At 44.0% G+C, this 66330-nt stretch overlaps 1 protein-coding gene across 1 annotated transcript; it reads right to left on the bottom strand.

Moving 5' to 3' along the window:
• Window positions 1-6771: 6771 nt before the first annotated feature.
• On the bottom strand, window positions 6772-34735 carry Xpnpep2 (X-prolyl aminopeptidase 2). The gene is made up of 21 exons (XM_077106499.1): window positions 34682-34735; window positions 31350-31423; window positions 29723-29833; window positions 28177-28240; window positions 26497-26601; window positions 26163-26249; window positions 25010-25156; window positions 22226-22327; window positions 21471-21552; window positions 20970-21165; window positions 20118-20207; window positions 19059-19168; window positions 18410-18487; window positions 16981-17052; window positions 14023-14083; window positions 12610-12679; window positions 11716-11820; window positions 11219-11278; window positions 10630-10706; window positions 7556-7645; window positions 6772-6966 (listed from the first exon to the last, which is right to left on the bottom strand). Exons 1-21 carry the CDS (start codon window positions 34728-34730, stop codon window positions 6772-6774), a joined length of 2025 nt encoding a protein of 674 aa, XP_076962614.1. The 5' UTR covers window positions 34731-34735.
• Between the last annotated feature and the right edge of the window lie 31595 nt (window positions 34736-66330).

Genomic DNA, 66330 nt, shown 5'->3' with positions numbered 1-66330 from the left:
TGTGCTAGGCACCTTGAGGGACAAAATAAATAGCTGCCAAGGTTGCATGCATCAGGAGCTGACATCCTAGGTAGGAGGCAAGCTTACTTTTGCCTAACACTTGTTCTTTGCCATTAGATTTCAGAAACATTCTTTAATCCTGCTACAACCCTCTGTGGTAGGTAGTTAAAGCTGGGATAAAGATGGTAAAGATGTGCCCAGAAGTATAAGTGTTGGGCAGGAGAACCTTGATTTAGCAGCAGCATTGAAGCATGTGTGTGTGTGTGTGTTTGGAGTGGGGTTTCCCACTGATAGCCAGATCACTGTGAACCCTCAGAGAGCAGAGATGGGCTGCCATAGTCATGAGTGAGATATCTGGGGCAGGTGGAATCCAGACTTGTACAAGCATCCCTCACATGTGGAATGAGTACATCCCTGCTTTGAAATAGTGAGTTTGAATACTGAGATCTACCTATATTTGGAAAGACTTCCTAAAAAATTCTTACTCTCACTTCCTCTCCACAAACTCTCCATATATTCCAGCTGAAAATTCTAATAGTGCATGGCAGGCCATGGGCTTTACAACAACTTGCTAAGGCAGGTACTATTGTTATCCCCATTTCCCAGGGAAGAAACAAGAGACACAAAAGGGTTAATTGAATAGCCCAAGACTGCACAGCTAGTAAGTTCTGGGAGCTGAGTTTTAAATACAGGTCAGGTCTTGGTCCAGGGCCCATGCTATTAACCACTAGGCTAAAGTGGGTCTGATGCAGAGTTCCTGAATAAGGAGATAAGAGAATTGTAACAAGACCCCCTGTCACAGCCCTAAGAATCGTGCCCTGTTTTGGATTGGGTGTTGCACTAGGTGCCACAGGACCACTTTAAAGCAGGCCTAGAGGGGAGAGAACAGGATGGCAGGCTTCTGGAAGTCGCATCATGTGCACAACAGTTGCAGTAGGTAGGGCTGATTAAGTGGAGATGAGGTATAGGGAGGTCCTTGTCAACATGCGAAGTACTAAACAACTGTCATATTTAGCCTAGAGAGTTGGGTGGGGAATTTGAAGCAAGCTGATTTCCAACAGCTGACACGTAGAGAAGGGAGACTTATCTATGGAGCTAGGAATGAAGAGGAACAGATAAGTGGAAGGACTGGGTTCATTCCAAGGAAGAAATTTTGGCTATTCAGATGGTCTTATTCAGCCCTGGTAAGTGATAGTCTTCCTGTCTCTAGAAATATCCAAGCAGAGACCACATAGTTCCTTGAAACTATTTCCAAGGCAAAGCCCACCTTGACAGCCCAGCTCATTAGCAAATTTCATGGTGGTCATCTCAGGCAAAGAGGGTGGAAAGAGAAAATTACAGGGGGAGGAGGGCAGAGGACGGCAATAAGACAAGGGATAGGAGACTCATCCATTCTTCAGGCACCGGCACAATGCACACAGAGCTTTCAGCTTGGAAACGCTGGAGAGCCCCTGGGAAGGAAAGAGTCATCTCTGGAGCTCTGAACTCTGGTTTTGTTTAAAAACAAAAAACACCTGCAGGCAGCTGTGGTAATTACCCTCAGAAGAGGGGACTGGACTTTGGTGCTCAGAGCAAAACACACTCATGACTCACTGGAGGGCCTTTCTATGGGGAAGCAGGCAGGACTGGGTTGGGTGGCTTGCCTAGGACTCTGTCTTAAGGTTATGAGGAGAAAAGTCTCTGAGCAGTGGGCCCATGACCCCATGTGGACAGTTGGGGACAGTGGAGCTTTAGAGAAGAGCAGAAGCAGAAGAATACCTCCCAGAAATGGAGGCTGGTAGACATAGATTCAACTGTCCTATGATCTCCTATTGGCTACATGACCTGGAGTAAGTGACATCACCTATGATGAGCCTTAAGGAAAACAGTAACAGTGATAATGTGTTCCTCACTTATGGGTGTGTGTGTGTGTGTGTGTGTGTGTGTGAGAGAGAGAGAGAGAGAGAGAGAGAGAGAGAGAGAGAGAGAGAGAGACACCAGGGTTACTACTCAGATGATATATGCATAGTCCAGAGCCCAGCTCATGTAAACTGCTGGATGCCTAATGGGTGACTCTACATCAATTTGCTCCAGGCTCCCATCATGAGTTTCCTGTCTTTCCAGAGCCAGGAAGCCCTTGGTGACCATTTGTAGCTGCCTTCTCTCTGCAGCATCCCCTTGATGACTTCCATGTCTTCTGGGTCCCATCTGAATCTCTGCCACATGACCCTGTGGCCCATATCCTGTGTGTCTCTACCTTGTCAAGGGCAAGGTCCCTTAGCCCAAACTAGAACACAGGAGGCGTGGCAAGCAGGAGGAGGGTCTAAAGCTGCCTGAGACCTGCTAGGAGGGAAAGTAGATTTTTAGCTTCAAGGCCTTGCCATGGCCTACTGGGGCTTTCTCAACCCCCCCCCCCCATCCTACCTCACTTGAGCTACTTGCCAAGTTCCTGTTTCACAAAGAAACAAGGAAGTAAAGAGATGAGCCGGCCTCAGTCAAGGGCTTGCAGGGGTGGGGGTTTGGGGAGCACCTCCCACTCCCAGCTGTGATGAGCCTTGAGGCGGGACAGGAATGAACAGGGAGGAAACAGTTGCTACTGAATCTTTCACATTTCTATTTTTCTGGCACCAAGAGTGCCCAACTATTGATTTGAGGAAGTCGGTGAGTTGGTAAAATTCACTGCTGACGTGGGTTCTGGGTTCTCTGGGTGAAGAGGAGCCAGCCCAGCCCCTTCTGAGGCTCCATCTTATGAACAGTTGGAGCCAGCTGGGTGGCAAAGAAGCGGAATCCAATTTAGTTATCATTTAAAAATGAACTATTTGTGGGCTGGGGTTGTGGCTCAGTGGTAGAGCACTTGCCTAGCATGTGTGAGGCACTGGGTTTGATTCTCAGCACCACATATAAACAAATAAAGGCCCATCAGTAACTAATAAAAATATTTTAAAAAATGAACTATTTAAACTATTTTTTTTGTGTGTATGCATGAATCCTCTTACTCATGCCCTTTTCTTTCCAAAAAGGACTCTAAGCATCAAGAAATGTTGCTCTATACCACCATCACCATTGTCACAGATACATAACTTCAAACGGATCTTCTTGAGCCTGTTTGTTCATTAGAGGCTATATGGGGCTGACAGAGTTGCACACTGAAATCGAGAGAGGAGCCATCACAGATCTGAATCAGTATGTTTGGGATTTAACCCTTGCCTTAGCCCAACAGGCTGTGTGACCCTAGGCAAGTCCCTTCCTCTTTCTGGGTTGCTGTACACTGTAGGGGTTGAAGCAGATGTTTGTTTGGTCATGTAGCTCCTATTCAGGACTGGATATGGACTTTGAGGGCCCTGGTGCAAAATGAAATCATCGGGTTCTTTAAGAAAAATGAGAGAGCATTAAATCCAGTTTAGAGGCTCTCTAACTACAGTCTCTGAGTGACTGCATAGGTTACATGCCCATGAAATTGGCCCTGCAACCACCTCCAGCACAATTTTGTTGGAAGCCTAATTCTTTTTTAAAATATTTTTATTTGTCAATGGACCTTTATTTTATTCATTTATTTATATGTGGTGCTGAGGATTGAACCCAGTGCCTCACACATGCTAGGCAAGTGCTCTACCACTGAGCCACAACCCCAGCCCCACCTAATTCTTTTTTTCTGGAGCTCTGCTTTCTTTGACAACCCTTGTGAAGTTTCTCAGGAACCGTAGACTCCAGGGAACATAGTTGAAAAAACAGAAATTAGATGCTTGCTTCCAGGCTTTTTCAGTTCAGTTTTGGCTATGTATTTTTGAATTGGAGTTCTAAACCTTTTTCTTATCTACTTTCAAAGGTGAAGCAAAAGTTGACCTCATGCTTGGAAAATAACAGCATTATCATCTCTTGTCTGTGTAGTTTCCTGGTTTACAGAATGCTGCCACATCCGGGTTTTATGGGTCCCTATAACCTCATCAGGAAGGCAGTACGGGTAGTTTATGGAAGGAATAATTGAAGACCAGAGAGGTGAAGGGTCTTGCCCAAGGTCACACAGTTGATAGAACTGGTACTAGAATCTCAAGAGTTCTATCTCCTAAGAAAGGGGGCTTTATACATGGCCTGCTTCATAGCTGCAGGCAGCAGGTGAGGAGAGGTTTTGGTAAGCTCCATCCCCCAACATAAATGCAAAAGACCAGAGCCCAAGAGGCAGTTACTTATCTTCAATTCCTTATGATGTCACAAGAGGCCCCATGTATGTCAGACCTGCTGTGTGTGCCCTGAATCTCTCCCTGCCTAACCCAGAAGGAAGCTTTTAAAGCATGAACGCTCAGTGCTGGTCATCTGGGTCCCAGGGAAGGGAGGAGGTAAACTGGCTGTGGGCCCTTCCACTGCTATGCTTCTGGGGCCAGGGTTCTCAGTTTCAAGACAGTGGGTTGGAGGGGCCATAAGAGTGAGAAGGAGATGAGCTAAAATCCTGGCTGAAGAGAATCTCAGGCTGAAGAGAGGGAACCAGAGCACAGGGCTGCCTTGAGTTTGAAAGGCCCACAAGTGGATCTTGGCCAGTAACCATGACCTGAAAGAACCCTAGGAGCAAATGGCAGGGCACAGGTGCAGGTCTGGGCAGGCAGGCCCTGAGGCTGTATGGTATGGACTCTGCTTCTCAGCTGTGTGATCCTGGTCGAGCCCATTTTCTCTTCTGGAAAATGGTAAGCAGGAGCCATACCTCTTGACAATTTCTAAGATAGTAGGTACTGGAGACCGTTGACTAGTTTGAATCCTGCCTTACCAAACCGCCCACCATTTACTTAGCAAAAAAAAAAAAAAAAAAAAAGTGAACTTGAGAAAGTGGGTTAATCTCTAAGGGCCTCACTCAGTTCCCTTACTTATAAAATGCAAATAATCCAAGCACCTCTTCATAGGTTGTGAGGATAAAGTGAGAAATTGCCCATAAAACTTTCTGTATGTATCACAACACTTTCTGTACATTGCACTCAGTAGTGGTAACAGTGATGCTGCTGCTGCTGCTGCTGATGGAGATGACTTTCATTTTATTAATAGTAGTTGTCTGTGTGATGAGCAGGCAAGAGAGCAAAGGACCCAGCAAACAGAGGCCCACCACTGGGTGCTACAGGTTCTCAGTGAGGGTGGGTCTGAGCTCTGACATTAGGATGCAAGATTTGGTGATGACTGTCATAGTCATCCTCATGTTCAGCAAACTAGGCCTTCTGCTGCCAGGCTGGACAACTTCTTAGCCTGGTGCCTTTGCCCAGCACCCTGTCCCCAGAGCCTTGGTTCTCACCTCCCCACAACCCAGAACACAGTGTCTGTTCTGGCCCCAAATTTCTGGCCCACATTTGGCAAGTTCCCAGCATGAGGCTTCTCTCTGTCCCCTCCACACCTCTAGCACAGGCTGGAGGCAGCTGGCTAGGCAGAGAGAGCATGCACATACATGTTCAGGAGCACACTCACACACAGGCTCACATGCACATTCTCAAGCCCATGTGCTCCCCCACTGAACTTCTGGAGCCTCAAGTCCCCACCCCCACCTCAACCTCTCCTCTTCCTCCCCCACCACAAAAGCCACAGGTAACAGCAGCCTCCAGCAACAGAGCAGACACAATACAAAACCAGAGGCAGGCATCTTTGCAAGGCTGTTTTAAGCATCTAGCAGGATGTGAGCCCAGGTGGCTAACGGCTGACTGAGGCTCGAGAAAGCTGGGCTCAACCAATGAGGAGGGGGCTGGGAGGTGGGTTAAGAGTTGCTGCACGGTGCTGAACGGCAACAGAGCTGGACCGCAGGCCATCTCCCCATGCGTGTTGCGTGTCCTCGGGCAGGTACCACCTTCTAACTGAAGCTCAGTTTTACTGTCTGTGAAATGTGGAACCTAGACTCTACCCACCTGAGGATAAGGGTCATCCAAGGATGTGGGAGGATTTAATAGTATTGCCAATGTGGCTGCATTTTAGAAAGTTAAAAGGGCTCCTTGAATGCCAGGGAAACCTGGGATAGTGACATCATTCTCTAACCTCTGGTAGCACCATATTCTAGAGTACCTTGCCACAGTCCCTCCTACTCCATAGCCAAAGTCCTACACTTTCACTTTCCCTGCTGTCACTGGAACAGAGTGCACTTGGGGTTTGGGAGCAGTGGGCTCCCATGTGTGTGGATGGCGCTGGCGTGTGCTCCTGGCTGGCCTCTGGCTCCCCACTAGATTTGTTGTTCTCCTCAATCCTAAGTAGCTCTCTGCAAACAGATGACACAGTCACCCTTCCTTTGTCTTCCTCTAAGGTACAGCAATTAGCCTGGGGGAGACCTGCTCCTTCAGCTCTATGGGCTGCAGCCAGGAGGCCAAAGTGGAGCTGGGGACAGGTGGGTGGCCAAAGGCAGCCTTAAGGGTTGGAAAGGCCACAAATTCAGGAGCCAGTGTGGGTGGGAGCAGCTCTGACAATCTCCACTAGGTGGTAATAGGGTGGAGTTCTCCCCAGGACATGGAGCCCCTAGGAGTAGGGGCACTGCCTGATTGGTTTTTTATTTGGGGGGAGAGGAAGTAGCTCTAGCAGTCTGGGCTCACAGGAGGGAAGGCATAGTTGGCTCTGCTTTCCCAAACTAGGGGCTCAGGGTGAGGTGCACATGCCTGGGGAGGGGTGTGTGTGCTGTCTGTGCTGCCTGGGATCTGCCTGGAATCTCCTTCCAGAGGGGGCCAAGGGCAACAGTTTCTAGGTAATGGGCCAGCAAGTGCTCTTGGGGCTTGTATGGTACAGGGGAGGGGAACTCAGCAAGTCCCACATCTAGGTGGAGGTCAGGAGGGGAGTCAGGAGCTTCTAGCTATTCTGGATGAGGAAGGCAAGAGTGGTGGCTAGCAAAGCAGAGGCCAAGGAGGTGGAGTGGGGGGCATTGGCAGACAGGGGCTCTGTGTGCTTCTGCAGCCAGGCCAACTCTTCCAATAGCTGGCGATTCTGTAGCTCTGGGGCCACCTTCTCCCGGATGGTCTGGTAGTAGCGATTCAGGTACTGGAGCTACAAAAGATAGGTTTGATCTGAGCTACCAAGAAGTGAGGTCTTGGTGCCACCCAAACCCTGCTGTGGTATTCCAGATATCCACCTTGGTCCAGGAACCCAGCCACTATCAGGCCTTAGGTATTCTCTGGGGTGTTCCACAGGCAGTTCCCCATGGTGGCTGCTTAATGCCATAGTAATGTTCATGAGGAATGAGGTGGGTGAATTTCAGGCCCAGGAATGAGAATAAACAGGGCTGGCATCCCCATTTTACAAAAGAAGAGATTGAGGCCCAGAGAGGGGGTAGGGGAATGCTTTTATTTTTCCAGACCTTGTAGTAAGAGAACTCAGAGTCCTAGTCTCAGCCTTTCCAAGAGTTAACTACCTAAGATTGGTTAGGCTGGCCTGATTGGAAAATTCTAGAAGTTTGGGGGTCTCTGGTGAGCTGGGAAGGTATGCCCCAGTGTCTGCCTACAGTGCTACCAGTGTGGACTCTCCTGGGGAGGGGCAGGGACAGAGTGTCTTGGAGTTAGAGGCATGAAAGTCCCAGAGTGGGGAAGAAGGCAGTCATTCACAGGCTGAAGGCCTGGCATTGCTGACGGATACTCACCTGCTCAGGGGACAGCAGGCTGACATCAATGAGGTTTCGGTCATAGGGCACGAAGGACACCACTTCAAAGGTCAGGTAGCTCCCTGGGTACTGAGAGCCCACAGAAAAGGTAAAAAAAGCAGGAAAATGAAGGAGGAGGAGTAACTATGTTTAAGGGAACATGGGAGCACTCCACACAGAAGCTGCAGGCACAGGAAACTGATCCTTGTCAACCCAAGACAGTGGTTAGATCTGAGCTTTCCAGAATCTCTTCCCTTGGCCAACCATCATCTTCTCTTTAGCACCTAGGTGCTTTCCTCTTTATTCCTGAAATTTAAACTTAGGTCTGTGTTTCTCAAAATGTGGGTATCAACAGCACCTAAGGAGTACATTAAATGTGTAGATTCCAGGATCCACCCCCTAGGCCTACTGGGGCAGAATCTCTAGGGTAGGGTCTGGGAGCTTACATGCAAATCAAATGATTTACAAATAAGTTATTAGGGGAGAATCAAAGCCTCTGGGACAGGAGTCCCATGTGTTTCTCCCTTGCTAGCAAAGTAATAAAACTTCATTTTCCTTTTTCTCAAAAATAGTTATTAGGGGTTTCTACCCATCCATTCATCCATCCATCTATATATCTACTTATTGATTCATTTATCTATAAAGACAAGTAAAAAGAAAGGGGTAAAAGCCTATAATTTCCATCTCTCAGAGAGCTTATGTGTTTAGGAAACTCAAACTACACAAAGATACACAATAAAAATAGAAAGTCTCTTCTCTGGCCAATTTCCTTTCTGAAAACATTTCTGGCATATGCAATATATATATTTGAAAAAATATATGTATATATTTGAAAAGCCATTCAACATGAATCCTACCATACATGCTTCTCTTTACCTTTCTTTCCACCTTACTTCATGGTAAACCCAGGAAAGTGCTCTGAATTAGCACAAGGAGATCTACCTCATTCTTTTAAGGGCCGCATAAGGTGTACCATGATTTATTTCAGCAGTTATAGATTTTTAGGCTGTTTCCATTTTTTTTTAATATGACTGTCAATGCTATAAACCAACAGCATTGTAAAAACATCTTGATGAACTTTGGGACTATATCCAGAAGGTATATATTTAGTGAAGGAATTGCGGAGACAAAAGGTACAGGGATTTTTAATAGGCACTTCTATAGATATTGTCAAACTGCCCTACAGAAAGTTTGCACCAATTTGTACTTCTCTTAATAGTGAACTGAGAGTGTCTATTTCACCACATACCCATCAACACTGGGTATCATTGAAGCCTCTAATTTTTGCCAATCTGATAGATGAAACATGATATTCTATTGTTGTTTTGATTTGCATTCCTTTAAGGATGGAGTTGAGCATCTTTTTACATGTGTGAACCATCTGTGTTCATTTTAGTGAATTATCTCTTCATGTCCTTTGCCCACTTTTTTCTTTTTTGCTTTTCCTATTTTTATCCTATTTCTTTGTAAAAGCTGTGGTAAAATTAAGGAAATTCACACTTTATTTGTGATGTAACACATTGTCACAGATCTCTCTCCCCCCATCCCTTCTTTCCTGCCTTCCTTCCTTCATTCCTTTGCTGTGCTGGGGCTGGAACCCAGGTCCTTGTGCATGCTAGGCAATTGCTCTACAACATAGCTACATCCCCAGACCACAGACTGCATCCCAAGCCCACTTTGTCATAGTATCTTTTGATATTTTTAGTATTATTTCCATATACACATTTTCTATATAATTTAGTCAGAGTTTCAATATTTTCCTTCATGACTCTGGGTTCTATACAGAAAGGCCCTTTTACACCCTGGGATTATAAATTAATTCATATAAGTTTTCTTCTAGATCTTTTGTGGTTCCATTATTCACCTTAAAACTTTGGTCCATCTGGAATTTTATTTTGATATAACAGTGATGTTATTCATTTTATTCCCACCAATGATTAGTCATTGGTTCCCCCCACCCATTAGTTGAATAATTTCTTTCCTCCTTACTGTTTTCAAACATCAGCTTTACTGAAAACTAAATTCCCTGAGACTGGGGTTGTGGCTCAGTGGTAGAGCACTTGCCTAACATGTGTGAGGCACTGGGTTCGATCCTTAGCACCACATAAAAAAATCAATAAACAAAATAAAGGTATTGTGTCCATGTACAACTAAAAAAATAAAAAAAAGAAAAGAAAACTAAATTCCCCATGTCATTTATGTGAATTAGAAGGTTTACTTTGAGAATTACTGTTTCATTGTTCCCAATGTCTGTTTCATCTCCAGTGTCATTCTCTTTTATTTTATTTTGTGTTAATTTTTTTAATATTTATTTTTTTTAGTTGGACACAGTTCTTTTAGTTATTTTTTATGTGATGCTGAGGATTGAGCCCAGGGCCCTGCACGTGCTAGGTGAGCACACTACTGCTGAAACACAACTCTAGCCCTTGTGTTAAATTTTGACAGGGCTAGTTTTCTTTATTGCTCTTCTTTTTCAGAATTTCCTACCTACCTAGCTATCTTTCCATGTTTATTTTTACAAACAAACTTTACTGTCATTTTGTGAAGTTACAAAAGTATCCAGTTAACACTGAAATTGTGATTGTCTTGAATTTATAGATTAATTTAGGGAGAAATGACATCTTCATAATATGGTGGCTTCTTTTCAGAGAGCACCATTTACTTAAATCTTTTTTATGTTCCTTAGCAGAGAGTTTTCTCTGTAAGTCTTTTAAAGTTTATATCTAGGTATTTAATCTTGTTGGTTGTTAAAATATCAAATCCTTATCTAATGAGCTCCCTTGGTGATTATTAATGTGCACTGAGAACCAATGATTTAGAGCAGGGATACTGATTCTCTTGTCCTGAAGTGGGACCTGGCATTGGCATTTAAGAAACAAACAAGCTTTACAGATGATTCTAACGTGCAGCTTGAGAAACTGATTTATGGAATTCCTACAGAGCCATGGAAGATTCCAAATAAATTCATGCTCACACATTAAATGCCCTTCTCCTTCAGCTTCCATCACCTCCCATGAAGCCCAAAGTCACTGCCATTCTGTTCACACTTCCAGCCCATTTCAGTGGTACGTTACCTTGGTCTTTGCTTCCACTACGAGGGCTACATCTTCAAGACGGATCCCAAATTCTCCATCCTGATAGTAACCAGGTTCTGGGAGACACAGAGATGCTGATGGCATTAAGCCAGCGTGGGTGGGGACACCCAAACTCAGGCTTTATGTGCCAATCAAGTGGCTGGAGTGCCCTACTGCCTGACTGGCTGCTCCCTGGCTGTTGGCTCTGGTGGCCCAACAAATTGGCTAAGCAGAGGCAACATATTAGGCCTCAGATTCCCTCTAAGCCAAACTCTGACTCACCATCCCTCCCTTCTCCCTGTGTGCCACTGTCCTGTTACCCCAGCATTTGGTTGTAAACTCCATAATCTGGATGTACAGCTGAAAATCAGCTCCCAAGAATAATAAGGATGATAAGGGCCAAGAGGGCTGGGTAAGAGTGGGCCAAAACATTTGGGATACGGGAATGAGAGTGGGGAGGTGAGGGAGGGCAGCAGTGGATCCAGGGCTGTGCCCATGCCTGGCATGCTTCTTGAAGGTGGGTGCCTGATTCCCCAGCTAGCCCTGCTCTGGGATTGGACGGTGCGGTGGAGAGGTCTGAAAGCCGTACCTATGGAAGTGAACATGCCCTTGGCCATCTTAATGTTGTTGGACTGGAATCCCACTGGCCCTAGAAAGAAAGATACATGCAGGTATCAGTTCTCCTATCCTTACCAGCTTGGAGGTGAGCAGGTTCTGGAGAAGAGCAGGTAATTGGGGTCCCTGGGCATCTGTAGCAGTACTTCTCTGTCACATCATTGTCTACCTGGAGCTGGCACATACCAGAATAGCCCTGGCGTTTATTTCTCTGGGGTCTATGCCAATTACCACTAGGCCGTGGTCCTCTCTCTGCTGCTCTCTTAGATGCCAAGAAGGCTGTGGGATTGGCCAGCTGCCAGCATGCCTCACTTATCCTGTGGTGCATCACCTCCCCGCTAGTAGGGTGACCATGCGTGGGTCATGGCATCTCTGTGGGTCTTGGCAATTTCCATACCTGTGAAACGCTTTCTTTCATAGGGGGTGTCACACAAGGGGGGATGCTGGAGCAGGGGTTGAGAAGGTACCTACATTCATGCACACACAGGAAGTTGCCAATGCCATGGCCTGTCCCATGACCATAATTGAGGCCAATGTCCCACAAGGCCTTACGGGCAAAGGCTTCCACCATTCGCCCTAGAAGGGAAAAGAGAGTGCCCTCGGTCAGTTGGCTGGATCCCAGACTGTCCACCTTGCCCCTTCCTGATCAACTACTAGGGTAGTGCCTGAGGAGAGGGGCTCCTGAGAAGCAGGAAAGCATGAAATGACATGGTGACATTGGGCAGGAATGGAGAGAGGCTAATGAATGAAGCCAGTGATACCATGGCTAGCCCAGACCCTCACTGTTTTCAGCACAATGTACATTGTACCTGTTACCTGGACAGACAATTTTACCACAATTTCTCCCCATCCATTAAGCCTTAGCACGTTGACATCTATTTCCTCTAGGAATCTTCCCATGACTGCTGCAGCCTATAATGATTTTCCCTACCTCTGAGCAACAGCATTGGATTAGGAGGCAGCAGACCCGGATTTGAGGCCTGGCAATCGTACCAACCCTCTGTATGAACTTGAGAAAGTCTTTTTTTAAAAAAAAAAATATTTTTTTAGTTGTAGTTGGACACGATACCTTTATTTCATTCATTTATTTTTATGTGGTGCTGAGGATCGAACCCAGGGCCCCCGCGCATGCTAGGTGATCGCTCTACCACAATCACAGCCCCACGAAAGTCTTTCTCTCTCTCTCTCTCTCTCTCTCTCTCTCTCTCTCTCTCTCTCTCTCTCTCTCTCGGCTAGATTTTCTCATCTATACAAGGGATGTGATGATGATATAATCCCTGACCCACTAGCTTCCCAGGGTGGCAGTCTAAATCCCATGAAATCAGGGCCTGAGGCTCTGTGTCCAGCCTGGTCTCCAAAACCTACCTGATGTAGCAGCAGGAAAGATGAGTCTGGACAGATCAATGTTTCCCATCAACACACGGGTATATGCCTCCTGATAGGGAGAGGACAAGGTGATGGGACAGGCAGTAGGAGGAGCCAAGGGAGCTTCTAATGGCTTGGCCTAGGGATGTGTAGGGGTGGGGCCCAGGCCTGTGTGTGTTAGCAGAGTGGGGGCGACACATCCTCATATATGGGTCACCCAGGTGATAGAAGATGGCCTAAGGAGGCTGAGGGGGACATTTTTGAAGCTGGGGCTCAGTTCATGTAACTCTCTTTGGCTGGCCCACAGAGGTCATTATAATGTGTTGAGGACATGCTTATTTTTTTAAAAAAGAATTTAACCTTATTTAAAAATTTATTTATTTTTATGTGGTGCTGAGGATTGAACCCAGTGCCTCACCCATGCCAGGCAAGCACTCTACCACTGAGCCACAACCCCAGCCTGAGGACATGGTTATGGAAGGTGGTTATAGTGGGGGTGGGGGCAGGAAGACTGTGGGCTGGAATCCTGGGTTGGCCAAACTCTGAGGTCTTGGGTCAGTGAATTTCACTTTTCTGTGCCTCAATTTCCTCATCTGTAATGGGATGACAGTGGTATCTAGTTTCTAAGCTTGTTGGGAGGAGGATGTGGACCAATGACGAATGTAACATAGTAAATAAATGCTCAACTCAGCGCTGGCACTCTCCTTGCGGGCTTGTAATCATCCTTTAAGTTTTCCTAAGGCCAAGATTGGGTTGGGCCTGTTCATTTGGCAGATCCGCCTTCCTGTCAGAAGAGTCAGGGCGGGCTGACCATGGCATGGCCTCTTCTGGTCTCTGCAGTGGTGATGTGGGCTATCCTCTTCACTACCCACCCACATAGGCTTGTCATCTCATGCAAGGCAACCAGAGGCAACAGACTCAACTGGCTAAATTGTGAGCTCTTGGAGATCTGCAGAGCACTTCCCCTCTCTGTTTTAAGCACAATGTCTGACTTGTGATCTGCTTGCTGAATGCATGAATACAGCTCCCTGACTCAACCTCTGCCCTAGTTGACCAGACCTCACTGTCCTGAACACCTCCAGCTCCTTTCTGCCTCTGAGGCTTCACTTTTGCCATTTTCCTCTATTTAGAATGCCTTTCTTCCCCCTTTCGGTTGAGTGCAGGGTCAGACACGCAGACAGCACTAAAGAAATAATTGTGCATTGATGTACTGAAATGGGACAAGGTAACCTTGGACCAAAGCCTTGGTGGCCTGCAATCTCTGTGAGGGAGCACTGTGTTTTCTGGTATTACCTTGCTACATGAACTTGGGCAAACTACTTAACCTCTCTGGGCCTCAGTTTTGTTCTCCCAGGCAAAAGGACTCTTGGTGGAGTCCTTTCCCAGGAGGGGAATCCTGGTCCCAACACTTACCTTTTGGAAGGCAGAGGGGGTGCCCCAGTGGACTGTTCTGGTGATATCTGTGGTCCCATCCCTGTGGAGAAGGGAAAACCAATATGATCAGCCCCACTGAGTGCTTATGGGTAGGGGCTGGGCCCTGTGCTTCCTGTGCTTTTCCCACTGGTGTCTGAGCAACTTGGCTGGGATAAGGCCAAATAAGGAAGCAAAAGGAAGATAGCCACCATCATCAAAATCCTGCCTTCAGGACTGCAAATTGGTGCAACCACTCTGGAAAGCAATATGGAGATTCCTCAGAAAATATAGAATGGAACCACCATTTAACCCAGCCATCCCACTCCTTGGCATTTACCCAAAGGACTTAAAGTCAGCACATTACAGTGATGCAGCCACATCAATGTTTATGGCAGTACAATTCATAATAGCTAAACTATGTAGCCAACCTAGGTGCCCTTCAACAGGTGAATGAATGAAGAAAATGTGGTACATATACACAGTGGAATATTATTTAGCCAAAAAGAAGAATAAAATAATGGCATTTGTAAATGGTTGGAGCTAGAGAATATCATACTATGTGAAATAAGCCAATCCCAAAGAACCAAAGCTGAATGTGTTTTCTGATATGTGGATGCTAATTCACAATAAGGGGGTGGGGAAGAATTGAGGTATTTTGGACTAGACAAAGGGGAATGAAAAGAGGGGAGGGAGTATGGGGGCAGGAATGATAGTAGAGTGAATCGGACATTATTGACCTATGTGCATATATGATTATAGGACTGGCATGATTCTATATCATGTACAATGAGACAAATGAGAAGTTGTACTCCATTTATATATAATGTGTCAAAATGCATTCTGCCAGGTGCCATGCTGCACGCCTGTAATCTTAGAAGCTGGGGAGGCTGAGGCAGGAGGATCGCAAGTTCAAAGCTAGCTTCAGCAACAGTGAGGTACTAAGCAACTCAGTGAGACCTTGTCTCTAAATAAAATACAAAATAGGGCCAGGGATGTGGTTCATTGGCGAGAGCCCCTGAGTTCAATTCCCGGTACCCCCCACCCCAATGCACTATACTGTCATGTATAACTAATTAGAACAACTAAAAAATATTTTTTAAATTGTATATTTTTAAATACATGACAGTGGAATGCATCACAATTCTTATTACACATATAGAACACAATTTTTTTGTTCACACCAACTCATGTCTTCATACATATACTTTGGATAATGATGCCTATCACATTCAACTATCATTTATTACCCCATGTCCCCTCCCTTCCCTTCCCACCCCTCTGTCCTATCTAGAGTTCATCTATTCCTCCCATTCTCCCTCTCCCTACCCCACCATGAGTCAGTCACCTTATATTAGAGAAAACATTTAGCATTAGAACAACTAAAAAATATTATTAAAAAAAGATCTATAACAAAAAAATTCCACCTTAGCATGTATGCATGAAGGGGCTCTGCATAGCTCTCAAGGTGAAATTCACTATATTCTCTGAAAATCACAATGCCCCATATATACTCCTTCCCGATACTACCCATTTGGGCTGGTTTACAACTCTCTGGGTGTCAGGTTAGCTCTAAATGCAAGGCTTCTTCTGGGCTTCCTGGGAGGTAGCCCAGGGTTGTCTCCTTTTTACAGATAGGGAAACTGAAGTTTGGAGAGATGACATTACCATAACATTCCCATGTTCAGATGTTTCCCATTTATAGGACACTTTTTCAGCTCCTTGAGAGGGATGGCAGAGTCGGCCTTATTATCCTCATTTCACAGGTGAGGCAATTGAAGCCTTGAGGCTGTGAGGTGGTCTCATTCCCCAAGCCTCAGCAAAGCCAGGACCAGAGCGAGCACTAACTTTCCACGAAGTTCTCTTCATTGTGAATATGGATCTGACCCAGTGATCCAGCGAAGTGAAGCCAGAGCCAGAAGATCTGACTCCCAACCACCAGCTGCAGCATTTCCCCAAGGACAGTCCCTGGGCCAGCACACCCCCCCCTTGGGAAAGGGGAGGGGAGAAACCATCCCAGGGCCCCAAGGGTTCCTCCTGGGGAGTAGGTCATGGGGCGTGGTAAACTACTTCTTCAGAAGGAGAGAAGAGGAAGTGAGGTGACCATTTCCCCAACCTCAACCCTCTCTGAGCATGCCCCAATCCAAAAAAACGCCCCCACAAATTTACTTCCCCTTTGCAAGTGGGCCATCTCAAGTATGCACAGCATGGAATTGGGGATTAGCAAAAGCTGCTAAACTGAGCCCCTGCCCCACTGCCTGTGAAAGCTATGCTAAGAGCCAGTGAAGGAGTTTTTAACATTAGCACATTCACCATTTCCACCCAAGACAGGCTGGGAGACCCTTAGAAACTACTCTGTGCTCCTCCTTCAGTTCAGCACACGCTTTCCTTTGCCTCACCCAATCTTCCCACAGCCCACTTGCTCTCTAGATGAAAAGGGAAAATCTTTGAGGTCAGGTCAGCTCAGATCAGCTCCAGTACATATGATTGGCCACATATTTGGAAGGAATATGCTTAGCCTATTCTGCATGGCTGTCACGTCTTGTTCCAGTTGTGCACTGGACAAAAAAAAAAAAAAAAAATACATCTAAAGAGTTGCTTCTTACTTGCCCCTACTTCCAACCTGACCTGGTCACCTTACCTGTTCCATAGGAGGAGGGGGAGCTTAGGAATATGCATAGTAGTCTTTGGTATGTGGGCTGTGGCCAGAGTCTGTACAAGTGGGTTAGAATATGGGTATGTGTGTGCAATCGGGCAAAGATGTGTAATAATGTGCAGACTTAAAAAAACATTTTGCTTGAGTGAGAGGAGTCTTCCTAACACTCACAGAAGTACTGCATATCTAGCTACCTAGCCTACATGTATATCCCCACTATCCTGGTCTCTGTGTGGTTGCCACTGTGCAGGAAGCCCAGATGTGAAAATGAGAAGGATGTTCAGTGCAGGGTTGTGGGTACATACCAGTACTGTCCCCCAGAATCCACCAGGTACATCTCATCTGAGGACAGCTTGCGATGCATCTCCTTGGTTGGGCTGAGAAGGGGAGAGAACACTGAGAGGGGAGCAGCTTAACCCTGCACTGAGCAATGTGGAGTTCTGAGTGAAAGCAGAGACACTAGCCAGGCATGGTGGTGCATACCTGTAATCCAGCAGCTGGGGAGGCTGAAGCAGAAGGATTGCAAGTTCAAAGCCAGCCTCAGCAACTTAGCAAGACCTTAAGCAACTCAGTGAGACCCTGTCTCTAAATAAAATATAAAAAGGCCTGGGCATGTGGCTTAGTGGTTAAGTGCCCCTGGGTTCAATCTCTGGTACCAAAAAAAAAAAAAAAAATCAGAGGAACTCCCCCTTCCCTGGAGACCGGGCTCATGCTCTGGGGATATCATTATCTCCCAAAGGCCCTGGGAAAGTATTTGATATCTGTTGCTACTGTCCTCAGCACACTTTATCCTGCACTGGCCCAAGCAAACCTTTGGGCCCCAGAGAGGGGAGGAAGAAAAGAACCCAGAATGTGGGAATGAGGAAAGCCTCAGAGACCACCCAGTCCAGCTATCTCCTTTTACATAAAGAGAGACAGGTCTACAAAATGACTTGCAAGAGGTCACACAGGAAAGCAAGAAGAAGTTGACCCTGGACTAGGATGCCACATCCAGTATTCTCTCTCTCTGCCTGCTGCCTCAGAGGGTGGGAGGGCTCCAGGAAGCAGGGCACAGGAAGGGAGGAGACCTTGTGGGTGGGGCTGGAGAACAAGAGTCCTGAGGGTTGAAGAGTACCTACTCTGTCACTATCTAGCTCTACTAGGGAGAAGTAGAGAGAAGGGGCTGGACCAAGGCAGCTGAAACTTGGGAGACACCAGGGGGTGCCACAGGAGGAAGTTCTGGGATACTCCTGGCCTTCCTTCAGAATGATGTCCAACCTCTTCCTGCCATCCATATCTATGCCAGGCTGAGGTGTCTGGTTACCTCCAAATATCGTTAGGCAGGCATACAGTGTTTTCCATGGGGCCAAATATCTAGCCTACAACTTGGGCCCACCGTGGTTGTTTCAGACTGAGTGAAATAGGCCTTTCTTCAGAATGCTCCTGAACTTTGAGAATTAGAAAACATAAATAACTCACAGGAAACCAAGGAAAAGCATCTAACAGCAGCCATGCCTCTCTCTTAGAACCCTCAGTCCTGGGTACTCAAAAAGTGCTCGCTTCTTGGGGGAAAAGTCATTCCAGCCTTTTAATTTCAAGGGGACTCCCAACCCCATCCCCCACAGTGCTGAGAGCCTCAAACCTCAAATGTGGACTTTGGGCCCAGAGCATTCCCTCCTCTACTCCAGTCCCTCTTCACCCACAAGATCCAACCCTTGCCACCAGAATCCTAGAAAATTCTTTCTCCTGAAGTACCTGTAGTGGGCCAGGGCAGCATTCAGGCCACTAGCGGAGATGGTTTGGAAACTGGGTCCAGAGGAGAAGTTTTCTTCTCTGAATAGTGCAAAACGGTCAATGAATGGGCGCTCAGTCTGACTCCACTGAGCTCTCTCAGCCCCACTTCCTGGGTTCCATCTTCCCAGGGCCAGTCCTGTCATTTATAGAGCACTCGAGAATGGAAAAGGCCAGACTATAAAGAACTCTAGAGAACTCCCCCTCCACCTTCATTTTACAAATGGGAGCGAAGAAGTTAGCTCCTTGTATATGAAACGACCCCAGCCCGGGATCAATATGTTTCTCCTCAACAATACAGAATGTCCTTGGTGTGCCCCAAGAGCCCCCCTCCCTATTGGGAGCTCTCAAGTGGTGCAGTAGCCAATTGGCCTGAGCCAGCCTCCCCGGGAGAGAGAGCCCGTGTCTGAAGTAGACACTAGAGGGCGCTGTTGGTCATCCCACTTTCAGCGGGGCTGGAGCTTGTCCTCCAACACCCCCTGCCCAGCTCCCAGACCACCCAAGATCCTGTCTCTCCTATTTCCAAATACAAGGAAGATCTTCCTTCCCTCTAAGTAAGTGGACTAATTATCCCTCCCTGCCCCCACCCCCACACTGGAAGATAGTCTTTCACCCTCGGAACTTGTCCAGGAGCTCTGCCCCTGAGAACTCATCCACCGTGCCTTTGGGCACATTCTTCTCCAGCCAGACCAAGTACCGGATCACAGCCACAGCGTCCCGCACCTGGAGATTGGGAAGCAGGGAAGCAGGCTGAGGTATGGTCACAGTGGCAGCCACAGGCTCTGGGACAAAGATCAGCCACTTTGGGTTCTGGAGCTTTGAAAACATGAGGATCTGACTTGCTATTTGATATCAAAGGATTCTACTTAATGTTTATATCTGATCGTAATGTGCTCATGTTTTCAAAAGCATTCTTATCTTTACAGATGCTTACTGAAGTGTTGACAGCAGAAATGATTTGATATCTGGGAATTGTTTTAAAATAATCTAGCAGCAGAGGATGGGAGTGGAGGTCATGAACGTGGGGTTATAGACAAAATGAGACTGGCTAGGAGTTGATGATTGTTGAAGTCAGGTGATGGGGACACAGGGAATCATTATGCTACCTTCTCTCCCATAGCATACATTTAAAGTTTTCCCTTAGAAAAAAAATTTTTTTTAATGAGGTAGCTTAACCTAATTTTAACAAGAATATTCCAGAAAAGTGTGCTGCTGTCTTGCCAGAATGAAGAAATCATTACAATACATAGTTAATATTTAGGGAGTGCTCAAAGAATTGCACATGTGCGTGCCCCCCCACATATTCTTCATTAAATATCCACTATAATTGTGTACTATAAGATTATTATTTGATCCTCCTTTTTCTGATAAGGTAACAGGCCTAGAGAAGTTAAATGACTTGCCCAAGGTTACCCAGCTAGGAAGTGGGTGGAGCTGGAGTTTGAACTCAAACACTGTACCTTCCAGCTGCCTCCTGCCCCCACGTGCCCATGCTTTAAACCATGGCACTATCCTGGGAGTGAGGGGGTAAAGGGCAGGTGGGTGCTCAGGAGTTTGGTGTCTGCTCCTTTGTTTCATTGAGGGTATTCTTTAGGTTCCTTTGAAGGCTTTCCTCTCCAACCCATCAGACTGGTAGCCCCCCCAAAGCCTACCTTCCTGCACATGGACTTACATGGCTGACCTTGAGGAGTGCCTGCTCCTTGCTATTCTTCACTGCCTTGGTCACCATCACTGGGGAGTAGGTGTCTGCCAAGAGTTTCTCCTGTTGGGGACAGGAAGGGAAAAGAGATCTGGAAGCACCCTCCAAGGCACAGTAGTGTTTGCAAAGGACTGGCAGGAAGTCCCAGCTGAGGTCAGACGTACTGCTCCCTGGCATGGTGATGCCCTCTCCTTCAGGAGCTCTCTGGCTACACAGATCTTTCCTAATCTTCCTTGTCCAGTTTGACCCTCCTTCCAGAAGGCTTCCTTGATTAACACTGCCTTAGCAGTTCATTTCCACCTGCACTCTAGAATGGTTCAGGAAATGGGCTGTTCTGACAATGTAAGTTTTCTGTGCATATCATAGTGGCTACCATTTATTGAGTGCCTACTGTGTGTCAAACAGTGGGCTTTACATATAATATCTCCTTTAAATCTCCAGGGCAACTCCTGTGAGATCAGGACTCATTTTACAGGTGAGGAAACCGAAACCCAGATTGGCTTAATTACTTGTCCAAGGTCATTGTAGAGCCAGTTAGGAGCACACCTGGGGTTCACTGTCAGGTTTGCTGACTCTAAGGACTGCTAGACCAGGCTGTATTCTCTCTAGCTTCTTCATGGTATGAATGCTTTGTCTCTGTGGACAGACATTCCAGCTTCCTCTTCTTTTGTCTCTTCCCAGTGAGGTCTACAAGGGACACACAGTACACTCGACTGATCAGCTGACTGAATGTCTAAGGGGCTTTGACCCCACCTTTAGTTGACGCTTATCAGGCCTGGAGGGGGGATTAGGTCTCTGTCATGAGCTGGAGCCTGCCAAACCCACCTTGGGTATTACTTCATAGAGCCCATACATGGTATAGCTGGTCCCAATCCAGATCCTCACATCTTCCAAGGCATAGGCCTGGACGCTGTCACGGACTTGGCTGTAGTCCTCAAGTTGCACGCACATGGGGCCTGTGCAGCTGGAATTCAGGTACTGCAGAGTCTCAGGGCTAAAGCGACTCTTGTTTACAAATAACCTGAGTGGGGAAGGAAGACCAGGAGTGTCTGCTAAGGACAAAGCAAAGAACCAGAGACATATACAGTTTCTTTGTTCCTAATAGTAAGAGGAAGCCAGCACAGGAAGCCAAGATTTGGGGTTCATTGGGAATAGAGGTCAAGTGGTCAGGAAAAGCCAACATGAGGTTTCCCAAAGGGTCTTGCTGGAGCAGGTGCCAAGCTCATGGGCAGTCTGAAGGCTATATATTGGGGTGGGGTCAGTGGTGGGGCAATGAGGACAGAAGTTGGAGGAAGTTCATGACAGCAAGCCAAGGAAAAGCCTTACCTGATGGAGGAATTCGTGAGCAGTGTGTAGGAATAGAAGAAGGGGTTATAGGGGATGTCATTGCTGCGAAGGTTGAAGAGCCCTTGAAAAGAATCAGTGGGGACTGTTTGAGGCTGATCTGCTTGGGGGTGAGCATTTCAGACACCTTTGCCTGTTTGCTTTGTTCCCCCCAATTTGCTAGGTGTACACTTTTATCATCTAGCTCTGAATGGTTCTAAGTCCTTTTGGGTGGGTGGGTGGGGGATTCAAGATACCGATGGGAGCTACAGACCTATCTCCCACCCTTCCCTGTGCAGGTATCCAGCATGAAGCACCCAGTTTTAGTGGGTCTTCAGAATGTCTGAAGCCCAACTATATGGACTGGGCAAGAAGCCCTGAGCCATGTTGGAATGGAGTAGGGTTACTCTGGGTGTTAAAGTGGGGTCTGTGAGTGCCCTGGGATAGTGGCCAGGCTGGTGAGAGGAGTTTGTTGGTCCTCTTCTCATTAAGGAGACAGATGCACTCTGCTGCCATGGTCAGTTCATTCCTTTGGTGGCCTGTGGGCTCGCCCCACCTTGCCTAAGGCCTCCTGGTTTCCTTATTCTGCAGACATGAGCTACTGTTCCCTTATGCCTTTTAGGTCTCACAGGTCATGGCCACAGAGCTCTTAGCAGCTGGTGGGTACATGGTTGTTTGGGGAACAGCTCTGTGTTGTAGGGTCCAGGAAGCTTGTGGGGGAACTCCTGTACCATTTGTGTCCATAAATCCACACTCACAGGCTGTCTCATCAAGCGCCGACAGAAGAACAGCAGTTGGGGCCTTGCTATGCGCCTGCATCTGGCTTCGGATGCCAGATACTTTCTCCTGCCAAGTGCTCCCTAGAAGCAAAGGAGCCCAAAGAAAGTGTAAACGACATATCTTATCTTTGACATTTGGTTCCTGGGAGGGCTCCTTGGAATAGTAGTTTTCCATTTTTTTAAAACAAAGCAGTAGAATCCTTTCTTCAAACAAACTTTTTAATAGTGTAGTCACTAATGACATGGGCTCAGGATCTAGACTGGGCTCAAATGACCTGGTTTTGTGATTATTAGCTTGGAGACCTTGGGCAAATTATTAACCCTTCTGTGTCTTATTTTGTGCATCTTTAAAATAGGGATAGGATATCATAATAGGATTTACCTCAGTAGGGTTGCTATGAGGCTCAAATATTTACAAAGCATGTAGAAAGTTGTTTTGGCACATAATGGGTCTAGTATAGTTTTCTGGTGGATAAACAAGTGTGCAGAAAGAGATCAGGAGAGCTGCTTTAGTTGAAGGGCAAAGGGAGAAGGCTGTTGCCATATTCAACTCTCCCCCACAATAACCCCAATATTTAATAAGCCCAGGGGTTTGGGGCTAAACACTCTGTGATTATCATTTTAATTCTTCCTTGCCCCATTTTATAGATAAGGAAAGTGAGATTTCAGAGAGGTAAAGTGACTTATCTAGGATTTCGTAGTAGCAGGAGGTGGGACTTGGATTTGAACTCAGGTCTGTCTGACAGCATGACCCACACTCCTAATCTGTACAGACATGTAATATTTTGCTAACAATTGTCAGTCTCTGGACCTGTCATTAGACTGTGTGCCACAGTGCCATCCTTTCTAGTATGCCTGCATCTGGATTCTAGGACTTTAGTTTTTGTCTTCTATCCCTGCCCCCTGCAAGGCATATGGAATCTGCCCCTAGACAGGACTAGGAATTTTTTTTGGAAGAAGGTTGTAGGCATTAAGGGTCCTGTTTGGGTCTAGATATGAACATAAATGATAACTTAATGCCATTTAAAAATGTTATGCAAACAGATAAAAACTATTCAATAAGAACTAAATCTTTGGGTATGATATACTTTTTAGTTTTATTTTGTTGCAGTGAAAATAGACATAGCATAAAATTTATCATTTTAACCTTTTTAAAGTGCACAATTCAGCTGACTTTAAGTACATTCACAATATTGTGCAACCATCCTGCTATCTAATTCTAGAACATTTTCATCATCCTAAAAGGAAACCTTGTACACATTAAGGAATCAAGTCCCATTTTCCCCTCCTTCCAGGCCCAGGAAACCTTACTAATCTGTTTTCTGTCTCTATGGATTTTTCAGTGCTGGGTGTTTCATGTAAATGGAATCACACAATATGTGGCTTTTTTTGAATGGCTTCTTTCACTTAGAATTATGTTGTCGATATTCATGAATATGATACATCTTTGAGAAAACAAATGAAACCAAATTTCAATGGTCTTACACGTTCAGCTATCTTTGTGTAGCTAACTTTTCATGTTCTGCCCTTTTCGTTGTTTCACCCCTTCACCTGCCTTTAAAATCTGCAAGTGACTGGAGAGAAAATCTCTTTTGTCTAAACTTCTTAAAGCTGAACTCTATTCTTTTGCTTTCAGGCCCACTTCTGGCTCCCGATGGCTTATTCCTTGAAGAGTAGCAGCCTGAGATGCCTCAGCTTCTCCCTTGCCTTTGGAAAGTGACAAAAATCATGCAAATCTGACCCCAATCTCTGCTCTTTTTATCCTCACCTCCTCCTGGTATAACCATGACCTTCTTTATCTAAACAAGATGAGTTTTATTTATAACAAACAATCTTGGATAGCCAGTTTCTTTAAAAATGGTGTCAGGATGAAGAAAGTATGATTCTTCAAGTTAACATTGGAACAGATAAAGAAAATTGGGCACAATTTTCATTCATTTCATCATAGCCACAATTTTGAAATTAGCCTTCTGCTTTTTGAAAAACTCCTTTCTAAAGCATAAATGCACATGGACTTGTGTGTGGAAAGGAACCTCTCAGATTGTGTAATGTGATTAGGAGTACTAATCCATTGGCTCATTCAGAATTCCAAGGGAGGATAGGGGTGGTTGGTGGCCCAAACTGATTTACAATCAGTCCTGGTCAGCATATTAGTTATTACTTAAAAGAATCACAGAGCATACTGATGATCTCGTATGAAGTATTTAGATAGTATTGACAAGGTCAAGGTTATGGATGATAGATTTTTTTTCTGGGTCAGTTAACTTTCCTTTGTGATCTAGCCAAAACCTGAACCCTCATCTACGTTGCCAACTGACCCCAAACTTGGTTATTTACTTAATCTCCACCCCAGCCATCTCTCAAATCTAAATTCTTCACCACAGGAGGGCAAGAAATAAAAGGTTGAATGATTCAATATGAACCAGCCTCCACTACTGGAGAAGCAACTCAGACCATGTACTTTCTCTCTTCAGAGGGTTTTTCATTTTCTCTAACTCTCCTGTTTCCTCCCTTCCTGCTCACTCTTGCTTCAAATCCCAACATCCTTTCTTCATTCTAGCATTTTCTAAATATGGTCTGAAGACCATTGGACTAAGGACTCTCTGTGGGGAGAGGGCCCCAAAAGCTGCATTTTAACCAAGCATCCTGGGCAACCTGGGTGTATGGTATTTTTTCAGCAAAACAACAACAACAACAACAACAAAACTCTGGGGATCCTTGTGTTTATACAAGTTGGGAAAGAGAATGGGCTTATGGAATCACCTGTGAATGCCTCCTGCAGGGCATAAATAGGTTGGCTTGGCACTGGGGGCCTTTCTGATCCCCACACCAGATCCACAAGATTGGACGTAATGGACACCAGCTGTCTGTTGGAGCCCTGGAGGGCCAGGTCATAACTCTCCCAGGAGTCTGCAAGATAGGAAGGAGTCACTTTCACCTTGCCCATTTACACCTCAGGAAAAACTGTGATTTGAAGCAAGTTAGTCCTGATTCCCTTTGCCTGCTGTTCCACTCCCATAGCCCAAAGTGTTATGAGCCTGCCCCAGCATTCTGGCCCTTCTGGAATTCATGCCCCACCCTGGGCTTTGCCTCACATCCTACTCCTTCTGTTTTCCAAGCTTAACTTGTCCTGAACACACCTCAATCCTGTCCACTGCCAATTGGCTAATCTTGTTTTATAAAGTACCAATGATTGGGGGAAGTCCCTCCTTTGAGACTTCAATGCCACTGTTTAAATGAATGGTGATGTTCAAGTCATTGGATAGGCTGGCAAAGAAGTCAATTAGGAGGTAGGAGTCATTCAGTGTGTATTCATGAACATTCCACCATTGAGGACATAATCTGGCCAACTGCCTGGGGCCCTGGAACTCAGGAATCTATATTCCCAGGAGTCCTGTTTGACTTAAAGTCCATCCCAACTCCATTTACCCTTCTAAGCTACATTCCAGAAGGGGGTTTCTGGGTGATGCTAAGTACCATAACTGGTAGAGTTCCCGGCCACAGAAGATAGTTGTGGGTTTAAGGACATCCAGGCAGGCCCATTTACCCACTAGATCTTAATAATTCCTTGAGTCTCCTAGGTTGATTTTCTGTACTTATGACTTTTAACAAATTCCATATTCATTTTTTTTGTGGTGCTGGGGATTGAACCCAGGGCCTTGTGTATGCAAGGCAGGCACTCTATCAACTGAGCTATATCCCCAGCCCCCTCCATATGCATTTTAACATATTTAATTACACAATTCATGAATAGATCTTTGTTGCAAAATATTCTGCAACCATAGCTTCAAAACACTCTATCTCTATGGCTACATCACTACCGCCTTTCTAAAAAGGTATGTTTCTTTACCTCTCAGGAAATCTGAGCCCCACCCTGCTGGTTTGGGCAAATCTAGGGACTGAGGGAAGAACATACCAATAGAGAAGAGGAAAGGGTCAAAGCCCACACTCCCTCCAGAAGGAATCTCAGCCAGCAGCCAGGTGACAATGGGAGTGGTACCAACTGAAAGATAAGAAGGAATGTAGAGGTCACCTCCAGGGTTAGCCTCAGGCTTTCTAGCCAGGTTTCTGACTATGATAGTCCTACCATGTGTGTCCTTGGGATCAGCCTCAAAGGTCAGGGATGGCCTCAAATCTCCTGAGCTTTCCTTAGAGGCTCAGCATGGCCCTGAAAGACCCCCTCACCTATACTTTCCAAAACCTAGTCTGGGATGCCGGGCTGTGGGGACAGAGCCATGTGGGCCTTCTACCTTCTTTATGGAGCTCCCAGTTGCAGTCCATCTGTCGTTCAGCCTGAGTCCAGTAGCGACTGTCAGTCCAGAGAGCTGCTTTCCTCAGGGTCACCACTGCAACTCCTGGGGTAGAACAGAGAAACTTGGAGGTGAGGGTGAAGGCGAAAGTGAGGAGTATGTTTTCAGTGGATGGATATGCAATACAGTGCTGGTTCTTAGATGTCACAAGGGACCTCTTAGAGTCTGCCTCTGCCTCCTTTGGAAGGAGAGGCAGGAAATGTTAAAGAGAGCTTCAGGGAAAGCTGACAGAAAGAATATACTGGATCAGGCATCTCCATGTTGAGGATACACACACACACACACACACACACACACACACACACACACATATATATACACAATATCTTTGTTTATTTTTTATGTGGTGCTGAGGATCAAACCTAGTGCCTCACACGTGTGAGGCAAATACTTTGTCACTGAGCTATGCACTCTACCACTGAGTGGTAACCCTAGCCCTGTTGAAGATTTCTCCATTGAAAGGGTCATTAAGACTTTTACCAGGAGAAGTGGGATCTGTTTTTGCCAGTCCAAAAGACCTGATCCTGGCCAGATATGGTGGCCCAGGACTATAATCCCAGTGACTCCAGAGGTGAGGCAAGAGGATCACAAGTTTGAGGCTATCCTGGGCAATTTAGTGAGACCCTGTCTCAAAATAAAAAAGAAATCAAAAGGACTGGAGATGGGGGCTGGGATTGTTGCTAAGTGGTAGAGTGCCTGCCTGGCACATGTGAGGCCCTGGGGTCAATCCTTAGCACCACATAAAGAGATAAATAAATAAAGTAAAAAATCCATTGACAACTAAAAAATATTTAAAAACAAAAGGGCTGGAGATGTAACTCACTGGTAATGCACTCCTGGGTTCAATCTCCAATACCAAATAAATGTATAAATAAGAGAGAAAGAAAAGAGCTCATACTGCATGTAGGTGCTCTCAGTGTCAAGACTTGGTTCCTGATAGGGACACTAAGTCAGAGGCTTACTTGAAGATTGATGGGGAAGACAAATCCAGCAAATCTGGCAAAGAGAGTTAGGGCTCATGGTGGGCGAAGGCAAGGCAGCTTGGAGTGCAGGGAAGAAATGTTTGAGGATCAGCAAAGGAAATCTGGATTTCATTTAAGGGGCCAGGATCGGGGATGGGGTGTGTTTTAGAAACTGGGACATCATTAAGGGCTTCTATATTTGTGTCTTATTTGGCCATGTGAAGTGGTATTGTCTGTAAAAAGATTTGCAGAGTACAAGTTTATCCCCAAATGAGTCATCTGAAGGGAAAAGTGGGGCCCTAGTGGCTAGATGTGGAAGTAGTAACTGTCTCAGAAATGGAGTCCAGGGAGTGCTGGGCTAGCATAACTACAGCAGAGGTAATGATTATGGGAAGGAAGCCCGGAGGTCATATGCTGTCTTTCTGCACAGAAATGTGGCCAGTGGACCATGAGATGTGTGCCCTGGAGAACCTGGTGGCTTCAAGGGTGGTGGAGGACAGGCAGAAAGGGAGAGAGAGGAGTGGGGAAAAAGAAAGGAAGAGGACTCTGGATAATAGGCCCAGGGATCCTGGCTCTTGAGGCACTAGCCATTCCAGGTCCCCCTCTTAACACCTCTAGTCTACCAAAAGAAGCAATGAGGGTAGGCAATGGCCGTTACCTGCAGTCCCTGTGAAGCCTGTAATCCACGCACGCCTCTCATCATGTCTGCCAATGTACTCACTCTAGGAAATTCACAACACCATCATTAGCCTTTTCCATGGGGTCAGATCCCCATGTGGAAGGCCCCCAACCACATCCCAGTTTTTTTTTAATGTATGGTAAACTCCAATCAGTCCCACAAGACTAAGCATACTGTGCACCTCTTCCAGGAAGCCTTCTGTAACTCCCCCAACCTTCGATCTTTCCTTTCTTTGACCAATTTTATATCTCAGATTCTCAAACCTATTGGCCTAGCATTAGACTCAGGGTTGCACTGGATTGTTTTGCAAGGGAGTTTGTCACTCTGACCAGAAAACAAGTTCTGTGTAGTCCAGGATCATGTCCTTTGGTTCCCCTTTCCAGATATCCCCTCCTTCCCAGTCTAGCTCTACCCTGGGTACATCATAAATAACTTCCGCATATGGCTTTATTGTTGAGTTGGACCTCTGTATCCATGGATTCCACATTTGTAGCTTCAACCAATCACAGGCCAAAAGTATTTGTAAAAATTGTGCCTGTACTGAACATGTAGACTTTTTTCCTTGTCATTACAGTATGACTACCATTTGTATATTTGTATTGTATTAGGCATTATAAATAATTTAGAGATGATTTGAAGTACATGGAAGGATGTGCACAGATTATGTACAAATACTATGCCTTTTAAGGTATTTGAACATCCACTCATTGGGGTATCTGTGGGGCTCCTGGAACCAATCTCTCACAGATACTGAGGGATGACTATATCCTGGTACTCAGAATCCTTGGAAACAAGATATCATTATTATCATTTTGCAAAAGAGAAAACTCAGGCTCAGAGAAGTTCAGATCCTTATCCAAATTTCTTAGCCTTTCCCAATAGGTGGGAAAACTAATTTAAGCAAGGCTGTTGACACTGAAAGTGCCTTCTCTTCTAACTTGGCTGATCTTGGGAAGGTGGGAGGGTGGAGGTGGAGCCAGTGGTGGGAAAAAGTAGGGTGGCTAGGCAGGTTTGCTGCTTTGGGAATAGTGGCCCTTGTTCTGACCATCTTGCTTCCTGTGTGTCCTCCCTCACAGCCTATCCACCATACTTGCATGGTCCAGGACTCTGGATCATCTCACTGCTCCATTTAGCAGGCTATGGGATGGCCTGGGCTGAAAGGGAGCTTAGATTTCTTCCAGTCCAATTTCCAGCCTCCATTCTAACCTCCTAGGGCAGGGATGCCTTAAACATTCTCTCTGGATCTGCCACCTGGGAATTGATCAAAATTCATTTTGAAGTTGTTTTATCATTTCACTTCTTGTGGTTAATAGGATTTAGCTATACCTTCTTTCCGATGTAAAAGAATATCTTCTTTCAGTTGCCCTAAAAGTACCGTGTACAAGCTTTCCACTTCCACCCCTTTGCCTTTCAAATCCCTTCTCTGCCTTCATCTTCTGAGTCTTAGTCTCCTGTTTGTGGCCTGTGCTTACAGGCTAAGCCAGGGTAGCTGAGGGGGGAAAACGGAAGAGGAACAGTCCCTTACCATGTGGGCATCTGTATCTGGGATGATGTAGGCAGAGAGATTCCAGGCCTGTATCTTCTGGCGGAGGGCTGTTAGCCGCACTGTAGTATTGACTGCAGTAACTGGAAGGTGCTAACAGGAAGACATCCAAACACATACAGACACAGGCACGCACTGCTTAGAGAAAATGATGACTCCCTCCACCCTGGCACCTCCAGAGGAGTCAGAAGCCTCTCCTGAGGCTGGGGTTGGGGGTGGTTAGGCTGACCTGGCCTGGGGAGGGGTGGGGTAGCAGTTAATTTACTAGTTAGAGTAGATTAAGATGCCTGGGCTGAGAGAAGATGGAGGTGTTTTAGGAAGAGAAGGACCCCTTGTGACAGTAATGGGACTTGAGTCTAGGATAGGGTATTGAATGAGAACAGAGGGACCTGAGCTCTGGTCCTGAGCCAGGTTGCCAGGACAGTGCCTCTTTGGATACCTTGGGGTAGAGTAGCCAGATTTAGCCAATGAAAATACAGGATGTCCACCCAGTCTCATTTGACTTTCAAATCAACAATGAATAATGTTTTAATATAAGTATGTGGCATGTACTATTTGGAGCATACTTATACTAAAATATTATTTGTTATCTGAATTTCAAATGTAACTCAGTGTCTTGTATCTTATTTTACAATGTACCTTGTGACTTTTTCAACTTGTCACCCACTGGTCCCAAATGGCAAAGGATAGTGAATGAGTACCCCCAGCAGTTTGAGATATTGCCCAGAAAGATCCATTCCAAGTCAGACATATCCTTAAAGCCCATTTTATCTATCCAATGAAAAATCATGTGGGTTTTTTTGCTTATTTTGTTTTGCTTTCTACCCAAAACATATCCATGTTTGATTTAATATAAAAGTAATGTGGTTTGCCCCACCTGTCTGTCTGCCCTAGTGGTTCTATAAAGTTGATACTGCATGCAGATGTTCTAAGTTTATTTTGTGGCTTAGGGTACTATGCACTTGTTCACCTTTTCACACCTTCTGGCCCACCCCTGCCGGGAGAAGATCTTTAGCCCAACTCTGGTCATGCAAAGAACCATTCTAGTCCCCAGCTGGGAAGCTGACCACCTGATCTCCTTTGGCTCTGATCTGCTGGGCCTTCTGGTCTTCACACCCTAGGTCTCATTCTCTTTGCCTTTTCATTCCATTGGCTCTTCTAGTCTCCTGACTTCCTCCCTCCTTCCTTCTCTGCTACTCTCTTCTGTGTTCTAGAATGTTTTCTTATTTCCCATCCTCCTCTTTGCCTCTGCCTATCCTCAAAGGCCAGCTAGAGTCTCTCTCCCTTCCTTCTTTTCTCCCTCCCTCCTCCTTCCCCCTGGGGGTTTCCCAGGGTCAGGCCAGGGCAGAAATAGAGAACACACTATGGGAATGAGTTGGGGGCGGGGAGAGGAAGGGCACCACACGGGGTTGGAGGCTGTGTTGGAAACCTGAGATCCTACTTCCGGGATGTTAATTAAAAAACAAGGGCCCCGGGGTTGGGAAATCAGGAAAAAACCTGTAGGGGAAGAAGCCCATGAGGAAAGGTGAGGACAGGATGACAAGGCGGGAGGTGTAGGGCGGAGCCACCTGCAGGGCGGGGCTGCGTGTAGGTGGAGCCAAGTCCTTACCGGAGGGCTAGTAGAACAGTTTCTCACATCCTCTCTTGCAAGGTCTACTGGTGTTGGGTGGCTCCAGGCATAAGCTAGAAACCAGGAGAAAAATCCGAGGTCATTTAGGGACCAGAGAGTTCTCAGAAAGCACAGGGACACCCTCTCTCAGTCCTGTTTTCCGCCCTGATCCTCCATCCTTTGAAGCCCACCATGCTGGCTATCTCTACTTGAAGATAATAACAATCATGTTTCATGGGAAATCAGACTGAATTGGATGGCACCCTGGGTCACAATCAAAGAAACTAGTTTCATCAACAAGTGATTGCCCCTTTGGATGGGTTTTAGTGCTCATTACATCAATTTTTTCTTCTAACCTAATTGAGTCTTTTCAGGGCCTATTGAAGTGGAAAAGTTGTGTGTAAATTAAATTTTGTAATCAAATTTTCTTTGAAATGCTCTAGAGGATCTCTCTAAATAATCATCCCCATCTTTATTCTAGCCTTTTATAAATCTAATTTTATATATTAGGTTTACTTAAATTCAAGACCGACTTGTACTATTTCTTTCTTTTTTTTAAGGAGAGAGAGAGAGAGAGAGAGAGAGAGAGAGAGAGAGAGAGAGAGAGAGAGACAGAGAGGAGAGAGAGAAATTTTAATATTTTATTTTTTAGTTTTCGGCAGACACAACATCTTTGTTTGTATGTGGTGTTGAGGATCGAACCCAGGCCGCACGCATGCCAGGCCAGCGCGCTACCGCCTGAGCCACATCCCCAGCCCCACTTGTACTATTACAACCAGAATCTCTGCTTATCATTTTAGCCTTATTTTAAATATATAAGACAGCAATCCCATTCCAAAATCAGAACCTCCTGGGGAAAGATGGATTAGTATTTTAAAGATTCCAACTATGTGCCAATACTGAATTTATCAATTTATCTATTGAAGTCATGTGCCCACAACGACCTTATGGTCAATAAATAGCTCAAAAGATTTTATTGTTTGATGATGTCATAGCCATCTTAATTTGTGTAAGTATATTCCATGATGTTTCCAGAACTACAAAATTGGCTAATAGCATATTTCTCAGAACATGTCCCCATTGTTAAGCAACCTATGACTGTATCTTATTTTGTGGGAGGCCAACCTTATGGGTGACTGAGTTACACTCCCCAGCTGGGTGCTGAGGCACTCAGTCACAGAAATGGGTGTGTCTTGCTACAGCCCCATGGGTGAAGGTATGCTCACCTGTTCCTTTGTAATATAACCCCTTGCCCTGTTTAGGATAGAATCTTCCATGGAAGTGCCTTGTGTGTGTCCCCTCCTCTTACTGTGCCCTTGGGTGTGGCCTACCCAGGTGTCAGTCAACCTGCTGACAGTGAACATCATGAAGATAGGCTCAGCTCCTGAAACCTGACCCCTTGCCTCATTTGAATAGCTTCTCAATAAAAGGGGTCAGCGTGTGCTCTCGCTCTCTCTTTTTCTGTGGACCCTTAAGATCAGAGGAGCCGTCACAGTGACCCAAAGAAAAAGGTATTTGTGTCTCTTGTGTGGTTATTTCGTGCAGCCCAGTTAGCCCAGTTTAACTAGAGTGACCCCTGAGCCCTTTAGTCGCGAGAACAGAAGCCTGGCATTATTTGATACTTGCAACAGCCCTGTGAGGTGAGTATTATTATTCATTTTCTACAGAGGATGAAGCCAAGGCCCAGGTAAGTTGACCAAGTTTTGCCACACTGAGTCAGTAGTTGCTTGGGGATTTGAACCTAGGATATCTGAATACAAAACAGGGGGTGGGGCTGGGGAGGTAGCTCAGTAGTAGAGTGCTTGCTTAGCATGTGTCAGGCCCTTGGTTCAATACTCAGCATTGCACTCCCCACCAAAGTGGGGGTTCCCTTTCTATCCTCCCACTCTTCCAACCATGGGGGGGGCCTGGAATGTGGGAGTCCATAGAAGGGACAGAGTGTATGGAGATGTAGTTTACAATTTGGGCTGTGTCCCAAATTTGATGTGACCCTAGGAGAGTGACCCAATATTCATTCCTAAATGTCTACTATAAAACCAGGCACTGGGCTAAGTACTCTCAGGTTCTGGGTCTCTGTGAAAAATGAAGACTGGATTACAGTTGCTTCCTGTCAGAAAAGTCCAAGACTATCTCTGATAGTCATTTCCTCCATCCTCTACCTTTACAGAGGATCATGGGGGCCTGAGTATAGGGAGACACTATACTTTTACCTTCTGAGTGGGTTGAACTACATATGGAAGGGGGGTTGGCTAGTGTCTAACATCATGAATGCTCTGCCTGTATGTCTTGGCCTCATAAACTCAAGTGGGAGATGAGATCCATACTGTTCATTTAAGAAAATGAACACCTATTTCTGTAGGAAGAAATCTCTATTAAAATGGTAGTGCTAAGATGCCAACATAAGAAACAGGACCATCCAACCCATGTCCCTGTTCTTTGAGGCCAGAAAGAGCAGGCTTTGAAGCCAAATCACTCTATAACCCCTGGCACAGGGCCTGGCACTTGCGGGGGGGGGGTTCCTTAGAAACTGGATGCTGTATTAATGAGAAGGGTCCTGCTGACAAAGAGCAAAGGGAAGGGAGGAGAGGCCAGGGGTGAGGGAGGTGCTGAACTGGACACTTAGTTGAGGACAAACAGGGCATTGTAGGGGTGACCAAGATTCTCTCCTTGAGCAGTTTAGATAGGTCCTCTGAGCCCTTTTTTTGACAAGTCCCAAAGTTTTGGCCTTCTGTGTCAGTCCTGTCCTTTCCTGGCCTGCATTGACCCATCTAATCAGGAATCCTGCCAATTAAGTTTAGAGAGACCCCCTCCTTGATACCTGATCACCCTCAATATCCGATCAGATTCCTCTTCCTTTGCCCTTGATATCTGTTCGCCCTAGCCTATCTTCAACAAGAAACCTAAGTCAGTTTAGCAAGAATCCCCGTACCCTCAATGATTCTTCTTAGTAACTTTCCATGCACCGACCCCCTCCCTCTGTTTATTGGCTGTAAATTTCCAGTGGTCTCTGTTCTCTGCAGCACTGAGCCACTCCTATCTCCCCTGCTGCAGGGCCACTATTGCAGCAGTCTTGAATAAAGCCTTCCTTACAATCCTAATAAATGCCACAATCATTTTGTCATTAATGGGTGGATGGAAAGGTGCCCAAACAGATTAATTAGGCCCAAGTCACAAGCCCCTGAAAATCACCCTTGAAGGGGCCTCTTCTTGAAGACAGTGAGGGTGACCAAGAAAGAAGAGACAATCAAGGCCCCACCCCTCAATCCAACCCCTTCTGAGCCCAGAGGGGAGAGGCCAGAGCTGCTCTCTAGGAGAGGCCCAGAAGCACATACCACAGAAGAGGATAAGCCAAGGGCAGCAGCCCCAGTGAGCCCAGGCCATGGGGTTTCCAGATGCCGATGCTGAGTAGATGGAGGGACTGGGGAGAGAGGCAGGTCTGTTTCTTTGGCCTCTTCCTGGCCCTTTCCTGGACTGGAACAGACAGGGGTGGGGACTGGCAATGGGAAGGAGGAGTCCAGCTGGTGGATGGAGAGTCCCCCTCTGATCTTTTGTTTCAGAGGGCTCTGGGAGCCACAGTGGAAAGGGGAGACTTGGGCTGCCCCAGACAACCTGGGTTGATTGCTTGTGGCTTGAAGTAGGGTGTAAGCCCGCCCCAGGGCATAGTCCAAAGATCTCTGAGACTGAGGAGCAACAGCTGGTCTCAATCAGCCTTCTCCCAACCCCCTCTTCAGCAACCCTGCCCTGGCCATTCCAGACTTCTGTCCCCACTCCCTCCAGCAAGCTGATTCCCATTAGTTTCCCCACTCCAGGCTTTGGTTACAGCCTTGCTTTTTGCTTTGGGATGGATATTTGCTCCTCCTTCTGCTCCTCCTCTGAGCTGGCCTGTCCCAGAAAAAAAGCCAGTGTCCTCTCTCTCCATAGTGCCTGGGAAGCCCCAAGGCACCCTTTGGGGAAGTCGTTTGCAACTAGATAGTTACTTTCTGGAGCTGGCATGATTTCCCTCAGGAGAGCCACTTTGCAAAGATGCCCCCAGCCCTTCCCTTGGGCTCTTATTCAGCAGTTCCATTCAGCAGCACATTCCGGCTCTGCTTAATCCCAGCTGCTTAGGGATTGTTCACACTGTGAGGGAATGAAGGACCAAAGGCATCTTGGTTTGGAGGGATCAGGTGGTGCTACTGAAGAGGAAACAAGACCCAGACAGAGCAGTTTGGGGGCTCTGAGAAGACAAATTTGGTTAAATGGAAATGCCATTTCTGCCATAACTTCTGGAACAGGGATTTGGTTGTCCTGTATGCAGGTCACTCCTAAACAGCACAATTCCCTGTGAAGGTAGTGGAGCAGCCGAGGTCAGCTTTGTCCCTGTACCCAGGCATGTCAGAGACTGGCATGTGGCACCAGTGCCAAGGGCAGCTCCTAGTAAATGCTCTCTAAGATCTCTGTCCTCAGGCAAGTTGAGCCCAGAGAGGAATGCTTCAGGGAGAGACAGACCCAGTAGATGGTATTCCCTTATCCTACAGGGCAAAAAGCATACTGCCCCCCTCTTTCTTTCTTGTACTGGGAATTGAACTCAGGGGCACTTTAACCACTGAGCCACATCCTCAGTCCTTTTTATTTTTTAAATTTTGAGACAGGGTCTCACAATGTTGTTTAGGGTCTTACTGAATTGCATAGACTGGCCTAGAACTTGATATCCTCCTGCCTCAGCCTCATGAGTTGCTGGGATTACAGGTTTGTACTGCTGCACCTAACACCATTTCTTTGATTTTTAAAAAATATCTACAACAAATTTAAGGCAGTTTTCAATAATCCATTCAAGAGCAAAATAGGCCATTTTGTAGAAGGAAAGGGTGTTGGTAAATATGGCACCGGAGTGCTTCTCTTCCGAGAGTTCGTGATGGCGCGAACTTTGAATGGTGCACTTCCAATCCCTGAAGTGGTGCGAACTCTCGGTCAATAAAAAAGTAACAGCCCACTCCCCCCTGATCCCCCTTATCCCGCGCTGAGCCCATAAATATCAGCACCCTGTTCGGGCTCAGTGTCTTGCTCGACCCCCTTCTCTTCTGCTACCGACCGGCCCCTGTGGTCCCGCTAATAAAACAACAGGTGAACGGTTGTTTTGGCTTGTTGAATTTACGGAGCTTTTCCGCCGCTCCTTGCAAAGGGAACCTTCATGAACTCCCTGGTGGGGTAGAGTCAAAATGAATGAGGAAGCTCTATGAACCCTACCTTCGGCCCCAGAGGACAGATCACAGACAAGGACTATGAGAAGAACTCTGTCATTCTGTGACTATTGAAACTCTTGTTGTCTTTTTCCTGTCCCTTCTTTCCTACCCTTACAGAACTGGTGGTGAAGTTAGTCTCCGAGACCAGAGGACAAGAGAAATGCCCTCTCAAAGGTACTTGCCTCCTCTGTGCCATGTTTAGCCATCCTGGAGGGAAAACATGTAGAGTTGATGGGGTCATATAGAGGAAGGACTCTGAAGACAGCCTTCAATGACATGCACAGTCCTACCACTTCATCAACCTAGGAACACTGACACAGGAGCCAGACTGCCTGAATTTCAGTCCTAGCTCTGTCACAGACCAGCTGCATGGCCTTCATCTCTGAAACCTCAGTTTCTCTACCTGTGAAGGGATTATAAAAACAATAAATTGTTAAGGCTGTGATGAGATTTAAATGGGTTAATGTTTGTGACGCTCCTAGAACATGCCTGGCAGAGGATAAAAAGTAAATGCTATATGAGTGTTTGTTAATACAAATACATAACTAAAGTGAGTCTTGTCTGTACCTTGTTCTTTCTCTTTGGCCTCCAACACTGCTGAAATAGCAGTTACTGTTATAGCAAAGATCAGCTGGGCCCAAGGGCCCTGAAAGCAAACAAATGGTACAGACACCCCTCCCCCATCTTCTGGACTTTGCCTGGAATGGTCTCCACACAGTACTCAGCCCTCCAGTTCTGTCCCCTGAGTCCTTGCCTTGGCCTTGGTAGTGATGATGACCTCACCTGCCTTTACCCTCAGCTCCTCCCTTATCTCCTTATCTCAAAACCACTATCTGTACTCTCATCAATTTGGGGACTTGAACCCAAGTTGGCAACAGGCCTGAAGTAGAAAAGAATGATTCAGAATAGGGAGGGTGAAAGACCGAGGGTCCTTGTATCAAAGTTGTTTGGAAGACCCATGAATCACTGCAGTCTTACACAAGTGTTTATTTCACTTTTTGGTCCAAGGCTATCCAAATTCTGAAATTTGATTAATTGTTTTCTAGGGTTACTGTCTCTATCCTCGTTTTTTTTATACCCTGAGCCAACAACCCCAGGCTTGCCACCCAGATCTGTTTTCTGATTTGGGCTTGCCCTTTCTGGGCACTGGTACCTGCCAAACTTCCATCAGAATGCACCAACTTGACTTCCATGTTCTTCTGCCTGAGGATGACCCATACGTATCCTGAGTCACAGCTCAGCTTACATTCACAACGTATTTGATATATTTGAAGAAGAAAATATAGGTAATGGGACCAGCATGCAAAAACCCTAGCACCAGGGCCATAAGCAGCTCTGCTGTGGGAACCTCTGGGAAAGTAGAACCAGGAGAAAGACCAAGAGGAGGGAGATAAGGCCCAGCAGGCCAGAGCAGCAGGGGGCATCCTTCAGCATTAGGGGAGCAGTGGGAGCAGTGGTGGGGTGAATGTTGGCAGTAGAGGTACAGAAATGGCACTACAAGCAGTGGTGATGGGGAGCACTGGCAGTCTGGGGACAGACTGGTGGCAACACACCTGAGGGAGCACAGATGGGCAGCTCCAAGGCTTAAATAGCCTGTGGCAGTGGGAAAGTCAGATAACCAAATGGGACTCTGGGCACTGCAATGCCCCTACCTCAGGGATACTGAGGTTGAAATGATGAAAGGATACCTGAGGTATTAACAGTCTGCAGTTGGGAAAGACTTGTTAGTGCACTTCAGGTCTAACTGCTGATGTGACTTCAGAGGCTGACAGATTGGAAACTTCACCTTGTGAGCACAACATGTGACAGCTGCTTCCAGACGCCTTCATTTCCTCCCTCAAGGTTTCTCAACAATGCTGGGAGGTAAGTGGGGTCCTACCAGCATAAGGAGAGACAGACTTGGACAAGAACAGTGGCTTTGCCCAGGTCTGAGCTGACCTTTTGTCAGAGCTGGGACTCAAACTTAGGTTGGGGTGACTTTGAGGCTCCTGTTGCTTCCATTGGACCTCACTACTACCCCATCTGAAGTTCCTCCCTGGCTTCCATTGCCCTCAGGATATAATTCAATTTCTGCAGCCCAGGAACCAAAGACTTCCTCCCTGATATATCCCACTACCCATATCTTGTCCACATTCTCTTCATTCATCAAAGTCTAATTTAGAAGTCACCTTGTCCACCAAGTTCTGACCACCTTGAGTTGATGCCTCCATCCCAGGTTCTTCTGTAACATTTTGTTTGAGCATCTACTTTAAACTTCTTACATTAACCCCTGTGCTTTCTTGACTCTTCTCCTCTAGGTCACCCATCTCTGAAGACAGGAGCTTGCTCTTATAAATATTAGGATCTGGGGCTGGGGATGTGGCTCAAGCGGTAGCGCGCTCACCTGGCATGCGTGCGGCCCGGGTTCGATCCTCAGCACCACACACAAACAAAGATGTTGTGTCCACCAAAAACTAAAAAAAATAAATATTAAAATTCTCTCTCTCTCTCTCTCTCTCTCTCTCTCTCTCTCTCTCTCTCTCACACTCTCTCTTTAAAAAAAAATATTAGGATCTACAAAGGTATCTAGGACAGAGACCAGCAAAAATTGAGATCAACAAAAGTTTGTTGAGTTGACACTAAATCCCAACAATGTGTAGTACAGCCTGTCATCTTTCTCCTGCAAGGAATGTGTTGAGTGGGGGGCAATTTTCCATCCCTAAAAGGTTGCTGTGGTGTTATTGGGTGTCCATTATATCACACCTGCCCCCTTTTGACAAATAACTACACTGCCTGTCTGTGTGTGTGTGTGTGTGTGTGTGTGCACATGTGCATTCATGCTGATATATGTATGTGGTCAGAGGGTAGGGGACAAGTGTTTGTTTCATGGAAGCTGATTTTTGGTGTTATGTCGCCCACAGATTCTCCACCCAGACAGCCAAGCAGCAGGGAATGGGGTTGATCCCCTTAGAACAAGGATTGGCCATCCATTTTCTGTGGTTGGTAGATCCCAGGAGCAGCTCCTGTCCAGCAGCTCCCATGAATCCTCCTCTTCTTCCTTGTTTTTCTCCTTCTCCTCTTTTAAGTTGATGATTATGGTCCAGGAAGTATTTTAGTGAATTTCAGTGGGCCTGAATGGAGACCTGTGTGGGCCAGTTAGCTTGGTTCACTTCTGTGATCACAGACTGAATCAGATCTTTAGCCCTAGCTCAGTCCTATGCTCAGCGTGTGTGTGATACAAACCTGTATTTTGTCCTCAGGGGTCTTGTACTGCAACAGGACACATGGTTAGAGCACCACTGGGGCTTGCTGAGGTTCCAGTCCATTCTACTTATGTCTCCATTTGATGGTCTTTTGACATTCTCCCAGACATTTCTCCTCTTCAGTAGCCAGATCTCTACTGCTCAGCCATTTTGGGACCCTCTCTCTACCATCTTCTCTCCATCCACACTACCTTTTCTTTCTGTTCCTTGTCCTATCTTTCCTCTAGCATCAGAAATTTTCCTGTTCTTTTCTCTCCACCTGAAATGTTCCACCCCTTTCTTCCTCTCTTGGCCCTATGGACTCCTCTTCGTTCCAGTCTCACCTCAAGTGTCACTTAGTCTCAAAGATCTCTCTGACCTCCTGGCTAGGTGGACTTCTTCTGGTATTCCCCTTATTGCCTTTCTCATAGTTTCTGTCATCTGCCTCTTAACATTTTCCCAATCTTGGGGATGACCATGACAATAAGCTCATGGTTGCCTCTCTCCCACATGTCTTCCATTATCTTGGGAGACATCAAGTTTCCTGTCAATGACTCATCTAATATCTGAGTTCTCTTGAGTCCAAAGCTCCTCAATTGAAAACCTTCTCCTCTACTCCTCCTTAGCCCTCCACACCCAGAGCAACATCTGAGGCCTCATCATTGCCTGGGATTACTGTCCTCTGTCATACTGAACTTCAACCTCCCATTCCTCCGCTACACCCTCCTGCTCTGGCAACAGACCTTTCTTCCTCACTCTTATTACATCTGACTTTTTGCTTCACCAGATCTTCCTATCCATTATCCTATGCTCTTCCTCTCCACTTATCAGCATCCCCTGGTCTTATTTCCCTCATTTATTCTAAACTACATTAACCATCACCCCAACTTACTAACACACATTTAACTCTCCTATTGCTGTGACCTCCCACTACATCCATCCTGTCAATCTTTACCTCCAAGTAAAGCATGCAGGGCCTCTGTGTGTATCTTTCTTATTAATAGGAGTGTTCTTTCTCTAGAAATAAACATGGTTCACTCCTTCATTTCTTTCAGACTTCTGAAATGCAACCTCTGCAGAGAGACCTTCCCTGATCTCATTGTTTGAACAATGCTTCTGCCACTCCTTATACTCTATATTCTGTTTTATTTATTCTTCATATCATTTACCTGGCATTATATTATGTATCTGCTTATTTTTGACCACTGCTATAACCTGGGATCTAGGACACTGTCTGACACTTAGTAGGCACTTGTAAATATTTGTTGAATGAATGAGCAAATCCCAGGGCATTTTAACCATCTGTCTTCTTCATGGTAGAATACATCCCAACTTTGTGGATTGGGATCACTCCAAATTTGCAATGACCAACCTTGGCAGACCTCTTGATGCTACTTGGCGATCATTTTATTTGTCATGGGTTGGCTCCATTTCCCATTGCCCTCATTGACAATTCTAGACATTTACCCTTGTCCTCAAAAGCTTTTTCTGCTTGCATTCTATGACTGAGGGACATTTGAGTCATTCCTGACTTTGCATTATACATACAAACACAATAGCAATCTGTGGACAGGTAAGAGGATTTCTCTGGGGTCCATATTAGTGGGAAATTATATATTTTTCACTACAATATGTATGTATGTGGTCAGAGGGCAGGGGGCAAGTGTTTGTATCATGGAAGCTGAATGCCTTACATGCCAAATTGCCTTACAAGAAACCATTTCACACCCCTACCAATAACAGGGGGAAATTAGCTGTTTTCCACAGCCTCACCAATACTGGATATCATCAATGTTTTAAAATTTTATCAATCTGATGGGTGAAAATTGGTCTCTTGCTTTTTCATTTGTGTTTATTCTATTGCTAGTTTAGATTGTGTGTGTGTGAGTGTGTGAGTGTGTGTGTGTGTGTGTGTGTGTGTGTGTGTGTGTGTGTTTGCTGTTTGTTTTTGAGATGAGGTCTCACTAAGTTACTGAGGTTGGACTTGAAATTGTGATCCTCCTGCCTCAGCCTCCCATATAGCTGGGATTATAAATACATGCCACTGTGCCTTGTCTGAGTATGTTTTTACATATTTTATTTGCCTTTTATTTTTCTTCATTGTCGAGTACCTATTCCTTTCCTTAGCCCATTTTCCTAGTAGATTATTTGTCTTTTCTTTATTGACTTAAAAAGGAGATCTTTATATATTTTGTATATTCCTCATTTTTCTTCACATTTTTATTGGTGCATTGTAGTTGTACATAATGGTTGGATTCATTATTATATACTAGTATATGCACACAATACAATGATATAATTTGGCCAATATCCCAGTATTCCCCCCTTCTCCCCTCCTCCCACCCCCTTGTCTTCTTCCTTTACCTACTTGATGTGTTACAAACGTTTATACACCACAAGCATTTTTATCCTTTTTAACTTTGTCTGTTTTTAATTTTAGAGACTTAATTTTTTATGTAGCCCCAAATCTATCAAGATAAAGAACTAAAAAATTTTACACCAAAAAAATCAAATAACCCAATTAATAAATGGGCAAATGAATTAAAAAGGCACTTCTCAAAAGAAGATATACAAATGGCTGACAAATACATGAAAAAAATGTTCAATATCCTTAGCATTTAAGGAAATGCAAATCAAAACTACATTGAGATTTCATCTCACACCAGTCAGAATGGCAGTCATAAAGAATACAAATAACAATAAATGTTGGAGGGAATGTGGAGAAAAAGGAACATTTTTGCACTCTTGGTGGGACTGTAAATTCGTATAACTGCTATGGAAATCAGTATAGAGGTTTCTCAAAAGACTAGGCATGAAACTGCTATATAACCCAGCTATACCACTCCTCACTATTTATTCTGAAGAATTAGTCTTACTACAGTGATACATGCATACCCATGTTTATAGCAGCACAATTTGTAATAATCAAACTATGGAATCAGCTTTAGGTATTCATTATGGATAAATGTATAAAAATGTGATATGTATACACAATGGAGTTAAATTCAGTCATAAAGAAAAATGAATTTATGTAATTTGCAGGAAAATAGATAGAACTTGAGACCATTATGTTAAGTGAAATAAGCCAAACTCAGAAGGTTACGGTTCATATATTTTCTCTCATATGTGGAAGCTAGAAAGGAAAAAAAGAAAAAAGTTGTGGCAGGGAATATCAAAAAAAAAAAAAAAAACACAACATATTGCCAGGGGGAAAATTTGTGACATATGCAGTCAAGGGGAGAAATAAAGAATGTCCACGTGCAAAAAAAAAAAAAAAAAAAAAAAAAAAAAAAAAAAAAAAAGTAGAAAGGAGATCAACAGAATGGAGGAAAGGGACCATGGGGGAGGAAGGAGGGAAGAGAAAGAGGAAATACTGGGGAATGATATTGCCTAAAATATATTGTTATATTGTGTGCGTATGAAGAGCTATCAACAAATTCTGCCATTATATACCACTATAACACCCGTAAAAATGTGGGGAAAAAAAAGAAGTAAGAAATCAAATAAAGAAAACATCTCTGTTATGATTGGAATTGAGATTGCTTTTAGATGTTTAGATGGGTCTGGAGAAAATGTCTACCTTTATAAAACTGATATTTTGTTTTATTTTTTTAAGTCCTGGAACATACTAGTTCTTTTCACTGATTCAGGTATTTTATGTCTTTCTGCGAAGTTTTGCATACTTTTCTGCACCCTCTGTGGTCTGGTGTTACCCTAGCTACTCTACTAAAGGTGCTCTTGCTAACATCACCAATGACATTGTGGTACTCTCTCATTGGTGTGTGTGGTGGGTCTGTGTCCACTCTTCTTGAAACTAGGCAGGGTTTTTGTAACTGTTTTGATAAATAGTAGATATTTAAAGTGATTTTCCACTTATTTAGGTCTTACTTCTATAAACAATGTTTATAGTTTTCAGTATATAAGCCTTCCCCTGCCTTAATTAAATTTATTGGTAGATCTTTTATCATTTTACATGCTATTTTAAGTAGAATTATTTCTTAATTTCTTTTTGGATTGCTCATTGCTTGTGCATAGAAACACGTCTAAATTGGTTTGGGCTGCTATATCAAATTACCATAAACAGAGTGACTTAAAAAACTAATTTTATTTCTCACATTTCTGGAGGCTGGGGAGTCCATGATCCAGGTGTGAAAAGATTCAGTGTTTGGTGAGGGTACTCCTTCCTGGTTTATAGATGAAAGTCTTTTTCTGATGTCCTGACATGGAGGGGGACATGGTGCGTGAGAGAGAGCTCGAACTCATGTCTCTTCTTAAAAGGGTACTAATTTCATTATAAGGGACCCACTCTTATGACCTTATCTAACCCTAATTACCTCCCAGAGGTTCATCTCCAAATACCATCACACAGGAGATTAGAGTTTCAACATATAAATTTTTAGGGACACAATATTCAATCCATAGCACATGTGATCCTTACTCCAGAAACCTTAAGCTGCCATGGAGATGCACCAAGTACCCTGAGACTTCCAGGCTCTGAGGAAGCTTAAAGTAGCCCCTGAGATACCCCGAGATATCTCAGGCTTGGAGATATCTTGAAACTATGGGAAGACAGATAGAAATGCAGATCCAGCATCCAGCTACTTTGGCCACCTCCCCCAGTCATGTTCCTGCTCGAAGTACTTTCTGAGTGCAACCATATAAGAGACTCTGAGCCAGAGAGCTCAGTTTCCCCAATTCCCAATCCATAGAAACCATGAGAGGTAATAAGATAATACAGTATTTTTTGTTATTTAAATCATTAAATTCTCCTTACACAGAAATAAATAACCAGAATAACTTTCTAATTATAAATTCTAAGGATCATTTTAATGATATTGACCTCTCTGTGGTAGCTAACTTAGTAGAACTATTTATTCCCTTCTTTAAACTGTCCCCTTCTTTGACTTCCTTCATGATTGTTCTTATATCCGTGGCTGCTTCTTCTTAGTCCTTTTTCTATACTCCCTTTATTCTATGTTCCCCTTAAATGTTCACATTCCTGCCTCAGCCCCTTTTTGATAAATTACACTCTCCCTGGAAAGTCTCACCTATCTCTAAGTTGACATCTATGAGGTGATTCATGAAACCAACTGCCTACTGATAATTTCTACCTGCATGTCACTCAGCATGTCCAAAATAGATCTCTTCCTTTCCCCCACTCCCCAACATGTCCCTATCCACCCAGTTGCTCAAGTCAGTCTTGAGGGCAATTTCCCTGCCTTCACATTCAGTCACCATGTCTTGTCAAACTTACCTCCTAAATACATCTAAAGATCATCACTTCTGCTTTTTGCCCTGGACTATGGCCACAGACACCGTATTTGCTTCTACTCTTTCCCTCCAATATATACTCCACACCATTATCAATGGTTAAAAATATAGGCATTGGTGTTAGATAGGTAGATCTGTTTTTTTGTGTCCCAGCTCTGCCCTTCACTGGCTCTCTGAACTTGGGCATGACATTTCCCTTGCTGAGTGTCAGTTTCTTCATCTGTGAAATGGTGATAATAATTTACCTATTTGCAAAGTTCATGCCAGGAATCAGATAATGCACTTGCAGCATTTAGCACAATGCCAGACACACAGTAAACATTTAATAAACAATTGTGGAATGTTTAAAAGAGGACTTAGATGAAAAGCTCATGGACCATACCAGATATAGCCTGACTGGGCCAGGAATGATTAGGAAAGGTTACATTCAAGAAGACTAGGGGAGAGCATGGATATTAAAGACAACATATAGGATGTATTACTGAGATCAGAGTAGCAACTAGGGCCTGGAAAAACTGATAGTTAGGTAGTTGGAAGTTAAGGTTACTGGGCCCAACTGGAGTCAGCACATCTGGAGCCAGACAGCAGAGGGCAGCAGAGGTTGATATGATTATAGTTCTCTGGGTGGAAGTGGGGAGTGGGGAAGAGAAACGCAAAGGAAGAACTTGGGGGTCATAATTGCAAGTAGAGGGTTGGCTAGGAGAGCTGTCCAGAGGATAGTAGTACTTTCAGGTTCACTGTCCATTACAGCCTTGGGATGATGATGATTTAGGAAGTAGGGTGTCTTGGGAGCGAGGGAGGGGGCTAGAGTTTAGAGGTGGAAGCTAAGTGGGTCGGCTATTTTGTGAAGCACACTAAGGAAAATGCATCTATCCTGTTGTGTGTCTATTAGTGCTTTCTTTCTTTTATAGGAATCTCAATGGTATTTCTAAGGACAAAGTTATCAACTGGGGACCCCAAATGGTAGACATGCTTTTATTTGTGGTAGCTGCTAAGTTTATAATACAGGTAGGGACCACATCCCAAGGTGTGGTCTAAAAAGGCCTCAGAATCTCGAGGAAACCAAGGCTCAGAGAGGGGAAGTAGCTTGCCTGAGGCCATATAGTTAGGATTAATAGTGAAAGTTAACATATACTGAGAACTTACAAGTGTTCCTGAACACATTCTTTGCATTACTCCAGTTAATCCTTAAAATAAATTCCTGAGCTTAGTGAGACTGTCTCAAAAAAAAAAAAAAAATGGGTGTAGCTCAGTGGTAGAGTGCCCCTGGGCTCAATCCCTAGTACCATACACACAAAAAATTCAGATGTTGTATTTTATAAATGAGGACATTGAAGCTCAGAAAGGCTAAATTATTTGCCCAAGGCCACACAGTGAGTGTTGTTTCCAGGATGTATACCCCAGGTAGCCTGAGCGTGGGGCCTGAGCTCTTAACCACATTTTATTCTTTGCCTAGGCCAAGGGTTAGAATTCTGTACTCCCAAATCCAGGCTTTTAACATTACTCTATATTGGAGTGGAATCCAATTTTAGTAAATCAAATCTTAGTCTCAAATTAAGTGTAATAGAAAGGCAGTTTGCTACTTTAAGTGGTTCTTCAGTTAATCCTTTTGTGAGATAAATACTACATTTTTCTTCTCCTTCCATATTCAGTTTATCTGCTTTGGATGTTCCTACATTGTGTGAACTGTTCAGGGGATATATGGTTGGTATGCTTCCTACAGAGAATTACCACTGGTACATGTTTTTCTTTAGGTGGCTTCCTTACCATCCAGCTCTGGCACTCCCTGGGACTGCCTTCCTACACTAGATTGTCAGTATAGGTCTAGGGACAGAGAAAGTCAGTTATAGTGACGAGATTCTTTTAGACAATACTCTATTTTGCTTTCTGTATAATATTGCTTTTTGATAAGCAACCATTCTTATTCTTATTCAGTATCTGTCTGCATGGAGGCCTTCATTCATTCATTTGTGAAACTCTTGTTGAGTGCCAAACATTATGCTAGTTCCTAGGGGAGTGTGCAATTATGAATCAGGTATGCTTGGTCTCTGCCCTTGTGAGGTTTCACATCTGGAAGGAAAGCATGATGAATTATTCCCCATCATTTGCCTCTGACTGGAATTGAGAGTTAGCCATCTTATTCATACCCATCACCTTAACTTGAGCTCTTGCCATTCATCTCTTCCTTGGGTCACTGCAGCTGGTCTGACAGGCTCTGCTTCCTCCTCCCAACCCCCACCCCAGCCTGCACAGAGCAGACGGCAACAGACAGACCCCACCTTTGAAAACATCCCTTCTGACATGTCACATCCTTCCCCTGCTTAACCTGCTCAAAATCCTTCAGTAACTCCCCATTTCCTGTCAAATGGAGTCCAAATTCCTTCACCATCTGGCCAGATTCAAGCAAATCTGTGAGCTGATCCTGCCCTCTCCTCCCCTCTCTACACCTATTTCCTACCTGTCACTGTGCTCCATCCAGTAGAAGAGGTCTACATACTGTCCCCATACAATGATGGTGCATTCATTACCTTTAGTTCTGCTTCAAACTCGACCTGGCCTTCGGAAGCTCCAACTGTAGTACTACCTGCTGTAGGACTGCTCCCTCCTCTGCTCTCCCTTCTCTGTGATCCTGGGCTCAAGGCCTGGCTGGTCTGAGGATCAATGAGATGCTCTCATGGGCAAATGCTTTGCAGTTTATAACAGGAGGCTGTCTTCATATCTGCTCTATGGTTTACAGATATCATCTCATTGAATCCTCATAACACTCTGAAATAGATCATACGTACTAGGCCCATCATTCAGATGAGGAAACAGGCTCAGAGAAGTGAGGTGTCTGGCCCTAGCTCACACTCATAGAGAGGCCCATCTGGGGAGCCTGTGCTCTCTCAGAAGGTAGTTCATTAGACTGATGATTTGAACCCCAGCTCTGCCTCTTTTTATCAACCTGTAGTGTCACTCTAGATGGCCTTTAAGTTATTTTTAAAATAAGAAATGTATTTTTTGTTGTTGTTTTAAAGTCTTTTGTATTTGATTTTTAAAAATATTCTATTGATGTTTTCCTGGTCCTAATTCTGTTTCTATTTTGTCATTGTTTTGTGGTTGTAAACTACCTCAGAGTCTTTGGGAAACAAGGTAAGGGTAATGAAGCATAGCAAATAAAACATGCTCCTCTAGTCTCCACTCACAGTGCCCAGGAGAGAAGAGGACACCCGTGCTGAACAAGCATAGTCAACCCTATGCTCTGTGAGGCCTTGAAGAAAAAGCAATACAAATCAGAATCCAAAGGTCAGTTCCTTTTGTGAAATAAAATGGCACAGAGTCTGTGCCAGGTCCTCTATCCATTATGCCAAACTGTGGCATGGACTTGATTTCCTTCCATGGCTTTATTTTTATTTTTCAGGGGCCATCAGGTGGTAAGGATGATTCATGCTTTACTTACTCTTCTTGTTTATTTCCTTTCCTCGACCTTCAGATATTTTCCTCTTAATGTTTGTTCCGGGTTTTGACAAAGCACTGAGGTACTTGACTTGCACTGGTAGCTTTTTTCCTAATGTCTTCTTAGGGAAAAAAATGAAAGGAAGTGACAGTATTCCCAAACCATCTTTTATTCCATCAGTGGATGGATTGCACCTGCTACTCTTAAGGTCACTCTCCAATTGTTTCCTTTTACAGTAAAACCTCATTAGAAGACAATCCATGAGTACCAAATGTGGATGTTTGGGTTCTACCACAACTCAGTTTGCTCACTATTAACAAATAAACGGATTGGATAAATGGAGTGTGAGTATTGGGATTCCAAGCTTCAAGGCAACAAACTTTGTCATTCCTTGGGCAGGGTCATTTGCATACCAATGATTGATGCTGCAGATTCTTTCCATTTCATTAAGACAAGTCTCCTAAGACCTTGATTAGGCTACCATTTGTTAGCCTACTTGGAATCACTGTGAATTATTCAAAGCAATAAAGCTTCATTTCTTTATAAGTAACCTATAATACAGATGGTTCACTAATTTGAAAGGCTACCTCCAATTAGTTTGAGTAAGTGAGGTTGGACTGCATTCAATAGCAATTTATTGATTTCTTTCATCAGATAAATCACTCTCCCTAGGCAAGAATTCTTCTTAATAGCCTCTGTACTTCAAGCAGGCTGGAACAGTGGGCTCTTCTTTGCAACAAAGATATGGGGTCCACTCACCTGTCTTTGAATTGGAACCTTAGTCATAGGGATTCCTTTATACTGATGCTCATGATTTTGTCCTTTGTGGCTAAAAAACATGAGCTGAAGTTTAAGGTCAATATATGGCTGGGATGGAGGAGTGGTTGTATGTGGTGATGGTCAAGTTGCTGTCTAGGTTTGAATTTCCTCATTCTGCAATTATATACTCAGCCTTTGAGTGAGATGAAGGGCAGCTAGGTACAGGGTTCATTCTATGAATAGGGCTCAGGAACATTCTAGGCTAGAAGTAGAATTGGTCAGTTAACAGCACTAGAGACTGTGGATGAAGAAGTAAGCAAAAGGGGTCTTCCTTTCTAATCCTGACTGCATGCTTATAGGTAGTCCTATATTCTACCATACTGAACTTAAGACACAAGACCTCAGTGGAAACTAGAAGAAACTGGTATTATAGGACAAGGACAATTAGGAAGATGAGGGAAAATACATGTATATTTCTTGCCCAGTATGTCAGCTCTTTTTATATAGAAGGCAAGAGGAAGCTGGTGCAAGGGCACACACCTGTAATCCTAGCTACTCAGGAGACTGGGGCAAGAGGATTACAAGTTTCAGACCAGCCTTAGCAATTTAGTGAGACTCTGTCTCAAAATAAAATAAAAAGGGCTGGGGATGTAATTTAGTAGTGGAGTACCTACTTAGCATGCACAAGATCCTGGGTTCCATTCCCAGTACTGGGGGAAAAACTACAGCAAGAGGGAGAGGCTCATACGCACAGCCACTAGTGTAGCAAGGAATTATCAATATAAATATTTGAAATGAATGCCTTTCTTTGCTGTGAATTTCTCAGGGATCCTGGCTATGGAATATTCTTGGGATGTATTTCAGGCAAGTCGTCTATTTTCTGCTTCTACTAAGGGTGGAGAAGAAAAGAGATGGGCTGGGCCACCTTGGGCATACTTGAATTATGAAATGACAATAGAATTCCTGCTTCAAATGCTAGGGAAATGGGTTTCTCTGATCTCCTGGGAGGAATTGTAATTACCAAGTTTTGAAAAGCCTAGGGAATGTATAACTGAGGGCTGCTTTTCATTTGGGACAGGAAGAGACAGACACGGAGGGTGAGACTGATAAGTGAAAGGGCGTGAAGCACCGTTTCCCCCTGCAGGATGCTGGAGCTGGTCTGTAGAAGATGCAGCAAGAGGTGGTGGTGGTGATGGGGGAATCCATCCTACCTGACCTAAATGCTCACAACTATGTTATGTGAGCTCATTATCTATCATCTTCACTGTACAGCTCAGGAAACCAAGTAACAGAAAGATGCAGAGGTTGCATGGCTGGTGAGTTGTTGATCTGTCATTTGAACTCCAGAGCCTCTGTGAGTTATGGTTATTAAGAAGATCAAATCCATCTGGAACAGCAGACAGATAAGGAGAAGAGGGAGGTAGAGGGTGTTATGGTACCATGACACACCTCAAGTACCCTGAGGTGGCCTCAAAGCCAAGAAGTAGCCCAGTGTAATAGTTAAGAGTGCACACTGGGAATCCAACCATCTAAACCAATGGTTTAAGCCATCAGCAGTCTGTGTTCAAATCCCAGATCTTCCACTTGCTGGCCGTGTAACTTTGGGCAAGTTACTTGGTGTCTCCATGCTTCAGCTTCTTCATCTGTCCAAGGAGATATAGGGATATTAATAGCACCTACTTCACAGGGGTACTGTGAAGATTGGATGAATTGACACAGGAAAGTGCTTTGCCCATGCCTGACATGCAGTGAGGACTCCTTAGCTATCTAACACTTAGCACAGCAATGAAATACACAAGCATTGGGTCTGTGGTTGGCTGGGAGCTCTGTGAGCCTCAGTTCCTTCCTACAACCTACTTTAGGGTCAATGTGAGACCCAAGTAAAGCAATGTATGAAGAGAAGAGCACTCAATGAGTACTAGATTCCCAGCAGCTGTTTTGCATTATTACATCAGCCTGTGGATGACTAACCCAAGGAGAGCGTCCATATTCTGTTGGCCTAGGATCTGTGAGTTCAAACATTTCATCAAATGAATTTGTGGCAAAGGATGGAGAAAACCTGTTACTCTGTAAGGAATTCTGCTTTAAATCTAATGACCTTCCATCTTACTGATAGACTGTGAAAAGGGGAAGGGCTATGGCCTCAGAAGTTACTGGGCTCAGATCTAGAGCTTCCGTTTCAGTCTTGCAAGGTGTAGGTAGAGCCAATGGTAAGAACTGATCCTCCAGAGCCAGATCTTTCTGGGTTCAAATCTCAGCTCTATCACATATTGTATGATCTTAGGCAAGTCACTTTACCTTTCTGCCTTAGGTTCTCCTCCTGGAAAATGGGGAGAATATTTGTACTTTCCTCATGGAGCTGTTATAGGGATTAACTACAGAGACATATGTAGAGAACTAAGAGCAGTGACTGGCATGTAGTCTGATATTTGTTGATTTCTTTCTGGAGAAACCAGGGAAATGAGTGAGAAATGAAGGAAGGCTGTGGCTAGCAATCCTCTCCACCCTCTCCCCTTCCTCACCGGCTGGAAGATGCTCCTGTCCAAATGGGAAATTGAAGCCAAAATAGCACAATAAAGGAAAGGAAGCGCTCCGGGAGCAGATGGGCTCCCACTTGCAGTCCTGAGGAATGTGCTGACTCTTCAGGAACAGGACTTTGGCAGTCACTTAACACAATCACGAAGCCAAGGGAAATGATCAAGTCTGTCACCAGGGTCAGTGCCAATTTGTTTAAGAAAGTGGTGAGGCTGAAAAGGAGGATGTGGGGAATGAGGGGCCCTGAACATTCCTGGAGCCAGTTTGCAAAATCTCCTGGGCAGCAATCCCAGGTGAACGTGCTGGAGACCTACCCTCTCCACATGCCCTTCCAGAGTTCCAAAGTAAGCAGCCTTAACCTCCATGGGGGGACTGGTAGTTCACATGGGCTTGGTCAATTTGCGGCTCATATGCTTACTTTATTCTATTCCATGAACTTGTATTGAGTGTCCATTCTGTGCCAGGCACTGGGCCAGGTCCCAAGGGGGATTCTGGGAAGGATGATACAGGTGAGGTTCTTGTCCTGGAAGATCTCATAGAGGGATGAGGCTTACTGCCTACACATGGGAAAAACATCTGAGAAACACTGAGGGGTCAGGGACGAACAGTTACCCGCTTCCAAGGGAGTTTATCTGGAAAAAAAGAGAATGTCTGGAAAGGATAATGCTTAACATTAGCGGGGGTGTTATTTCCTGGGGGGGCGGCGTAGGGGGGCCATGGCAGACTGTAAACTCATTATAGGAAAGACTTATGCCTCTGTCAATTCCTTGACCAGTAGCTTTACATGTAAAGAGACTTGTAGGCAAGACATTTAGAATTAGATCCTGCCAGATTTGATTGCATGCCCACTATGTGCCATACACAATGCCAGATACTCGCCCATGCTTTAATATCTTAGAAAATCTAGCTGAGATGGATTTCATGTAAATGATGAATGTTAGGCATGAATATGGAAAGGCCTATGGTTATAATATAACTCAGTGGTTCTCAAATGGGGCCCCTGGACCAGCATTATCAGTTTCACCTTGGAATGTGTTAGAAATGAAAATTATCAGTCCCATCCCATAGACACTGAATCAGAAACATAAGGGTTGTGTCCAACCATCTGTTTTAATAGCACACCAGGTGATATTGATGTATGTGCAAATTTGAAGCACCACTATTCTAACCTAGTGATCTTTAGAAGAGGCTCTTGGGTGCCATGGAGGCTCTGGGGGAGAGCAGCTTTGTTTTCATCTGCCTTAGATGTTGAGCTGCCACTTCATATTTTGTTTAAAAAAATGTTTGAAAACCATGACTCTAGTCTAACCAACCACCTTCTCTACTCTTCTCACTGTGCCTCATCATCTATACACATGGGGAATACCAAGGCCCTGAGAGGGAAGTCTCTGGGAGGAAGGGATGGGTCAATCACTCAGGCCTCCTTATTTCTAGCCCAGTGCTTTGAGGCATTTCATGAGAGAGGAAACAGGAAGCAAACCTGTGAGCTATCCTCAAAGATCCTGGGCCTGTCTGCTTCTGTTTCTTGTCATGGCCGGAAAGGCCAGAGTCTTCTCATGTTCTTGGAGGAAGCCCTTCCGCTTCCTCTTTCCTCCTGGATCCCAGGGCTTGTAGCCCCAAGCCAACACCCAACCAGCCACTCTACCCCACAGCCCTCATCTCAAGGTGGAACCTCAGGGAGTATCTACCTGAACTTCCAGCCTCTCTCTCCATTCCTCAGTCAGAGTTCTCAGGCCTATCTGATGTCTGAGATTTTGTTCACACCAATCGAAGCAATGCTCTGTTATTACCCTTACACTATGATCTACAGTCAGTGAAATCCTCTACTGAGGGGTCACTGCATCTTGTAACATGTCTCTCCATCCCCAGCCTTTAACACTACTGGACTTATTGCCCAGCAGGTGGGGCTGGGGTCAGCCCCAGCTGCAGTCAAGGCTCAAAGACCTAACTGGAAGGGCTTTACCACTGCTGCCTGTGCCCTTTCAGATGTCAGGCATCACCTCTGACTGCAGACTTGAGCCTCTGCCAATCTCTGATGGCTATCTTCCCCAGGGCAAGAACACTTACTCCAGCCACGTCTATGGTGAGGGGAGAATACAGTGACTCCTCTAGGTGCCAACTAAGGACACCACTAAGGCTGGGCAGGAGCCTACGTGAACACAGTCAAGGCTACTGCATTGTGGTGTGTGAGTCAGCTGCTTGGCTCTTCCCTTCTGTGTGTGTGTGTGTGTGTGTGTGTGTGTGTGTGTGTGTGATGGGGGAAGTAGATTCTGGAGGAATAAGAGACTAAAAAGAGATTGGAAACATGACCACTAAAAGACTAACTTTTGCAGGCCATGTCAGCTCATCCCCCAATCTCCCTGTCAAAAGAGCATTTGAAACCTATCCTGGCCCAACCTTGTCCCACCTCTTAGCCTCTGTGGACAGGCTTATAGCAGGAATTTCACAGTTGATGTGAAGCTGGCAGTGTGGAGGAGATAGCAAAAGGGCTCAGGAATCAGATGGATGCACATTCAGATGTAAACAAAGGGCTTACTGTATTCTCAGCTCTAAAAAGGAGATGGTATTATTAGGTTGAGCCACATGAAAATGCTATTTTGTAGGTCAAAAAATTGAATACTGCTGGTTTCATACAATTCCACCCAATAGTATTTTCCTCTCAGGGTCACTGTGCAGATCAAGTGAATTAATACATAAAAATGTTTATACCAGCTACTGACATACAGTAAGTGCCCAATAAAGAATAGTGATGACAGCCAGGCATGGTGGTACATGCCTATAATTGCAATGGCTTGGGAGGCTGAGGCAGGAGGATCATAGCCAGCTCATAGCCAGCCTCAGAAATTTAGCAAGACCCCAAGCAACTCAGTGAGACCATGTCTCTAAATAAAATATTTTTAAAAGGGTCAGTGATGTGGCTCAGTGGTTTAGTGCCTCTGGGTTAAGTCCCTGGTACCAAAAAAAAAAAAAAAAAGTGATCATCATGGTGATAACAATGGGTATACAACACCTAATACTGGCTACAGAATAAGACCTGACTCAGGCCATCTCACAAATCCAAGTTCTGAATACAATGAAATACACATTTAACAATCTCTGGTGTTAAAATGAACCCCTGACCAATACTCCTCCTCTTGGGGCTATTCTACTCTTAAGATTTTTTTTTTTGCATGTGTGTGCTTATCGGTCACTCTTTGGGTTGAAACCATTCTACAGTGAAGGCTCCCATGATTATCTCAATAGATGCAGAAAAAGCATGTGACAAAATACAGCATCCATTCATGTTCAAAACACTAGAAAAACGGGGGATAGTAGGAACATACCTCAACATTGTAAAAGCTATCTATGCTAAGCCCCAAGCCAACATCATTCTAAATGGAGAAAAACCAAAAGCATTCCTTCTAAAAACTGGAACAAGACAAGGATGCCCACTTTCACTACTTTTATTCAACATAGTCCTTGAAACTCTAACCAAAGAATTTAGGCAAAAGAATGAAATAAAAGGGATACAAATAGGAAAAGAAGAACTCAAATTATCTCTGATGATGATATGATCCAATATTTTTAAAGCCCAAAAGACTCCACCAGAAAACTTCTAGAATTTATAAATGAATTCAGCAAAGTAGAAGAATACAAAATTAACACCCATAAATCAATTGTGTTTCTATATACCAATAATGAATCAGCTGAAAGAGAAATTAAGAAAACTATCCCATTCATAATAGCCTCAAAATATGCTTGGGAATCAATCTAACAAAAGAGGTGAAGGACTCTACAATGAAAATTACAGAACACTGAAGAAAGAAATTAAGAAAGACCTTAGAAGATGGCAAGATCTCCTATGCTCTTGGATAGGCAGAATTAATATTGTCAAAATGGCACAGAGACAAACCCCCATAAATATACTTATGTCACACTAGACAAAGGTACCATAAACATACATTGGAGGAAAAATAGCCTCGTCAATAAATGGTGCTGGAAAACTGGAAATCCATATGTAGCAGAATGAAATTGAACCCCTATCTCTCGCCCTGCACAAAACTCAAAGTGGATCAAAGACCTAGGAATTAGACCAGAAACCCAGAAACCCTGCACCTTCTATAAAAAAATGTAGGCCTAACACTGCAACATATCAGCTCAGGAACTAACTTCCTTAACAAGACTCCTAAAGCGCAAGAATCAATAAATCAAGAATCAATAAATGGGACAATATCAAATGAAGAAACTTCTTCACAGCAAAGGAAACAATTAAGAACCTGAAGAGAAATACTACAGAATGGGAGAAAGTCTTTGCTATCTGCACCTCAGATAGAGCATTAATCTCCAGGACATACAAAGAACTGAAAAAACCTAGCACCAAACAAACAAACAACACACACACACACACACACACACACACACTCACACACACAGCCTAATCAATAAATGGGCCAAGGAACTGAACAGATATTTCTCAGAAGAGGATATATGATCAATCAACAAATATATGAAAAAATATCCAATTAGAGAAATGCAAATCAAAACTACTCTAAGTGGGGATAGGAAGGGCGGCAGAATAGACATTATGGTTGATGTATATATATAGGTGACTCTATGACTAGTGTGATTCTGCAATCTGTACAATTAGAAAAATGAGAAATTATAACCCAATGATACAAATGTATGAATTGCCAAGATCATTGTAATGTCATGTGTAGATAATTAAAAAAAAACAACTACTCTAATATTTCATCTCACTCCAGTCAGAATGGCAATTATCAAAAATACTAGAATAATTATAATATTATTATAATTATGCAAGAATATTAGTAACAATAAATGTTGGTGAAGATGTGGAGGAAAAGGTATACTCATACATTCTTGGTGGGAATGCAAATTGGTGCAAGCACTCTGAAAAGCAGTATGAAGATTCCTCAAAAAACTAGGAATGGAACCAACATTTGACCCAGTTATGCCACTGCTCAGTATATATCCAAATGATTTAAAATTAGCCTATACAGTTACACAGCTACATCAATATTTATAGCATATGAATGGATAAAAAGAATGTGGTATTTATACACAATGGAGTATTACTCATCCACAAAGAAGAATGACTATGTTATTTTCCAGTAAATGGATGGATCTGGAGTCTATCATGCTAAGTGAAATAAGCCAGTCCCCAAAAGTCAAAGGTCAAATGTTTTCACTGATCTGTGAAAGTTAACCCACAATAAGGATGGAGGAGAGGGGCAGAATAGAAACTCAGTTGATTAGACAATGGGAAATGGAGGGAAGGAGGAGGGACCGGAAAAAGAAAAAAAGTGAACTGAATCTGAAATAATTTTTCTATTACATATATGAAGACACCATAGTGAATCCCACCATTGTGTACATTCACAAGAACAGGGTCCCAATTAGAATAAGATATATCCCATGCTTATATAAGTATATGAAAATTAGTTCTACTGTATGTATAACTAAAAAGAAACAATAAAAAAATATCTTAGGCCAGGTGCAACACCACTTTGTAAATGTAATTGGGTAAAATGGGCATAGTAATAATATCTACCAGGGCTGGGGATGTGGCTCAAGCGGTAGCGCGCTCGCCTGGCATGCGGGCGGCCCGGGTTCGATCCTCAGCACCACATACAAACAAAGATGTTGTGTCCGCCAAATACTAAAAAATAAATATTAAAAAGGTTCTCTCTCTATCTCCCTCTCTCTCACTCTCTCTTTAAAAAAAATAATAATATCTACCAAATAAAACTATTTGTTAATTGAAACTTGTAAAAGATAAAACAAATAAAAATAAAAATTCTCCAAGGGAGAATAGTTTTCATTGATTAATTGATTCATTTATTCATTCATTCATTTATTCATGTTCAGGCACTAGGCTAAGTGATGGGTTGCTCTTAGCCTAGAATGGGTCCCACCTAGACAGAGCATCCAGTCAATGATTTTCCCCTTCGAGGCACTCTTTTAGTTTTATATCCCCACCCCATGCTTGGGACCTACCAGATGTCCTAAGGAACTCCTGGATTCTCACTTATGAAATCATCTATGTGGCTTGTGGTTGGGATTCAGTTTCAGGAGGTCAGCATGGCTAGTTCATTGCTCCTCTAGTCAGAGCAATATTTCTTTGACAGCAATGCATGCAGCTGGGCCACCAGGATGGTATTAATAAACTGGTTTTGGATGATTCAGATAGTGTGCATACTCAGGCTATACAAAATATATTTTCCAGGGCTCTCAGCACCCTAGGACTGGCCTGTGTGTATGACCATTACTGTGATCAAGATTTACACCATTTTCATCATGGAAAAAAGTTTTCTGGAAGCCAGGTGTGGTGGCACACACCTGTAATTCCAGTGACTCTGGAGGCTTAGGCAATAGGATCACAAATTCAAGGCCAGCCTCAGGAAATAAGGTGCTAAGCAGCTTAATGAGACCCTGTCTCAAAATAATAATAATAATAATAATAATAATAATAATAAAATAAAAAGGGCTGGAGATGTGGCTCAATGGTTAAGCACCCCTGGTTCAATCCTTGGTATCAAAAATTTTTTTTTCCTTGAAGAACTTTGCAATTGATCTCATTCCCACTGACAGCTTTCACTACCATCATCTTGCTTTCTGTCATTATAGGTTAGTTTTACCTGTTCTAGAATTTCAAGTAAATGAAACTACATAGTATCTAATCTTTATATATGCCTTCTTTCCACTAGCATAATACCTTTGAGATTCTCCACATTATAGCATGTATCAGTAGTTTGTTTTTATTGCTGAATATCCATTGCATATATACCATTGTATATGCTGTATATCAATACAAATTATAGTATATATTGATAAGGCAACTATGAACATTCTTGTATAGCTCTAGTTGTGAGCATTTGTTTTCATCTTTCTGGGATAATTATCTAGGAGAGGAGTTACTGGGCCAAAGCATTGGTTTATACTTAATTTTATGAGAAATTTAACAAATTGATCTCTACAAGGGTTATACCATTTTATACTTCAACCATTGTTTATATCCACTGGGTATTGTTATCTTTCAGCCATTCTAGTGGGTATGTCCTAGTATCTCATGATGGTTTTAATTTGAACTTCACTGATGACTAATGATTTTAAGATTTTTTTTCATGTGTTATTTGTATGTCTTCCTTTATGAAGTGTCAGTTCAAATGTTTTGTGCATTCAGGGGTATAATTTACAGACAATAAAATGCACTCACTGTAAGTATATAATTCAAAGAATTTTGACCAATGAATGCAACCATGTAAACAGTACTCACTGTGAGTTTATCAATGTTATTGATGTTTTCATAGCGCCAGCTTTTGGTTTCATTGATTTTTTTCTCTATTTGTTTGCTAGTTCATTGATTTCTGCTCTTACCTTTATTATTTCCTCTCTTCCATTTGCTTCAGGCTTAATTTGCTCTTCTTTTTCTAGCTTCTTAAATTTGAAGCTAAAGCCATTGATCTAAGACGTTTCTTCTTTTCTAACATATATATAGAGTGCTCTAAAATTCTAAGTACTGATTTAGTGACAGTCTTCAAATTTTACATATTTTCTTCATTTAAAAATACAATTTCCCTTTTGATTTATTCTTTTGCCTATGGATTATTTACAAGTATGTCACTTTATTTTCCAAATATGTTAAGATTTTCCAAACATCTTTTTGTTATTGATTTCTAATTGCATTATGTTGAGGTGAGGAATACATACTATACACAATTTAGATTTATTAAGACTTGTTTTATAGCTGGGCATGGTGGCACACACCTGTAATCCCAGCAGCTTGGGAGGCTGAGACAGGAGGATTGTGAGTTCAAAGCCAGCCTCAGCAACGGGGAAGCCCTAAGCAACTCAGTGAGACCCTGTCTCTAATAAAATACAAAATTGGGTTGGGGATGTGGCTCAGTGGTTGAGTGCCCCTGATTTCAATCCCTGGTACCCCCTGCTAAAAAAAAAAGACTTGTTTTTATGGCCCCCAGTCCATGATAGTCTATCTTTGAGAATGTTCCAAGTGTGCTTGAGAAGAATGTATATACTCATGTCAATTAGGTCAAGTTTACTGATGGTGTTGTTAAGGTTCTCTATGTTTTTACCAGCTTTCTGTTTACTTGTTTTTATCAGTTATTAAGAGATAAATGCCAGACTCTTCAACCATAATTGTGGATTTGTCTATTTCTGGTTTTATTTCTTTCATTTTTGGCTTCAAGTATTTTGAAACTTGCTAGGTATCTACACATTTAAGATCATACACTCAGAAAAATGAGAAATTATACCCCATTTGATTCAAATGTAAAATAAATAAATAAATAAGGATGAAAAAAAGATTGTAATATTGTCCTGATGTCCTTTTATCATTATAAATGTGTTCACTATGTCTAAAATTCCATGTCTCAAAGCTTACTTTGAAATTCATATAGCTGTCTGTGGTGTATCTTTACCCAGCATTTTGATTTTAACCTATCTGTATCTTAAAATATATATTAAGATATCTTACTTAAAAATACTTAAAAGATATTTCTTATAGACAGCAAAAAAGTTGAGTCTAATTTTGTTTTTGAAAACAAGATAATATATTTTAATTATACTACTTAGAGCCCATTTATATTTAACATAGTTATTGATATAGTTGGATTTAGGCCATACATTTGCTCTATTTGTCTTCTGTTCTTCTCGTCTGTTCTTTGTCAACATTTCCCTCTTTTTCTGCCCTCTTTTGGATTTTAAAAAAATGTTGTAGTTGTAGATGGATAGCATGCCTTTATTTTGTTTATTTGTTTATTTTTATGTGGTGCTAAGGATCAAACCCAATGTCTCACATATGCTAGGTTAGTGCTCTGCCACTAAGCTACAGTCCCAGTCCCCCTCTTTCAGATTGAGTGTTGATATGGCTTAAGTGTGTCCCCCTGCCAAGGGTTCTTGTGTAGAAACTTGGTCCTCAGTATGGAGATGGTGGGATCTTTAAAAGGCAGGGCATAGTGGGAGGAGGTCATTAAGTCTTACTGGGAGTGCTGCTTTGAAAAGAGAGTTGGTTGCTTTGAGAAAGTTAGGAAAGAACAGATCTGTCCTCTCCCCAACCTCTTTTTTTTTGGTTTCCCGTCTGGTATTGTGATCTGTCTACCTGCACTCCCACCATGGAAATGCCATTCACTTTGAGGTCCAGTGACAAGCCCTCAAACCTGTCAGCTAAATAAACCTCTTTTCCTTAACAGTACCTAACTTTAGGTATTTGGTTAAAGTAATGAAAAATAGAGAAAAATGAGTGTTTTCTTAAAACAGATTTTTATTTTGAAATAATTTTAGATTAACAGAAGTGCTGCAGATATAGTGCAGAGAGTTCCAAAGATCTTTCATCCCACCTTCTCTAATATCAGCATCTATATTTATCAAAACAGCTATTTTTAATATTGTACAATAAGAAGAACAGAGCTGTGATCCTGGAGAGAAGAGTTGTGAATGAGGGGAGGCCTATGATGGTCCTTGATTTTTGTTTGGAGTCACTTTCTGGACCATGGTGTGGGAAGGAGAAACTCCAAAAAAGCATAGAAATCTCTCTGGGTTAATGAAAAAGATATTGGAGTTTGGGAAAATTAGGTGGCTGGAATTTGTAGGGCAGAGTTCTGAAAGGAAGAACAATGCAGAAAAGGTGGTCCAGGTATCTGAATAAGGATCCTATTGACCGGTGGTCTCCTGGATGGACAACAGGCAATAAAAAGAGACAAAGACAAACTGGGAGGTTAGTTATGTCATCTATTAATGAACTTAAGGAATAGTAGTGTTGTTAGAAAGATATGAAAATATTTGGGAGCTATCTAGGAGGTGAGACTGACAAGACTTGCTTATAGATTCGATGCAGGTGGTAGGTGAAATGAAGGGCAGAGTTCAGTATAACACCCAGTTTTATGGCTTGAACAACTAGGAGGATGGTAGTACCATTCAGTAAGATAAAGAAAATTGAGGCAGATGAAGATCTTCGTTATTTTTTTCCAAGGGGTGTGTTGTTTATTTGGTGCATGAGTGGAACAGAGATGATGCGGTCACTTGTGGACATGTACAGTTGGAAGTGCCTGTGAGCCTTCCAGGTAGAAAAGGGAATTGGATATGTAGGTAGGGGTTCAGAGGAGAGGTAGGGGTTGGAGAATTAAATATGGAGTTTATGGCATAAAAATGGCAACTGAGGTCATATGTGTGGGTGAGATTGTCCAGGGAGAGGATGTTCAATGAGTAGAGAAGGCAGCCCAGAACAGAGTGGATGTCTTCACTTATCAGCAAAGAGCTAGATGTTGGGAGAATGGGCCATAGTATAGGGAAGTTGTGATGAGTGGAGCCCTGCTTGTCTTTGTCCTTGAAGAACAGGTCCTAAAAGGCACAGTTCCCAAGGATGGGAGTGAACAGTACTAGAAGTAAAGCTGAAGGGCAAAACTAGGGCATGATCTGCTGCCTTCACTGTTCCCTTGGCCTTTGCCTTCCCCACCCCAACCCCATCTCATCTCCAGGTGCAAACACAAATACTATTAAAAAGAAAAGGAGGGGCTGGGGTTGTGGTTCAGCAGTAGAGTGCTCACTTCGCACGTGTGAGACCATGGGTTCAATCCTTAGCACCACATACAAATAAATAAGTGAAATAAAAAAATTTTTAAAAAGAAAAGGAAAATTGGGGCAAAACAAAAGCATAATAGAAATGGAAATAGTTTCCAAACCCCAAAGTAGGAGAAAACCTCAACTGGTATTTTAGAGGAGATGGCAGCAGTTGCCAGCCTGTCTCCAGTGCCTGGCATTTGTCAATTTGGCCCTGAGCCCTGCAGCTGGCCCTGAGGGCTGGCCACACTCCAACCAGCCCACACATCTTCACTCCACCTCTGGTTTTGGGATCCATGCCAGGACCTCCCCAGGCAGACAACTATGTGGCTAGCTCAGGCAGCAGAGTAAGGAGGATCCCAGAACAACTGGGACAATCAAGGAAAGGCAGGAAGGGGATAGCTCTGTGCAGTTGTGGTAGGAGAACCGGGAGCCCAGTCCCAGGTACCCACTCAGTGACCTCCCTGACAATACTTGCCTAAACTCTCCTGCCTCTCAGAACTAGTAAATCCGCAATGGTGTCATCACCCAGTGTTACCCATATTCATCCTCCATCGCCTTTTGTTCTTCAAGTGGATCCTGCCTATCTCTCCAGAGGGTTGGGAGTCCCCAAGGCCAGGGACTCAACTGAAATTGCTGTTGCTTGACTTCTCTACAGTATACCCTCAGTCATCAATCAATTTTACTGTCAACTTTGCTGTCAACTCATAAGTGGCATGCTGATTGACTTTGAATGTACTGCAGAGTTCCCTTTAATTGTGAAACCCCTGGGGCATGTACAATGGGATGGATTTCCCCAAATTCAATTCACATTCAACTTCTAAAGTGAGGTACCTTGTCTGGATCTGTTAACTGAAATGAATTAATTGTTGAATATATTGGGGGAGAATTTTTCTAGACTTCTGCTTAAGGTAAATGGATACTACTGAGTCAAGAGGGCAGTTGGCAAAGGTTGTACTCAGTAGGAAGGGCACTATATAAGGCAGGGCTCCATCTAGGCCAATGCTCAGCCCCTCCTGCAGATCTGGAAAACAATTCTGGTGGCCAGAGCATATGGCTCTTCAAAGCTGCAAGAGGGTGTATGTATCCATTAAATTGCTTATCCTGACCCATGGGATCTTTGCCTTCTAGCTCAGCTCAAGTCCTCTGAAAAGCAAACATCCAAATGGGATTAAATTTATAGAAGGTCTATGGAGGGAGGAAAAGACCTGTGAAGGATACAGGGATGTAAACAGCAGTAGGCAGAAAGAGACTTCAGGCCATTATGCAGGACTGACTCCTGAGAAAGGAGAGAGGTAAAGGACCAGGTGTGGTTAGGAAGAGTCTCAAGTCATAACATCGAGAGAATCTTGGCCAGATTGATGGGGGGAATCTCCAAACAACACTTGCCTATTGGAGGAATCCTTTGTTGGGCAGGAATGGGGTGGGACTACTATCCCTGCCAGACTTAGTTGCTGGCTGGGAGCAGCCCAGGAGAAACATGGCCTTGGTGTGAACACCACCACTGATCCAAAAGTATAGCAGTTGGGGCTGTCAGTTAACTCTGCTTACCACATAAGTTTCTCTCAAAGGGGGATCTGAGCAGTGATCTCCACGCCCATCTCACCATCCCTATAGCCTCCTGAAATACGTGTTGTCTTACCTTGACTGGTCTGTTTTTTTTCCCCAAGGCAACTGTTTCTCCCCCTGTAGATGAACCCCATTCCTGGGCCTCCTCAGAATCCACAGCACAGCCCTGGATCCAAGAGATCTGCCTCTCTGGGTTATCCCTTAGAGTATGCAGGTTGTGAGAACAGCCAGGGAGGGGCCCTGGACTTTGATTCTCCACTGGTCCATTGGGCAGCACAGGTGGTTAACATTAACAATAACATAAACAATAGCCCCCAAAGGAAGTCTACTGCTGCTTCTCTTCGTGGTCTGCTTCTGCTCTGAAGCTGACCTGGAAACCATCTCCTCTTCCTTCTGGGCCTTCAAGAAAATACCAGTGTGGTTCCTTATGGATGTATGGATGAATGGCCCCTGTAAGCTCTCAGACAACCTGTGCTGCTTGTTGGGGGGAAAGGGTGAAAGTCTGGGGGGTGGGTAGTAGGCAGCTTACCAGGGCCAATGTTGCTGCCTCCATCCAGGATTCTGGGGGAAAATATTTTTTTTGAAAGATGACCACAATACTGACCTGGTTGGTGGCTCTTCCAGGCCAAGTACAAGCTCTGCTTTGGTCTTGTGCCTCCAGGACTTAGTCTGAAGTCTGGAACACAGTGGGTGCCTGATATTTGATGGATGAACAAGTGCTTTGTCTTGGTTTCCTCTCCTAGGCTCCCTTTTACCCTCCACTAAAATGACAGGTTCATAAAAGCTGAAACTTTGTTTTTTCACTGCATTATTCTAGTTTAGAGTCTGGTAATAGTAGGCACTCAAAAAATATTTGTTAGAATATTTGTAAGTGAATAAGTGTCTATTGGGTGCAAGATCCCTGTTCACAAAAACATAAGAAGGTGGAAAGGCCCTATCCATGAGAACTCCCAGCCTAATAGGAAGACATAGTTCCTCAGGCAGCAAATGCAGAACTAGGTTTACTCTGTGAAGTAGCTACACATAAGGATCCATTTTAAAGAAAGCTGTGATCAAGAACATAGATGGATGCAGCTGGCCAGAGAAGGCCTTGGTGTTGTGGGGGACATTGGAAGGATGGAGGTGATAAGAGCTGGCTTCACATTTCCTTTATTGGCTTTCTGTTCATGGGGAACACATGTTCTGAACCAGAACTCTGAACACAAGAGACTAAATTTGAGAAAGTGAGCCTGGCCTGAAAAATCTGACAGGATACTTCCTGGTCTCAGGCTCAAATTGATCATGGTGAGGAACAGTCCAGATGGGGGGCAGTCTATTTTGGGGGTCTCAACCAAGTTCCCTGGCAGGAGTTCAGCCCTTTTGCTGGAGGTTGGCACAACACAAATGCATCAAGTAAGGAAAAAATCTTACTGTTCCATGACTTCCTGGACTTAGGAGAGAGCAGCAGCCTAATTCTTGCACCTGGATCAGCCTGGGCACCCTGCAGACTCATCTTTACTATGGCATCAGGCCTTTGCAGGTCTTTTAGTCTTGGTCCAACCAGACCATCTTATCCTTTCATGGATTGCATTTGCTCTCCCCTATCTCTTGTCACTACCAGCTTAGGATAGTAGGAGCTTAAGCGGGTGGGTTTCAAGAGTCTGTCAATCCATGGGGGAGACTATTTTGTGAAACTTCAGATTTAGTGTGTGCTTATAATGAAGATAGAAGGAATCAATAAGCCAGTGTTATTCCCATGAGATGTCTTTAGTTTATTTTCCCTGCAGTGGAGATGAGTTTGCCTGCACCTTTCACATTTTGCCAGAAGCAGGCAGATTAAGTAGGGTTGGGGGCTCAGGCTGAGAACAGGGTTAGGCTTCACTAGCCAGGGCTAGGATGAAGGAAAGTGGTCCACACTGGGATGGAATCCACAGTGTTGGCTTCAGAGGGCTATAACAACCCAAGTTAAGCAGCTCCAGCATTTATCTATATCAGGAGGTTACTTGTTACTTACAAACGACACATTAAGACTTGTTTTGTAAATCTTTGAGGAAAAACTCAGAGTTTGAAATTTTCATTTTAGCTAAAGGTATTGCAATCTCCATTCATGTGGGAGTTATGGATGCAGGAAGAGATTCAATACTGACCATTAATAACTAGTCATTAACATGGCAGTTCTTTTAGTTACTGAGGCTTGGCAGAAAACAGATTTTGGGGCCCAATATTTTCTAGTTAAGCACGGAATATGTTGGTTCATAACCCCAATGAGGATAGGCTCTGAAGGGAAGGGATGCAGAAGGACATATGGTGAGGGTTCCAGCAACACACTCATTGGTTTCTTCTTCCCTCTCCTCCTCTTCTTGGCTGATGCTATGTAAAACAACAACAACAACAAAAACAACAACAACAACATA

Source organism: Callospermophilus lateralis, chromosome X (genome assembly GCF_048772815.1).
Source record: "Callospermophilus lateralis isolate mCalLat2 chromosome X, mCalLat2.hap1, whole genome shotgun sequence".
In the NCBI taxonomy this organism is placed as follows: Eukaryota; Metazoa; Chordata; class Mammalia; order Rodentia; family Sciuridae; genus Callospermophilus; species Callospermophilus lateralis.
The sequence above is the reverse complement of the archived record's forward strand: the minus strand, read 5'-3'. Positions and strand labels throughout refer to the sequence as shown.

What these genes read in the sequence shown, in the direction of transcription:
- Xpnpep2 (XM_077106499.1), bottom strand. Translation starts at nt 34,730, where the DNA reads ATGGCCTGGGCTCACTGGGGCTGCTGCCCTTGGCTTATCCTCTTCTGT. An exon ending in CAGATACAGATGCCCACATG is followed by an intron (nt 28,241 to 29,722) that starts GTAAGGGACTGT and finishes TGAATTTCCTAG; the next exon opens with AGTGAGTACATTGGCAGACA. An exon ending in GATTCTGGGGGACAGTACTG is followed by an intron (nt 14,084 to 16,980) that starts GTATGTACCCAC and finishes CCTTCTCCACAG; the next exon opens with GGATGGGACCACAGATATCA.